The sequence below is a fragment of the Sander lucioperca genome, chromosome 2 (genome assembly GCF_008315115.2).
Source record: "Sander lucioperca isolate FBNREF2018 chromosome 2, SLUC_FBN_1.2, whole genome shotgun sequence".
Classification (NCBI taxonomy): Eukaryota; Metazoa; Chordata; class Actinopteri; order Perciformes; family Percidae; genus Sander; species Sander lucioperca.
In genome coordinates, this window is record NC_050174.1 from 37,853,129 (window position 1) to 37,925,217 (window position 72,089).

The 72,089-nt window shown below is 40.7% G+C and overlaps 3 protein-coding genes across 9 annotated transcripts in view; 1 reads left to right on the forward strand and 2 right to left on the reverse strand.

Moving 5' to 3' along the window:
- Positions 1-1,830: 1,830 nt before the first annotated feature.
- adamtsl2 (ADAMTS-like 2) lies at positions 1,831-33,210 on the forward strand. Of its 2 annotated transcripts, none has more exons than XM_031305654.2 (19): positions 1,831-2,117; positions 11,126-11,246; positions 15,722-15,864; positions 16,448-16,523; positions 16,814-16,916; positions 17,343-17,488; positions 18,038-18,161; positions 18,417-18,497; positions 18,675-18,850; positions 21,398-21,701; positions 22,742-23,105; positions 24,761-24,864; positions 25,548-25,674; positions 25,783-25,996; positions 26,914-27,069; positions 28,496-28,666; positions 29,370-29,546; positions 29,681-29,825; positions 31,629-33,210. In XM_031305654.2, exons 2-19 carry the CDS (start codon positions 11,127-11,129, stop codon positions 31,754-31,756), a joined length of 2,859 nt encoding a protein of 952 aa, XP_031161514.1. In that variant the 5' UTR covers positions 1,831-2,117; position 11,126; the 3' UTR covers positions 31,757-33,210. The 2 variants fall into 2 exon arrangements, with proteins under 2 accessions (XP_031161514.1, XP_031161512.1); XM_031305652.2 differs by lacking the exon at positions 1,831-2,117 and adding an exon at positions 6,026-6,155.
- Positions 33,211-35,299: 2,089 nt separating this feature from the next.
- Positions 35,300-50,952, reverse strand: LOC116054449 (protein FAM163B). 2 transcript variants are annotated; one of them, XM_035997064.1, is made up of 4 exons: positions 50,453-50,952; positions 41,056-41,171; positions 37,274-39,592; positions 35,300-37,231 (listed from the first exon to the last, which is right to left on the reverse strand). In XM_035997064.1, exons 2-3 carry the CDS (start codon positions 41,146-41,148, stop codon positions 39,149-39,151), a joined length of 537 nt encoding a protein of 178 aa, XP_035852957.1. In that variant the 5' UTR covers positions 41,149-41,171; positions 50,453-50,952; the 3' UTR covers positions 35,300-37,231; positions 37,274-39,148. The 2 variants fall into 2 exon arrangements, with proteins under 2 accessions (XP_035852957.1, XP_031161865.1); XM_031306005.2 differs by having other exon boundaries at positions 50,275-50,952.
- A 20,323-nt stretch (positions 50,953-71,275) lies between these two features.
- The window catches only part of LOC116054306 (natterin-3-like), an 18,891-nt gene continuing 18,077 nt past the window's right edge, over positions 71,276-72,089 (reverse strand). Inside the window, exon 3 of one of the 5 annotated variants that reach the window (XM_031305788.2) lies at positions 71,276-72,089. This exon is cut by the window's right edge and continues 987 nt beyond it. In XM_031305788.2, the coding sequence (XP_031161648.1) occupies positions 71,983-72,089 (107 nt within the window). In that variant the 3' untranslated portion in view covers positions 71,276-71,982. The other 4 variants (XM_035997076.1, XM_035997079.1, XM_031305789.2 and 1 more) reach the window with 4 other exon arrangements.

The window sequence follows — 72,089 nt, forward strand, 5'->3', positions numbered from 1 at the left end:
TGTTTATTACTATAAACTTTATTTTAACAATTTGTTTACACTTTTTTAAACACTTTTTAATATAATAAATAAAATATATATAAAATAAAAAATAATAAGAAAAATACTGCTGCAAAGTTCTCCACTAAATAAAAATACTCTCAGTCTCAAACCAATATCACATAATAAAATATAATGAACTAACTATGGATTACAGTGCAGCATTATCAATCCCAGCTTGTCAACAACCGAGTATGGTCGTAGATCAGCTGCTATAAAAACACCAATTGCTTTCGTTATTGCGTTGGCCCGATCGGAATTACCAGCAAAGGTCTGTTTAAATGCCAACGGGAGCTGCGTTTGAATTACGGTCATTTTTTTCCTTGTAGTAGTGATGTTCACACTTGCGTGATGCCTTTTCAAGTGCGTTAGCAACGTCGGCACACTGCTTTCGTCTTATCGACTAGTCTTTGTCCGTTGACGTATTTCACTGGGAAACCGAAGTGTTCCCAAACAGGAGACCTTAATGATATGGGTGGCTCTTCAAGCTCCGGCTTGTCCGTACTGTCTATGGGCTTGTCTGCATTGGCCATGACGCTAGCTAGCGAGAGGCTGAGCTAAAGCGTGCCGTGTATGTTGTTGTACAGCACGCGGTGTGTGATTTTTATTTTTTTCCCCAAACCACTTCAGCGGAAATCCCGCCCTGCAGTCGATTTCATTGGTTTAGGTTACAGTGACGGCGGGTAGGTTTAGAGATCAGTGTTTGGTGTAGGCAATCTGTACAGTGATTGACATATTGACATGACCAATGAAAACTTTAGAATCAGCTGCAGGGCGGGATTTGCACTGAACGCGGAGACTTCCGCCACTTAATATGTTCGTGTGGAAACACGAAAATTGACCTATGTTCCGCACACAAAAGATTGCGTTCGGTGCACACGTGCACCGTACCGAAAGCCCTATACCGAAACTGTCCGGTACGAATACACGTACCGTTACACCCCTAGTAGTTGCGCGCAAAAAATTGTGCGTAACTTTTCGTAAGGTATCATACCAACCATTGTGTTGAGGATACGTTGCACCGTTACATAGTTTGTCCACCAGACAAACAGACAAGCTCATTATTCAACTGTAAAAACAACCTCTTTATTGGTCACAATTCATTTCATTCATTTAATATCATTAAAAATGTTTATATATGTTTTGTATTAAAAAAATGAGTTGTGGACAATGTATATTTTATATTTTTCTAATTGAAATATTGATAAGTCATGATGTAGTCATAAAGTAATGCTGCACATTGAGCTTATGCAGGACATCCAGCTCAAGGAAAAACATCAGTATCTACAGTATTTTAGCAAAAAACTGAGAAATATATCGATTTACCAAAAAAACATATGTGCAACCTGAGAAAAATTAATGAGAGTTTTTTTCCGGACATTCATGTTTCAGCTCAGTATTGAGGCAGAGGACTACATTGTCTGTCTCCAATCAGTCTTTGTCTTCGTCTTTGTCCATTCATTTGTCTGTCTCTCGGAGTGATGCCCTTCACCCCAACAACAGATTCATAAGGAAAGATGGAGGCAGACAGTAGGATGGTGTAAAGTTAAAGTACATTTGGATATAACACAAATATGTAAAGTTTTTATTTGTGTAGATTTTTTTATATCCATGTGTGCTTCAGTAGACTTAGGTCAGAGAGAATGAAAGCAAAGCAGCCAGCTCCTGGTTTTTTTTCTTCTAACTCCTCTGATCCTCCCACCTTCTCCGTCTGCTGCTCCTGCTGACTGCATGGGGAGGAGGAGGAGGAGGAAGAGGGATGCAGGGAGAGCACACCTTACCTCCTTTCCCCTCTTTCTTCCTCCCTCTGTCTGTCTCTTCCTCTTCACTCCACAGCGACAGCAGCACTCACCAGCACACCACAACACACCACCGCTGTCCTTGGCACACAAACACACACACACACACACACACACACACACACACACACATTTACACACACGCACACACACGCACACACACACACACACACACACACACACAAACACACACATTCACACTCAAACACTCACACATACACACACACTGAGCGGCATCCTCAACACAGACCGAGACGCCCTTGGACTGCTGCAGGCGAGGTGAGTGTGTAAATATTTGAAACCTCCTCTGTGTGTGTGTGTGTGTGTGTGTGTGTGTGTGTGTGTGTGTGTGTGTGTGTGTGTGTGTGTGTGTGTGTGTGTGTGTGTGTGTGTGTGTGTGTTTACGAGGTACACCAGAGCCAATGAGTGTTTTGCACCAGACCAAAACAAATCCACAAAATAGTGCTGACTCTCTTTCAGGAGTGTGTGTGTGTGTGTGTGTGTGTGTGTGTGTGTGTGTGTGTGTGTGTGTTTCCGTGCAGGCATGCATGTGTATATGTGTGTGTGCCTGGAGAGGCCAGAGTCTGTCTGGAAACTTGTCAGCTGTTGGGAGATGTGTGTGTGTGTGTGTGTGTGTGTGTGTGTGTGTGTGTGTGTGTGTGTGTGTGTGTGTGTGTATAAACTGGTGAGGTAGAGGCTAACATTCGTGCCAGTGCTACTTGTCAAACTGTGGATTTTGTTTTTACTGTTGCAGAGAACTACAGGATAAAATCTACCTACTTCTTGCCTCTCAAGTTTCACTTGGAAAACTTACTAAACTTACTGTTACTCGTGTAAGAAAGTGTCAAAAAAAGGACTCCTGGTGCTAACATCAAGCACATTTTGGTTCAGTATTAAAGTTAGGTGTCACTTCAGATGATGAGTTTGTGGTAGAGGCTCAGGTATGAAATATCAGGACTCATTTTCCTCTATCTGAGGATGTCATCTTTTATAACTCACTTAGATACCTGAGAAGGACTGATTTGGTGACGTCGATGTTAAAGTGGCTTAAATCTGGTCTGAAAGTTTGATTGATGTGTAGGTTACATACTATTGTTTCAACAGCATTTAAAGAGCTGCACCTCTGGTGATTATAGATTATAATCTTCAGAAAGAGAGGGGCAGATTCAACTTAATGGTTACTTTGAAGGCTGTAGTTTGTGGCGGTGTTGAATTGTATTGCATTATACTGAGAGGTGTTGCTAACATTTAGTCTACTTGCACTGATATGGATAAGATGGAAAAATATCCATTTAAATGCAGTTGAAACTAGAACAGCACTCAGAGGGCAGAAACCTCCGCCAAGTCCAAATGCCCTATCTTGCAGTGTTAAAGGAAGTGAAAAATAATAATCATATCTCAATAATATTTGCCCTGTGATTTCGATTCGCTCCAAACTTGAATGGTTTCTTCCTTGGCCCATGCTACACCCTTCCACCAAGTTTCATAAAAAAATGTGGCCAGCAGTTCCATAATCCTGCCGACAGACTGACAGACAAGCAAACCGAAACGAAAACATTACCTCCTTGGCGGAGCTAATAATGGCTAAGTAGATTTCAGTTTCATGTCAGAGCAACTAAAAGTTAACACCTTCAGTACCATTTTATAACTTATAATCATGTGTTTAAGTCTTAAAGATATGATTTGAAGGAATGTTTTAAGTGTTAGCTTACTAGCATACTTTCCAACATGCATTGTATTTGCTTCTTATACTTGTATCTAAGATTTTTTTCATGGAATTACACTTAGTATCATCTTTAGTCCCATGTCTCAGTTATAATACTGGCTGCAAACTTTACAGCAATACCTTTAATGATCAGGCTGTGTTCACAAACTAATTCTGAAACCCCTTCACAACTGAAATAAGAATTGTAACTGGAAATCTGGCTGAACTTCCATCGCAGTTTGTCACTGTAAAATGTTGGATGGAAAGCAAATCAAATGTTGCCTTTATACCTTGCATACCTACCAGGTGGCTGTAAAGTTTTTACCTGCAGAAAGTAGCTCTGGTCAGCTTAGATTCAGAGTGACGACAGCGGACTGTTTTTATGCCGGAAAAAGAGAATCAAAACTCCTCTAGAAACTACTCATGCAGCATCATCCACTTCTCCGCTGAACATTTGTATGCTCAGTAAGTTCCAAACAATTGTTGTTTTTCCTAAATATAGCTAAATACACTGGTTGCTTCTTTGCTTTTTCGTCTAGAGGACGACTGTAGCGCCATAGAGAAGCAGTATTTTTTCTTTGGATTCTCTGTTGCTAAAGTTTCAGGAGGTGGCGCTCTTCCCCCGTTAAGCCTTGATTAATTTTACTGCAAACAATAACTTAAGAATTTGTCTTCCGTTCATGAAGTTTTCTCATACTGAATATAGTTTGTGAAAACAGCAGTCATCGTGCAGTTTGTAAATAGATAAGTGCACTTTTTTTTGGAATGGCAGCATTGTGTGCTAAACTGCACAGACTTGTTCCAAGAAGTCTGGTGGTCAGCAAACCACTAATGGGCTCTCTTGCCTTCGCAAAAACCTGCTCTTTCATTTTTGTTTTATTGCGAGTGAATGTAATACAGATGAACTGAGCCTGGTTGTTTTCCTGGGAAAGCCATCCCCGAAGAACAAGTCAATAAATAGGTCAGAGTTCAAGTGTGAGCAATCTACCCTGGCCTCTGTTTGCCACAGGGGGCAACTAAACTCTGCTGACCTCTCCTCAACCCTCCCAGACTGCCTTGCTTACTCGTCCTCTTAGTCTTGCTCATGGCTCATGGAGCAAAAGGCAGCAGTGATGAGTCCCGCTGACAAGCAGACATCCACAGCCACCCCACACTCCTCCCCAAGTTTGATTTGTTTGTTCGTCACATTGGACGCTGTGGTCTCTTAAACACTTAAAGCCCACCGCAAGACCTTTGAAACATTAAGGTGGGGCTAAGCAGGTAGAGTGCCGAACACTAATCGCAGGGTTGGCGGTGGGACCCCATGGCTCCTCCTGTTCACATGTCACACTGTACATAGTGTCCTTGGGCAAGACATTGAGCCCCAAATTGCTCAAGATGGCCAAAACAGCACCTTGCATAGAAGCTTGCTGCCATTGGTGTTTAAGTGAGTGTGTGAATGATCTGCGAATTGTAAAACGCTTTGGATAAAAGTAAATGCAGTCCATTGGTTTGTTGTCTAGTATACAGACCAATATTTTTTTGGCCAGCTCTCATGGGAACATGTCGATATTTCTTTGCCTGCTTGTCAGTGGGTGACGTATGCTTATTAGATTGTGGTAACAGTATCTCAGATATATGTACAGGAGCATAATAATGCTTGCTCGTGGCACAGCGTGAACTACAGTGTCTATTGCAACTCTCACAAAGATGAGAGCGTAGCAGTGTGTGCTAGGTACTTAAAGAGATGGAGTGTGGACGGGCGCATTAGACATTTGAGACGACAGGGATATCTCTTGCACCCAGTTTATTCAAAATAGTTATATATGGTCTAAGACATATTCACCGTTACTTGAAGGTCCTTTGTCCATTCTCACCTTTTTCCATCTCGCCACACCAATGTCCCCAATCTCATTTTCTGTTTTTACAAGGACGTACATGTTATTGTAGAGCCTCAACTAATGATTTTTCAACCATTGATTATGACTTAAACTATTGATTATTTTTATAAAATCATAGTTTGATCTACTGGTAAAATAGCTTGTTTTGTCTAAACTCCAAAGATATTCAATTTAAAATCGTATAAAAGCGAGAAAGCAGCAAATCCAGCGGATGTTTAGCATTTTTGATAAATGTATTAAACATTTATTCGTTCATCAAAGTTGTTGATTTTGAAAAATTGAATAATCGATTCATCATTTCAGCACCTTTTTTTTAACCTGTGAAACATTTTCATGTAAATTGTATGATATTCATATTACAGGTGGCCAGAAGCGCCTGGCTGATATCCAGTATTAGATAATAAACGTCCAGTATTGGTCTGATATATCGGTCTGACTGCTCTGCTTCAGTCCAGCCTCCCAGGGGACAGACTACTGCTGTCTGTCTGTCTGTCTGCTGGGGCTGCCAGCGCTACAAAAACAAGACAGTGAGGCGAGGGGCCCCCGGGGGCTGTCAGGGTGGGGACGGCAAAGGGATGAGGAAAGGGGGAGACAGGGAGGATGAGGGGACTGTGTTTACTTTTGTCCTCTGTGCCTGCTCTGCCAGACTGGCTGGGAAATGACAGCAAAGGGGAGGAGGAAGGAGGAAGACCCTGTCTGGACGAGCAAGAGGCAACAGGCTGATTCTGAATGGTGTGTGTGTGTGTGTGTGTGTGTGTGTGTGTGTGTGTGTGTGTGTGTGTGTGTGTGTGTGTGTGTGTGTGTGTGTGTGTGTGTGTGTGTGTGTGTGTGTGTGTGTGTGTGTGTGTGTTTGAACCAGAGAGACCCACAGAGAGTTTGGGGTGTGCTTCTCTTTGGGTGCATGGGCTTGGTTATATGTGTGTTCCTGACTCTCAGACTACCTTAGGGGACACATTTCAGACTAATTACCAGTTAATTGGGGATGGCTTGTCTGATTGTTGTTGCAGCAGAACATGACAGCAATGATACAGATAAATAGAGAAAGTAAAAGAAATGAGGTATATACAACTAAAATAAAAATAAAACAGCATAAAGTGAGGACATTCTCGCAAAGTGTGGACTTTGTGGCAAAACAAGGATGGTTGATTAAAGTGAGGACACTGTGGTGAAGTGAGGATGTTTCAACCAAGTGGAGACATTTCTGAAAAATTAGGGTGTTATGGTAAAGTGAGGACACTATGCCAAAATAGGTATGTTTCAGCGAAGTGAGGACATTGTGGCAAAATGAGGTTGGTTGACCAAAATGAGGACACTATGGTTAAGTGAGGACGTTGCGGCAAAGTGATAACATTGTATCATAGTTGGGCGCCTGGTTAGCTCACCTGGTAGAGTGCGCGCCCATATACAGAGGCTCAGTCCTTGATGCAGTGGCCGCGGGTTTGATTCCGACCTGCGGTCCTTTGCTGCATGTCATTCCCCCTCTCTCTCCCCTTTCATGTCTAAGCTGTCTTATCCAATAAAGGCCTAAAATGCCACAAAAAAAAAAAAACGGAACAAAAAAAACATTGTATCACAGTGAGAGCATTACTTCAAACTAGGGGCACTTAAGTAATGTGAGGACATTTTGGCAAAGTGACAACATTGTGGGAAAAAAAGATGTTTAAGCTAAGCATTTATTTATTTGTTTCTGTATTTATTGTGTATTTCATATTAATGTGTTTATGTATGCACCAGCCACCAAGGCAAATTCCTTGTAAGTGTTACTTACTTGGCAATAAATCCTTTTCTGATTCTGATAATGAGGTGAGTTGACAAAATTGAGGATATTATAACAAAGAAAGAAGAAATGTCAGCCTGTCCACACCATCAAGGAGCTATTTGAGGAAAACGGCTTAGACTTAGTTGTAAGTTTAGACTTAGTGTATGTTAAAGCATTATATTGTGTCAATGATTGTCCTCTCTAGTATAGATGTAAGAATGTGAATGTGTGTGTGTTAGCAGCAGAGAGGGAAAGCAAGTCTCTGTGAGTAAGAGAAAGTGTGTGATTGTGAGTTGTTTAAGTGTGTACATTCATGCTAGGGCATTTGCATACCTGTACGTGCACATGGCTCAAGCTTAAGCCTAAGCGTGCACGGTGGCCAACGTGTGTATGTATGTGTACTCAGTCACGCCACTGGCTGAGTGTATACACATGTGCAGCTGTGTCTGACTGAGTGTCCGTCTCCTCTTTGTGTGTGTGTGTGTGTGTGTGTGTGTGTGTGTGTGTGTGTGTGTGTGTGTGTGTGTGTGTGTGTGTGTGTGTGCGCGTGTGTGCGTGTGTGTGTGTGTGTGTGTGTGTGTGTGTGTGTGTGTGTTTGGCAGCTGGCAGGGCTCCAGCTGTGTCTGGTTGGATAATGAAGTCCAGGTGCTGCTGCGCCTGCTTTAAGACACCTGTCACCAATATTTAGTGCCAGAGAAAGCCAGACTGCAAACAGGGCGGGACGAGCTGTTTGCTTATTTTAACAAGGCTCCCTAACTGGACTTGAGGACACGGGATGTACTATGAACCATTTCCTAGAAGCTCTGTCTGTCTGTGTGTGTGTGTGTGTGTGTGTGTGTGTGTGTGTGTGTTAGTAAGTACTGTGTGTGGATGTGCAGCAGTGAGCCTTCAGAAATTATTCCGACTTTTGCTGATTCAGACATTCAAAAGTTTGAATATTGAAATAGATTTGTGCTTTTTATTTCCAACAAAATTGCAAGAGCAAAGACCTAATTTCATGATTTTTATTTCAGGCAAAATGAAAGAATATCCATTCGACAGTTAAAGTGCAGCGTGCGTTTGTCAGTGCAGTGTGTATACAGTATGAATATACTTACAGTATGTAGGCATATGTTTGTATATTCTGTGAGTGTGCATGTATGCATTTGTGTGCATGTAATTGTCTGTTTAAAGCACACATTCCTGATGCAGAGAGACTGAGAATCATCAAAATGTGTGTTCATCTACAGTATATATTAAGTTTAAATCCCTTAAGTATTAGGATCCTATTTAGGCTCTTTGCAAAACCAGTATAAAAGTTCAAAAACAGCAGTGTTAAAAGTACTTTATGAAGATGTTTTTAGGATGTTTTTCATTATAATTCACTAGTTTTGTACTTTAAAGAAATTCTCCACTGGAAAAAAAATAACTTTTGTTGTATCAAACACTTTTCACCTGTAGAAAGGCCTTCTCAAAATTACCCCTGAAGCATAACTAACTTCTCCACTATCCATTTGTATGTTCCAGACACTACTATACGTTTGCCAAAATATGATAAAATACACCAATTCTGTTTGTCGCTTAGCTGCAGGTTTCCCCACAAATGCCAAATGCAACCATAGGTACTCCCAATGTACTTTTGCTGTGTGAAATGGCACATTGTCTCTTTTTCCTGATGGTAAATGGTATATTTATAAATGTAACATAGTTATGTATTTGGTTCATACTGATCATACAAATCAAGTAAAGAAAATTGGATTATGCTGCAGGAAATTCTGCAGTCTGCGGTGGGTGTTTTCTACTCTAAACCTAGGTTTTTGGTTCAGTATTTAACAAAGTTTAACAAATCAAAGGCTTCATTGAGTCATTAAACTTGTATATACAACTGCAGAGCTGCTCAAGTACCCTCCTTTTCCTGTGTGTCTGTGCCTGTTTATGTCAGCCTTTACATACAGACATCTACATTTCCTTATAGTCTGAAGAGCCAAACAAAGGCCTACCTGTGTAAAGTCCTAGGAAACTTACCTTCGTCCTTCCAGCACAGTGGGGCTTGTTTAACTTTTATACGCGCCCGTCCGCTGTCCAACTCCCCGTCTCCAACACCTGTGGCCTCTCAACAGCCTGTCTGTGTCACCCTCCACCTGCCAGCACCAGCCTGCCACAGACTGCCAGCACATTGAAATACCTGCAGCCGGCACGCCGGCTTTGGCGTGAGCGGCCATTGTCTCAGAAAATGCCCTTCACTTGCCTTGCCGTTGTTTCGCTGGTGTTTCTCTGACGTGCTTGAAAGCCTGACAGTGCGTACTGGGTTGCATCTGAAGCAGAGTTCACAGATTTTGAATTAAGGGGCTGTGTTCATTTCATGGAATTCTGTGAGATCAGGTTGGTAATCCAGGACATCTTTCAGCTGCCAGCTTTGTATGCACTTACGGTACAAGATAGAACTGTAATGCAATTAAGGCAATAATGTGAGTCAGGCAAAAGCTTTATAAGCACTTTACTCTGTTTATGTAAGTGCATTTAGGACGCTGTTAGACAGAGGAAGAATCCCTGAAGGGAGATAGATTATTTTGAGGCTTCTGGAACAATCAAACAAACAAAGTAGAAAGGCACTCGGAGGACGTAGACATCTGCCGAAGCCAAAAGTCCAGTCTTCTATGATATACAAATGTCGTCATCCCAGCAAGTTTCATGAAAATCGGGCCAGTAGTTTTTTCATCATCCTGCTGACTAACCTTGTCAAACCACTTTACTCTCGCAAATAAGTGTAATTTTCCAAAATGTTGAACCATTTCCTAAAGTGGCATTCAAAATTGCACGTTGTTGTTGATGTTTTTGAATTGTCATGTCAAATGTGAAGTCTAAGGGTCTTTTTCATAATTTAATAGACACCAGTACAAATATTTTCATCAGGGCACCAACATGTACATTTGTATTGTAAAATCTGTGAGGTACAGAAACTTCTGCAGTTACAGCTTTCTGCACCTCATTAAGTGTTGGGTGTGTCCACTTTCTGCTGTTTTTTTTCTTGTATCTTGGATCAACACTGATGTGATTTACTGTCAGACACTCTCCTGTCTGTGCAAAGGTAAAAGACAGCAACACTTGAGGTATCCTGTCCTAAACAAGCACAGATGTTCTTGGTGGCTGGGGATTTCACTGGAGAGTCAGAAAGGAAATATTAAGACCACAAATGTGTTCTCGTGGCGTAAAAAAAAAAAATCCAACTCGAGGCCCTTTTGTGGCTTTGGAAGCTGAGAAGCCTCAATTTGGAGAGGGAAAAGAGATGAAAAAAAACAACCACAAGTCTAGGCAATATGCTTTCATACACAATTCACATAAGTGCCTGGACATGGGTTTTTAAGGCCCTGAGAACTCATTAGTGGTCATAATATTTCCCTTTATACCCTTCAGCCATTGTTAAAGACTCATTGCTGGGTGCTTCCATCTAGAAACACAGTCAGGTTTCCCTCCATAATCACAACGTCGGCTGCTCTGTGTTTGGTCAAAACTGTCTCGTGTATGATGATGAGTGTTGAGTGATTGAGAGGTTTCTGATTTCTGGCAGTTGATTGTCTTTCATCAGAAACAGGACACAAGGCAGATTTAGGCAGAACATTACAGTGGAACATTTTTCTCTGTGTTTATAGTTTTAAAATGTTTAATAAGCATCAAGGGTCATAGTATTTTACTACTGTGATCATTAGAAATCTGGGTTATAGTAGATTTTCCCAAAACGGTAGAGATGTGTTGCTTATCTTTTATGTCAGAAATTAAATGACTATATATTTTCTACACAAAGGTCAGTGCCTGGAGGAGCTGGTCAGTTTCTTGCACCAAGCTGCTGCAGCAATGACCTGGGAACTTTTAGTACCTGAACGGTCTCTTCACCACCAGATGTTTCTTTTTGGTTGATATATTAAACCCGTTTTTTTTTTTTTTTTCTGTCTCACTGATTAAACAGGATGAGGGTGTGGTCGTGGGAACAGTGCGGGGAGACGGGCGTGGTCCTGCTGGGCTTCCTGACGCTGGCAGTGTCTGTGGGGAACCTGTCCACCAGGGGCCTGCAGGAGCACAACACACAGGTACACACAGGCAAACCCACTGATGACTTGCAGTGCTTTCGTCCTCCACATCCTTATGTGTTGGGGACTAAACGACTTAGATTATTGGTTGTCAAAAGCCCCTTTCCCACTGGACAACAGACCCACTAACACCCACTCACATCTGGCTTTTGTCTTTAGCAGGATAGGTTACAATCTGCATTCATTTCCGGGTCAAATTACTCTGCAGTAGTCATGGGTATTTCTGTTGCAGGTCTGATCGACAGTGATGGAAACATGACACCCGGATGGACATGCTAATTTTCACCCATTTTACGATGTGATGCTGTGACTCCTTGTCATCTCAGCCACAAATTCCATTCCAAATTAGTCTGCACTGAGTTTGAAAGAGACTAAAGATTAAAAGAAAAAAGGAAACCACCGTAACATTAACACTGGTCTCCATGCTGCTTAGTGGTTACTAACCCTGTTTTCCTGCAGGTTTGTCACGTCGATCTGACACCAGAAAAAATAAAAGGGCATACATACTCACCTATTTACATGCTATCGCCTATTTTAGCAGGGTTTCCAGCATTTAAAAATCCTGCATTTTCAAGTAGACATACAGTAGACTGTTATTTCACCAAGAGCATGTTGTCTGCATGATGTCCTGCAAAATGTTTCACTTTTACAGTTTAATCAGAAGAGACAAGTGAATGAAGTAAAGATGAATCTTTATTATAACGGATGATGTGATGATTGAGTCTTGGCAGAAAATCTTTGGCGCTTAGAATCTACGGGGAGATTCGTAACCCGTGCAGCAGCGAGATAAATCCCCCCCCCATGGAGTCCAGACACTGGTGGTGGTGGCTGATGATTCTGATGAGGCGGATGAAGCTGCTAGACTGGGCAGTGATGGGGAGGTAGAGGGGCGCTTTGCCATTTGTAACGATCTGCACTGAAATGACAGCTGACGGCAACAGAGAGGAGAACAGATTTAAATAGCATAACAGCCATGAATGTACTGCACGCATAACAGCATAAATGTACTAAAGGCAGAGAGAATAAATCTTAAACAGAGGCAGCAGCAGGATGATAGGCTAACGACGTAGGATGTTTTGCAGTGATGATGGATAGATGAGATAAGCTGATGTGACCAGCCGATATCATGATTGACAGCCCCTGACAGGATAGCAAGGAAATACTTAGTAGGCATGAGTAAGATGAGTGAATGGCAAGGTGCATGAGAAATAAAACTACAGGCTTAAGCATGCAAAGAGTAGTCTTCCTGACTGTTAAGGAGGGTTCAGTTTTAGAGGTCGATCGCCATCGTTTCAGGACGAAAATGGGCAACTGTTGTAATGTGACAAAAATAGATCAAAATTATAATAAAGAAAGATCAAATAAAACGTTTTTTTTTTAAGTCCAGCTAAAATAAAACTGTAAAAAGAAACAACATGCAAAGTGTAAATACTAACTTTAAAAAGTAATCTGAGCACTATGATGAGCTGCTGTCAAACTGATCTTCGACCAATCAGTGACTTCTCTTCTCTCTTTCTACCCTCACTATTTCCTGTCTCACTCTCTCTGTACCCATCTATCGCTCCCCGTCTCTCTCTCACTTACGCTCTCTGTCTGGTATTACCAATGTCGCTCGCCCTCTCTCCCAGCTGCTCTGTCTCACACCTTTACAAGGAGCTCAGTGCACATTCCAACAGTCACTCTAATGAATCTGTCTGAATGAAGGGACGCAGCCATCGGCCTGAATTAATGCTACTCCTGCACGTCAGGCATGTGTGAAATGCTGAGCATCTTCACACGTTAGAGCCCCAGAACAAAACACTGTGACAATCATCTACTGTGAATGTATTTGGTTCTGACACACTCTGTGTGATCTGACCGTCAGATCATCTGTACCGCAGTTTTACACAGTGGAATCAGAGTAGAACTTACAGTACTGCGACTGCTGTTGCGGTCACTAACACTACCACAACTTGTACTACAAGATATTGTAGACTGCTGTTACAAATACTACTACAACAGCTAATACATTCTACATTTACTCAATGGTAACTCAATGGTAGAAAAAGTATTCAGTTTTACTTAGGTAAAAGTAGCAATACCAGAGTGTAACAATACTTGTAACTAGTAAATAAAGTGTTTATCGGTGTTTTAAGCCCCCAACGTCTCCTTCCAGGATTAGGCAATGGTTATGGTTAGGGTTAAGGTTAGGGTTAGGTGCCTTGAAGTCAACAGACGCAGCGCTGCCTGGAAGGAGATGTTGGGGGCTTAAAACACCATTGAGCAACTAAAGTTGTGGCCCATATGAACGTTTTCTCAGATAAAAAAGGTAAAAAAACAAAAAAATAACCAGCCACATGTATAAGTTTTATAATCAGATAAAATGATTTATTGCCAAGTAAGTAACACTTACAAGGGATTTGCCTTGGTGGATGGTGCATACATAAACATATTAAACATTAATATGAAATCAACAATAAATACAGAAACAAATATAAAATACTGTATGTTAACATTAAGAAAACAAGGGGCTGAATGGTTCAGTGCAGGATGTGAGATTCTGGACCAACTATGGCCCAAATGCAACAAATCAATTGTAATCGGCTTTGAGGGAAACAGGTCTGGTCTTAGGCTATGTTTAGACGGAAACGATCTGAAGAGAAAATGCAAAAGTGGCGTTGCGTTCTCACTTTTTATTCTGCGTTTAGACAAGCGTTTTGGGGGGGGAAATCTGTGTGCATGTGGTGACGCAAAAGTGTGTGAAATTCGATGTAGTATGCACACCAGGCGGCTAGGTGGTAGTGTGAAGCACTGCCACACAACACCACCAAGTCCATGCGCCTGCGTAGAACCTTCCTTCTACTTCTCTCCCTCTCCTCCTCCTCTATCCCTCTCCTCTCCCTAGTAGCGCGCAACCAAAACATGGCGAAGCGAACAACAAAAGCTGACAATTTTGTCTGGACAGACGAGGAGGTGGAGTCATTGCTCCAAACAACCTTAGATTACAAAGCCACAAAGGCACAACAGGGCGTGGACTGGAAGTCCTGCCAGTCAAAATATATAGACATTTGGACCGAATTTCTTCAGCAGTATCTTGTACCTAGAGGGCCGTCATATCCACACGAGAAAGACGCTATCTGTAAAAGTCAGATATCATCAAAGCTGAAAGGCATCCGGACCAAGTATAGGCAGGCTGTGGATACCCAACGGCAGAGTGGCCATGGGCGAGTAATCACTCTATATTTTGATTTATGTAACGAAATATGGGGTGCAACCGTTAGCAGATCGGAGCAGACTTTTGCGTTTTTACCCTTTAGACGAGTGGAGAGTTTTTAAGATTTCCACTCTGGAGGGTAGTTTCACTTTTTTGCGTTTTTAAGCCCCAAAAACGTCGTCGCCGTCTAAACGAAAGCCACATCTGATAAAATATTTTAACAACCAAACTTGAAGTTTATTTCCCCCTCAAAAATAGGTAATTGAGCATTGTAGTGGTTATGACCATATCAGTGACTATGTAACTACATGGAAACAGTCCAAATTATGCCTGTGGCTTGCACAGTAATATCGTTACTGAAGGCTAGCTGTAGACTCGCGTTGTAGTCCAGTGGGAATTCTGTCGTTGCAGGAAATGGTAAACAGTAGTGTGCAGATCGGAGCGTAGTGTGTGAAGAGTGAAGATCGGAGATGTTCACAAGGGAAGAAGCTTGGAGTAAGAATAACGTGTGTTGATCTACTGTGGAAAAGTAATGATTTGTGTTTGTGCCTTTGCAAATTGTGGCAACAGAATCAGAAAATACAAGTACTTAAACTTGGTGAAGGGACCGATGGTAAAAGAAGTAGGTGACAGTACAAACTTTGACTTTAAATGGTTTCTTCACAATGTCTGAGTTGAAAACGCATCTTGTTGTCATGTAAGGGCCCTGTTCATGTTGCACAGAAATTTTAATTGCATTTTGTGTCTGTTAAGAGGCACAAAGGCACTCTTTAGAACATGCCCCCACAACTGGCATTTTAGCTAACTGGGAGCTCTGGCCATTAGCTGCAGCAACTCCAGTTTGCTAGCACCGATTTTGGTCGTTGTTTTTCTCTTATCGACAGTACTCGGTGACATCTAGCGATCAAGATTCAGGTAAAAATCGGCCGGATTTCTCCTTTAAGTCCCTGGTGGTGTGCTGGCCAAATGAACTTGGTAAGCAGTGGGCCATCACTCAAACTAAATTACTTGTTATTTAAATATCCCCTTCTCACAAAACTGCAATTGAAAGTGCACAGCTATAGAAAAAGGAATGAATAGAACAGTAAACATCATCTGACTTAAATTCACTATGTAAAGTGAAAACGTTTTGATTTGTCTGAAAATGTTTGCAGATTCAGATATACCCACAAATAGCTGCTCCTCCATACTGTAGCTCTTAATAATGATTACTTATAATGCTACTACTACAACAATTTACCACTGTTTGTGTATCTTAATGTATTTTTGTGTGTGTTTTTAGGAGGACGGCGTGGCGTCCAACAGTCTGGAGGAGGAGCTGGAGGTGACCACGTACTGGTGGGGGGAATGGGCCAAGTGGACAGCCTGCACTCGTGCCTGTGGAGGGGGAGTGATGTCACAGGAGAGACACTGCCTCCAACAGCGGTCAGTCAGTCTGCACATACAATAGAAGGAATATAAGGTGATGTTGCTTTGGTACTTGACAGCCACGTGTTTTAAAGTGTGTTAAAGTCTAAAAAAGTCTAAAATTTCAAAATCAAAATTTTAGGCTTTAAAAAGTCTTAAATTTGCTATATAGTATTGTGTTTTTTTAATTCTGTGTTGTAGTTCTTTCTGTCGCTAGTCCAGATATAATTCGCTGTTTTACGAATACAAATGAGACCAACATGCAACTTATGTTGCAGCCAATCTAAACACCAGTCCTATAATGCCAGTGAATAAATCAGGAAATTGTTTCAGACAATGTTTCAGGACTCTAACATCTGACTTTTTTTATGTCGGTATATACGTAGGTATTAAATTTCATTCAAAATAATTCAATTTGACTTGGTGTAACCTGTCGAAACCCTGCATCTGTGTTGGCAGTCATATTGTGGATTATATTCATTTTAGCTCATGTGACAGATCATAACACATACTGTATCAACCCGATATTTTATTCATTATGGTTTATGTCCGATCTTTTTATATGGTGTTACTTCTCCAAATGTTTGTTTTCTGTCCAAAGAAAGAAAGTTGCTGCAGGGAAAGACAACATGACCTGCACAGGAACTGCTAAGAAATATCATCTCTGCAACACTAAAGTGAGTCAGTTAATTTCTCATCATCTTTATTTCACATCTTTATTAAAACAAACACAGCCCTTCTGAATGGCTGACAGTAAAGGGCTGTGGTTGTGGCAGGTGGCCTCCAGGCGTGACTGTGTGTAGCTATTTGAAAGTGAAGCCGGGCGGGGTTCAGAGCGATCAGAAAACCATCCCTGCACAAATAAACGCTTAAAAAGAATTTATTTGTATTACATACTGTAAAACTGAGTCTTTACAAGTGTGAAGCAGACCTCTTTTAAATGGTCTGTGCTGTCTTTGCCCTGCAGGAATGTCCTGCCACTGGGAGGAGCTTCAGAGAGGAGCAGTGCTGGTCCTTCAACTCACAGCTTTACAATGGGAGGAACTACCAGTGGAAACCTCTGTATCCTGGTATTAACACCCATAAAACGCCTTGACAACCTCTCTTTACCCCATTTAACAGTGCAGACTGAGGTCTTTGCCGTCTGAACTGCTTAGCATCATCCTGCCATGCATCCAAAACAGTAGCATCCTTTAAAACTGTAACTGTATCACAGCATCTTTTGTTTCCAGCAGCAGCAGCAGCAGCAGCAGCAGAGTGTTTTCAGCGAACAAGCTCTGATAAACCCACTGTACACTACTACTGTACCTGCCCAGCACCAAACAACAAACAGACACAGTTAGCAACTAGCTGGTGAAAAAAGTGGAACATCTAGCCGCTAAAGAGACAGATATATTTCTAACAGCAGTGACTGAGAATATGTTGGTAAAAGTACAGATTGTGTTATAGTTTTATTGGTTATAAGACAGTGACCTTTGACGTGTTTTCCTCTCCAGACGACTACGTTCACATCTCCAGTAACCCCTGCGACCTCCACTGCACCACGACCGATGGCCAGAGGCAGCTGATGGTGACGGCACGAGACGGCACTTCCTGCAAGTACAGCAGTTACCGCGGCGTCTGTGTGGACGGTAAGTGTGAGGTGAGTCCAGCTTCTTCTTTACTTTGTACCTCAAACAGTTTCACTCTACTTTGAGTTTTCAGCACCACTGAAAGCACCACATCAAGTCTGTATGACCAACAATAAACCCACAGGGAGGAAGCTGCTGCAGCAGCATTTCAGCTGTCGGACAAACAGTGCAAGGCAATGAGGTGTAGAATTTCAAAATATTCATATAAACTGTTGTCTTGAATTCAAAAAGTTACACATTGAGTCTAAAAGTTCATCCAGAAAGACTACAGGCAAGTTGAGCTGAGATTTCCTCAGCGCATTGAGATTTCATAATTGAATGCATTAATTAATGCACACTGCTCTTTTTTTGTGACTTTTCATAAATATTCTACCCTTAAAGAATAGTTTATGTCACACTTAATCTTTTTGGATCACCTTCCAAAAGAATCAAATCTCATGATAGAAAGTATTTGCTCGCTTCTACATCATTACAAAATTATCACTGATAACTTATTCACAATTTATTGGAGATTTTGTTTTATTTTATACTCTACTTCCATTTCCCGCTCTGCTGCTCAGCCAATTGGATGTGACGGAGTACTGTTTTCCTCGAACACCTTGGATAAGTGTGGAGTCTGTCAGGGGGATGGCAGCAGCTGCAGCAGAGTCACCGGAAACTTCCGCCGCGGGGCCACGACTCTGGGTGAGCTTCTGGGTTCATTTGTCCCAAGCTGTCCACCCACAAATATTTGTCTATTTTATTATGTAGGACTTGATTCATCTCTAATATACGCACAAACATTTAGTGAGAAATTAAAAGTATTAAAGTCATCAGGATTGGTCAGAACAGGTTTTTTTGGATACATAAACAACCTTAAAATAAAAATAGAAAGGCAATATATAAAAAAAAAAATGAGGTGACCCTGACCACTTTTATATTTGCTTTCCTGTCATCAAGGTTACTCTTTTATCACTCAAATCCCTGAAGGATCATGGGACATCCAGATCATTGAGAGGAAGAAGTCGGCCGATGTCCTAGGTGGGTACTCCCTCATTTTCTGCTCCTCACACACACGTAACTATTTGTGTGTTCCTTGATTCCACACACACTCACAAAAGACAAGTGTGCGACAATTAACAGTCTTTCCACATGCTTAATGGAAATGTTTGAGTGTTTTGTACCTCTCCGAGTTTTCTATTTATCTTCTTCCCCCAGCTGTGACCGACCAGGCGGGCAACTTCTTCTTTAATGGCGCCTACAAGGTGGACACTCCCCAGAACTTTCATGCAGCAGGTGCCGTCTTCAAGTACCGCCGGCCCATGGATGTTTACGAGACCGGGATCGAGTACATTGTCGCCAAAGGCCCCATCGACCAGGCCATCAATATTCTGGTACACCTAACCTTCCTCCATCTGCCTCTCTCACTTGAACTCTTTCTCCACACTCACCTGTTGCTTCTTTATCATGAAGCTCTCCTCCAAATGCTCTTTTAGAAGATTGTAGTTAAACAGGCTAAGGAAATTATTACAGACTCCTCCCATGTCTTGTATTCAGAATATGAACTGCTCCCATCAGTCAGATGCTATAGAGTTCCAGTTAAATACAGAAGAAGATGCCTTAATAGGTATAAAAACGATTTCATCCTTCTATCAGTGAATCTCCTAAACTAATGCCATAAGCAGGGTGTGAGATGAGGGGCATATTTGAATGCACTTTACGTCTGTTACTGCACAATAATAAATCTCCCTAGGGACACATAAAGTAATCTTGAATCTTGAGCTAACTGTTCGATAGAGGGCGTGCATGTTACGTCATCATACATGTAGTGAACACAGCAACTCATCACAACGTCACCAGTTTGATTCTGGCTAGGGACCTTCGTTGCATATCCAACCCCTTTCTCTCTCTCCTCTATGTTTCTTGTGGCTATCTAATAAAAGAAGAATGCCAAAAAAAGGTATTTAAAAACTGTAAAAAAAAAAAGTTTAACTTGGCAGGAATATACATTTTGTGCATCAATATGCTGCTGTGGGCTTGCACTATATCTTCACCCTGACAAACTGTAGTGGTTTTATGTACAGAAGACACTTTAGTCTCCAAATGTGTCATATGTACGGTGGATTGGTGACTATAAAGGCCTGTACCGGTGTAGGAGTTTATACTTATTTAATGTTTTTTTTAATTTTCAGCGTGTGTCCTTAAAATGGAACTCTCTTGTGGAGTACTACTGCATATGTCAAAAAGTAGTAGAAAATGTGTATGTGAATTGATTTGTCTGTGCTTTTGTTTCTCCCGGCAAGACACTTTGTAACTATTGTTTTTACAAACAAAACAAATAGTTTTTTAGTATTTTTATTATCCTAAAGTGTATAGTGTCTCCAGAGGGAGCTGAGTGAAGTCTGATAAATGTCCTCAAGAGAAGTTAAAAAAGTAAAAAAAAAAAATCTAGGTGTGGAGTTAGAAAGGCTAAAGGCTGCTACAAGCATAACACACCCCGATCTCTGACTAAACTGTTGGCCCTCAATTGCATTGCATTGTGGGTAATGTAGGCACCAGGTTTTGACAAGGAAGAATAATATATGCAAAAAGATTAATATCTCTAGTTCTGCTGCATTGGTAGAAGTACTCTTTTAAGGCCAGTTGATGATGCAGAAAGTCCTTTTGTTGCTAGAGTAACTCATCTACACCAAGAGCTTGACCACTAACCTGCACCTGCCTGCCCTGGGACTGCTAACCCCCAAAGTAAAATGTGCATGCACATGTATGAACTGCACAAAGTACCTCCTCATTTTACTGTAATATTAAACTAAGGTTCTCCTAAAGCTTTTAAATTAAAGAAACAAACTGATGTTTGTTGTTTTGGCCTCTGCATTTTTTGTTAGCTAATTGTAAAATAAGAAGCCCAAGAATGTAAGCTTTAGGCTACTGTTCTGAACTCTTGAACTTAATAAAGGTCACTCTGATTAAGACTGCTGACTCAGGAGGTAGCAGCGAGGACCGCCAACCCTTGAGCAAAGAAATTGAGCACAGAGTCTATTAAGAATACAACAAGATGCTCATGTGTGATTAAAGCGGTCAGTGATGGTGTAGCAGCTCAGCCTCTAGAAAATGAGAAATGCCCAAAATGTGTGTATCGTCTCCTTTTTCAGAGTAAATGTAGAGATGTATATGCAATGCAGACGTAATGGCAAGTCTGTGTCTCAGGTTGATTGTGTTCTGACAGCAGCCATACATCCCAAACAGAGTCCATGTCACAGGCTGGGTTTGATAGATCTCTCTACAGGATGCTGGATCACAGAGATCTACCTGGACGCTCATTGTAGCTCTGCTGGTTATTCTTTGCTAAAGAGTTTTTATCTTCAGACCTATAAGCCAGGATGCACACCATGTAACAACCTTTCCTTAAAGAGCTGCATATTCTCCCTCTGAATTATAATATTAAATCTAGTGATTTGTAAAACTGTGGCAGACTCACATACAGTAGAGCTGATAGTGTATCAATGGCCAGTCAAGCCAAGTCCAGTACAAAAAAAGCATGAATGTAATGCAGTCCAATACAACAACCCTGCAATAAATCCTGCCAAGTTCTACAGTTGCACTGCACATTGTCCTGGGGAAACATAATCTTAATAATATATGCTCACATCTCTCCTACATCAAGATCATTCATAAATATAAAGTACATTTTTTTGAAATAACCTTTTATTTTAAGAACATTTTAAAGGCAGTTCTGAAACCAGTTATAATAGATGACAGTTTAGGAGTTGGTTTTAAATACAATAGACAGAAATAACAGACCTAGTGTGCAAAGGTCTTAGTGTAAAATCAGTTTGAGGCACTTTGGTCCTAGTTTTGTTATTAACTCTCATTGTTACTGGTCTGAAATCTGTATAAATTAACCCAACCTTGATTTGACTCGCTTCCCTCTCGTCACTCAGGTGTGGAACCAGAACGGTCGCACACCGTACATCACATACGAGTACACCGTCCTCCGAGACTCCCTGCCACCCGTCCCACCTCCTCCCGTCTACACCGGGTCAGACACCTCAGCCGGAGAGGTTTCTGTGGAGGTAGGTGGGCCGATGGCCCCGAACAGCAGTATTTACGACCAGGTGGCCCCTGAGAGCCAGTTGGAGCCGGGAGATGCCGACGGGCAGAAAGGCCAAGAGACCAACGAGGTGTACGAGGAGACAGCGGCCATCGACTGCGACCAGGACGGAGCAGCTGCCCCAAAATTTACAGGTAAGGACTAATGTAACACCTTAGATCTGTATGTTGTATGAGTATACAAAAATCCAGGCACCACTCAATCACCATGGAAAACGAGCAAATCACCAGTGATGGAGGAAGAAGTCAGATCCTTTACTTACTGTAAGTAAAAGTACTAAATCCACACGAGACTCACATTCCACCACTACAAGTACATTTTTTTAGGTTAGAGGCTTAAATGATTGATGCCTACCATGCTAAAATCTAAGCATGAAAGGCCAAAATATCTGGGATAGGATAATATCGTCCATGCTGATGTATTGGTTGGGCTCTAGTTTGAGGTGGTTTTTTGGCAGATGACACAAAATAGGTCAGATTTTACAGCCGATTCTCTATCTCGCTCGCTTTTTCTGTGTGTGTGTGTGTGTGTGTGTGTGTGTGTGTGTGTGTGTGTGTGTGTGCGTGAGGGAGAGAGTCCTTTGGAGCTCTGCATTATTTATGGTACAGACACATAAAGAGGATCAGCAGCAGATGAAAAATTCAGAGTTTCTTGGTGTGTTTTTTTCCTTTTAAAAAAGGCTTCATCACAAACATGAGCGGTAATGGCCTTCCTGTGGGCTCTCAGCTCACTGTCGAGGCCATTACACCACCGCTTTGGGCGCCGGTGAGACGAGATGGAGAGGTGGTTGAAAGGCTCACCAAACACCTTCTACACAGGCTGACGTCATATTACAGACCAGATAAAGTCACCAGAGCACTGGCTTTCTCCTCTCGCCTTCCTTTCTTTTCTTTTTTTTTCTTTTTTTTTTCCTTTTTGGTTATTTTTCATTCACTCACCGTTTTTTAAAATCTTCTGCAAATATTGTAATTTTAAATTCCCATCTCTTTGATGCACAGGTGTGACACCTTAGAAGAAACAATATGAAAACAGCTGCAAAGTCTTCCAATCTGAGCTGAATAAATTACGTTCTCAAGTGCAACATGACCAAAAGCTCCATCTCAGATTAATTGAATGAGATATCAATTTGCTCTCCAAGCAAAGCTGAATTGTCCTTTCCACTTTGATCCATCAGAAGGAAACAGCAGCCATGCAGGCAGCACTGCCAACCCTGCCTCTGCTGGTGGGCCCCTGGATACAGGACCAGACTCCCCAAACCTCATTTGGAGGGTCCTGCTGGATGGCCGAATTAGTCCCGATGAGCTGCTCATCAACATCTCAACCAATCAGCTGCTGACAGAGGGAGACAGTTTGTTCCCGTCAGAGGTGGGACCAGCGGAGGCGGACCTGAGCAGCCTGGAGCAAGACGGGCTGATGGGTATCAACGAGACGCTGGAGTTTACTCTGGGTCGCAAACGCAACGACAGCGGAGACAGTTCCTTCCAGAACAAAACAGTGCAGAGCGCTGGGAGGACCTCCAGCCGCTCCAACAGAACCAGGTAATCCAACAGAACACAGGTAAAAAAAGAGCATCAAGTACATTGAATCTCAAATGAGTTTTAAGATGATCCACAGCAGAGGTCCACTCACAGAAAGCCATTCCCTTTCGGCTGGATTCAGTCCTGACTGAATGTGTTCAGGTTTGGGTCTGCTGCGGGCTGAGGGAAAAATATGCTGCAGGCTGAACGAGAAGCAATCTGGGGGCCGGGAACACTGGTTTTCCTCTGAAGATATCCTCAGAGAGATGTAGCCAGAGGGAGTGGCAGAGAGACAGACAGCAACACAGAAAAGCAAGAATGTGGCAAGACAGTGGCGCAAGCTACTGTAGGGGACAAAGAAGGAAGTAGACAGACAGGTGGTAAGCCAGACAGAAAGCAGAACAAGTAGTAAGGAAGGCAAGCAAAGGATAAGTGAGACAGTAAGATAGACAGCTGCAAGCTAAGCAAGTGGAAAACCAGGTAGACAGGTAGACAGACAGATACTTTAGGCAGGTAGATAGGACAGGTGGACTATAAATCACTTGGACAGAAAGAGATCAGGTATATACAGAATGTAGGGCAGTTAGGTTAGACATGCAGGGAGTTGGGTAGACAGACAGACAGACAGACAGACAGAAAGACACACAGACACACAGACAGATAGACAGTTCAGGTATACATACAGACTGTAGGGTAGTTAGGCTAGACATGCAGGGAGATGGACAGACAGACAGACAGACAGACAGACAGTAAAGCAGTTTGACAGGTACTGTAGAGATATTGTACAGACAGTAAGACAGACAGGTAGACCTGGCAGGTTTTCCATTCATCATATTTATAATTCATGTTGGCTTCTCTCCTCTGTGTCCAAACACGGCTTCACCAGTTCTGCAGCCAGCAGCTATAAAACATGGGGCTGACACGCCCTCTCCTCTGAGAGACAGAGAGGAGAGGAAATGAGCAGAGCAGAGGAGCACAGAGGGGAGTACAGCCACACTTAGAATCAAATAATTCAAGTTATTTGCAAGAAAAGTGAAAAATGTGATGCAAATAGGGAAAGTGTGCTGTCCGACTGTAGTCACCTCTAGGGAGAAAATAATGTGCAGGACTCAGTCTGGCGTACATGGAGGGATGCCGGCGAGGAATAACTCAAAGTGATTTTCAAATAAACGTCTGGCAGAGGCGGAGGGAGCAACCGGTGTTATGACAAGAATGTGCACATGACTTTTATGTGATGTGATGAAAAAACAAAGTGCGTCTGCTGGGATGCAGGCTGTGAATCAGCTGTCACACTGTGGTCAGTCTCAGTGTGTGAGTGTTTCAGGCTCTGGTATCCTTAAATGTCCTTAAAAGAATATCTCACTGAAAATGTATCTTTTCAAAATCTGTCTTTTTAAATCTTGCTCCTTTGTGGGAGACAGTGGCTGTAATCAGCTCGGATTTATTGCAGCCACAGTTTATTTTACTGGTAAAAAAAAAAGCTTTTATAGAAACTGTTCCAACTTCTCCTCTCAACATTTGCATGCACAGTATGTTCCACTCTTAAATACTTGACATGAGGATAAATGCTTAAGCTACTGCTTAAGTTTTTACTTTCCTTATATGTTTGTTTACATGTTTGCATGTGTGTGTGTGTGTGTGTGTGTGTGTGTGTGTGTGTGTGTGTGGGGTGACAGGGGGAATCAAAGGATCTACCAGAAGAACCTGAAGCTGAGTGCAGCTGACATGTACCGCTGGAAACTTTCATCTCAGGAGCCATGCAGCATGACTTGCTCTATAGGTACATGCAAACACACACACACATGCACACGTACACACACACACACACACACACACACACACACACACACACACACACTCTTAAAATATGATTAAGATCTACAATATCAACAGACTGCAGACCAGCTTGCAGTAACACTTAAGGCTCTGACACTGGTTTGGTGAAGTGCACACTTGGTGCATCTTTATGTGCATTTACACTGAAGGACACTTGATTGAGTGATCATGTTTGAGGCCAGAAGTCCCAAAAGGCCTTCTTCACAGCAGACAGATGTGAATAATAACAACATTAACTGCATTCCATGTAATTTCAATAAATATATGTATTTAAATCTCACATTTTTAAACAAAGTACAGTTATGTGCTTTATGATAAAACAGCCTTTATACATATATGCTAGCCATCAAAAGTAACCTTAAAATGTTACTTTTTGCTGCTGCCGGTATTTAGATTATTATTATTATTATTATTATTATTATTTATTTAGTTGTGCCGTTTTGCTTGTGTGCTCACTGCGACCCTTTTGTGAATGGCTCTTCTTTACTTCTTTGATGGTAAAACCCCTTCTTTCTTTCTTTCTTTCTTTCTTTCTTTCTTGCGTTTTAGTCTCTTGTGTTTAAAATGTGCTATATAAATAGGTTTGCCTTGCTTCCTCAAGCTTATTGTTTCTTGCTCCCAATCCAGGAGTGTCAAAGTCCTTCGTCACATGTATTCGTTACGACGGTATCGAGGTGCACGATATGTACTGTGACGCTCTGACCAGACCGGAGCCGGTCCACGACTTCTGTATTGGGAGAGAATGTCAGCCCAGGTACAATTAAAACATTTCAATGAGCCAGAAATGATTCAAACATTAAGCAGGATATAGATTGCTACCTGTACAGACCCATGATGAGATGGGACTAATGTGGTGTTCCAGATGGGAGGCGAGCAGCTGGAGCGAATGCTCGAGGACCTGCGGGGAGGGTTTCCAGTTTCGCCAAGTTCGCTGCTGGAAGATGCTCTCGCCGGGCCTGGACAGCTCGGTCTACAGCGATGTCTGCACCATGGCCGACCTGGAGAGACCTGTGGAGAGACGACCCTGCAAGAGCCCCGCCTGCGGCCCACAGTGGGAGGTGGCAGAGTGGACCGAGGTACGAGACGTCTGTTATGATTTACCCTTGGAGCAAGTAAACAAAGAGAGAAGTGTGTTTTACGGCTTTACAGTAGCCTACTCATGACTTTGCCTGTTCACAGCTGATAATGCTTAGCGACTCTGTACTTTTTGTTTTGGCTTTTGGGTTTGTTCTTCATTTTAATTGGTTTAATTGGATTATTGTTTGATTTAATTTTTGAAAACTGATGGATTCTCCAGAGACACTTACCAGACAACAACATAAAACCCTAGATGTGATTTGAGCCAAAGGGGTTTAAAAAAACTGAAAAGTGAAGAGTGAAATGAAATTAGAAATGTTCAACTTTTCTCTGGAGCAACGCGGTGTTGAAACAGCCATACGTCCAAATACAATCAGCTGTTCTCAGTGCTTTTTTAAAGCAGTCCTTGAATATTTGTTACCACATTCTTGGTACATTCTAAACATCAGGAGTCACTTGTGTTGTAGCTAAATATAAGTCGTAAACATGTATTATGTTTTTTGCTCTTAATTTATCAACTACAAACCAGGTGGCACATTAGCACAGAATCAACAGCTATAAGGCTTGAATTGAGCAGCAGAGTTAGTTAGTTTTCTAGCCTTCTGCAGGCAACAATACATATATATTAAATATATTACGGGGTAAATCAATATCACTTCAGAGTCTCAAGATGTTGTTTCTGGTCTTTTCCAGCAGATGTCAGACTCTTTAAAAGCAAAGTGATTAAACATGGCTCCAAATAAGGGTAAATTGGAGCAGTTCCAAATGTAAAAGTTAAGCACTAGTAGCAGTACTCAGTCTGCAAAGTCTGTCAGTTTTCCAAAGAAAGCTGGCTTTCCAACAGTGATCTGCCAATGCTTCACCTTTAGACATGACAGTATTTATCTTATCAAAAACATGTCTCTGTGTGATCCAGTGTCCTGCTAAATGTGGCAGCAAAGCCCAGGTGACCCGCGATGTCCGCTGCTCTGATGAGACCCGACCCTGTGACCAGATGACCAAACCACCAAACATCAAAAACTGCACCGGTCCGCCCTGCGAACGCCAGTGGACTGTGTCAGAGTGGGGGCCTGTGAGTGTTTTTACTCCCCAATGTACACGACATACAGAGACAGTAACATATACAGTATAACAACACATGTTACGTGTTTTGGAATTTATCACCTGTAGCTGCTCTTGTTGCTGCTCTTATTATAGACATTATAGACAACTGACACAGTTACTTTGTATCCAAACAAAACAAAGTGGCAGACAGTGAAGTGATGTCAGGCATTTCATTTTAAGCTAATTTGTATAACCTGAGTCCTGTGTCTGAGTTCACTTTGACTTTCTTGCCTTATATTTTAAAATGTTTTTCCACTCTTTTAAATGTTTGTTGGGGTTGTTCCGCCTCACCTGTTCCAGCTATTTGTACTTCAGTGCCACAGTGTGAATTTATGGTTTGTATTGTGTTGCACAGACAAATGTAGTTCCTGATGTTCCTTTCAAAGTCAAAGTCTGGAAACCTGCAGGTCTAATTTACAACCATGGAGTCCAACCAAGCACAAACATGGACAATGTGAAATTTTCTTTGCACAAAGTAAAATATTATTGCAACAGCTAATGTTGGGTCAGTAAAGTTTATATTATTATTTAGAAAATGACTGTGAGCACAATGTACCTTTGCATTTTTAATGTACTTCGCTTTACCACTATTATGTACAGATGTGCCAACATAACAGCCCTGCAGTAAATCACTATTTTATGGATTTATATTTGTTGTTAGCGTCTGTATGGGTGGGTTGTTACTCCTCCTCCTCTTGTAAAGTGTACATCAGTTTGATTTTAAAGCACTTGTAAGTGTATTATAAGAAAGAAAAAAAAAACCTTTTTGTTGGATCTATCCATGCAGATCATTTTGTTTTTTTGATATGTCTCTGAGATTTCCGCCTCCACCCCTATTTAAAGGAGGTGAATGGAAATGCGTTTGTCTTAACCACAAGATCCACTGATAATGTCTATCAATACCATATAAACATTATTTATAACATATAAGAGTTATTCCAAAAAAACTGAGGTTTTCTGGTTGTTTCAAGCTTTTGGTTTCACTTTAAAACCATATTGGCTAGATGGACAAACGTTAGTTCAAGTGTCGGTCAAACGTTTGTAAAATATATAATACTTAGGACAAATGCTTCTGTAAAAAATACTTATCTTGCCTACAGTAGTGTGTCGTACCACTCTGTATGAATATTAAAACATGAGGTTGATTGGAAGCTTCAACTACATTAAATAATCATCTCTGGTAACATGCGTAAGCACATGATTTTATCTGATGTAACGTGGCGGGATGTGACTTAATGTCATTTCATTTTAAGTGATGTCTCCTTTTTATTTAATACGATGTGAGACGACCAGGCATTGTTTGACTCTGAGCTTTGTGACAAAAGAGGCAGTGAAGAGAAAAGGAATGCATACTGTTGATCATGAATCACCCAGTTTGACCCTCGTTGTCGCAGTGCTCGGGGTCGTGCGGCCAGGGGAAGACGGTCCGTCACGTGTACTGTAAGGCTGCGGAGGGTCGCGTGGTTCCTGAGAACCAGTGCTCTACGGAGGACAAGCCGCTGGCCATCCATCCCTGTGGGGAGAGAGACTGCGCGCCACACTGGCTGAGCCAAGACTGGGAGAGGGTGAGGCCTTGAATTAAGATTTAACTGTTGATTACCTTACCTGAACCACTCAGTCGATTGATTGCTTTGCTTGCTTACTTGCTTTTCTCTTTTTTATATTATTGTGAATTGAAAATCTTTTGGTCTGTTTGTTTCAGAAGTAAGCATTTTGAGGACGTCATAAAGTCTGAAATTAAATTGTCATGGACAGTTATTCCATGGTTACGGTTTTCACTTTCACATCAGCAAGGAAACACTTTGTTTTAAAGGTGCACTATGAGTTCCTGCACGGTTTCAGCACAATTTCATTTTTGTCTCAAATCGTAGGCATCTCTCCTTGACCCGCTAGCTGCCTGCCCCCTGAACACACTGTGAAAACGCCCGGTCTCGGGAGACAACACAGGGGTCGTAAACGTCAAACAAACACTAGGGGCACAGGCTGTGCACCAAAATACAACAAACCACTCCAGCCAATTGACTGACAAGATGGTTGAGGGAGGAGTTGGGGGTTAGTGACAGTTAGTCAGTTAGTCATGACAGTTACGGAAACATGGGGCAGGGGCGAGCTTGCTCGGTTTTGTTTGGAATTTACTTGGAACATCAACAGAAGTGACGTCATGCAGGAATTCATAGTGCACCTTTAACTGCTTTGTGAAGAAACTCTGAAATGTAGAAAGTCCCGTATCAGACATGGATACTAGTAACTTTCTGTTTTTGTCTGTAGTGTAACACAACCTGCGGTCGTGGCATGAAGCGAAGGCTCGTCCTGTGTGTGGGCATCAGTGGAGGACAGTTCCAGACCTTCAATGATGAGGAGTGTGGAGGCAGCGAGAAGCCAGAGGAGGAAAACACCTGCTTTGAGAGGCCGTGCTTCAAATGGTACACCACCCCCTGGTCTGAGGTGAGGTCAGCACAGTACACTTCACCTCTGCTCTGCAGAGTGGGCGTCTCTGCACCAGTAAGACCACAAAGACAAATCCTCCTGATCTTCAGCCGTGTATAACAACTGTGTTTCTGGTCTTGTGTCGTCCTCAGTGCACTAAGACGTGTGGTGTGGGTGTGAGGATGAGGGACGTCAAGTGTTACCAGAGCAGGGAGCTGGTCCGAGGCTGTGACCCCCTCACCAAACCGGTGGCCAAACAGACCTGCACTCTGCAGCCCTGCCCCACTGAGCCGCCAGGTAACACCTCAGGGAACGCTGCTCTGCCTCCAGAAGCTTACCCACACTGTTCTTCATTTTAGAAAACAAGATCTACCTGTTCATCTTACAAAATCTGAAAAACAGATTATTCTAGCCACAAGTTTCCGGCAAGCTTTCCCCGAAAGTAGATCCCTCTGCAGTTAGCTACTGACAGGGCAGAAGAAGACAAAGAACAGTTGAAAAAGAATAGAAGAAATCATCTGTCATTGGTAAAATAAACTAGAAGCTTTGCATCACAGCTACACATTCTATGGACTGATAAATCACAGTTACTCCAATCTAACCACTGAGCAGAAAATAAACACCAACTCAATATTTGGAGCCACATCGCACCGTTGTGCTTCAATAATGATCGAGGGTCACTTATGCTTTTCTAGACTGGAAAACAAATTCAAAATACAAGTTCCAACTGTTGTCTCCCCTGTCATGCAACACTGTGGGTTATTTCATTCTTCTTCTTTTGGGGCCAAAACTATTTCACATGTAAATAATACATTTGGTGTCTGAATTATAACGTTTTTATCCCTGTTAAAATAGTTATTATTTAGGAAAAAGAAGAAAAACGGCAATATAACAGCTAATTCATAACATTCCAACGGTAGTGTACGTTTTCTTTTGCTGGAGTCATTTTTCTCAAATCTCCATCTCTTTGCGAGTGCAAAGTTAGCACGACCCATAGTGAGAATGACCACGAGTATGAGGGCCATTGCGTGAGCAGCACGTTAGCAGAGCAGCAGCAGCTTCACTTAGTTCAGATCAGTTCAGTTACATAAAATGGAATTAAATAGACTTGAAGAATAGAAATATGCTTTGGGTTACTGAAACGCCACCTGTGTAGAAATGCCGCAAGACCCAGGTTGAATATTACTGGAATTTCTCTTTAAATGAACTTTGGCTTCTTTTGATAAATGAAAAAAATCAAAAAAGGTTTTGTTTTGGTATCAAAGATAGACCCGGGCTCTTAGCCTGGTTGTGGGTTTAGATTTAGTCTATATCCACGACGTTCCACTTCCGGGATTGCTCCGTTGCAGCCAGAAATTCCGCCAGATTTCACTCTTTTCGGCCGGATGTCCGTTACCTTCCACTTTCTTTGTGTTGGAATTTTAAACTCCGGTGGATTTCTGAGGACTATGGTTAACTGCTCCTCAGATCTCTGCAGGGTAAATCCAGACAGACAGCTAGACTATCTGTCCAGTCTGAGTTTTCTGTTACACGACTAAAACAACTTTTAAACGTACACAAGTTCCACCAAAACAAGTTCCTTCCCGAGGCTATTTTGCAGAGGCACCGTTGCTCCGTCTGGCGATTGTGATTGGTTTAAAGAAATGTCAATAAACCAGAGCACATTTTTCTCCCATCCCAGAATGTTGTGTGGACTAGCCAGACCCTCCTTTTTCAACTGATATTGCAATAGCGATATAATTCACGATATTGGAGGGTATGATCATTTTTGTATTATTATTCTCATTCTCATTTTCATTGAAAAATATTAAAATAAAATAAAATGTAAATGATTATAGTGTGATTTTGGCAAGAATCTGTACCAAACAAAGAGTTTTTCTTTAGTCTGTAGGATACGAATTCTAGGCTGGGACATCTCTGCAGCACCACAATACCTAATTCAGAATGGTTTGACACATTGTTTGCCTTTAACAAATATTGCGCCCCCCCCCCCTTGCAAATTGCGATTTTGATAAAATTGCGATTAATTATGCAGCCCTAGATTTAACTGTTTTTTAAAATTGCTAACATAAACACTACCATGTGCGAACTGTGTCCCAGATGAGAGCTGCCAGGATCGTCCCTCCACCAACTGCCTGCTGGCTCTGAAGGTGAACCTGTGCAGCCACTGGTACTACAGCAAGGCCTGCTGCCACTCCTGCCGCGCCCTACGGCCCCCAACCTCCTAGTCCAGGACACCACCGCCTCTCCGCACCCCCGACTCAAACTGGCATGAGGAAACAAATGGGTACGTTTATGTACACGTGGTACTGCAGTTACTGTGAACAATGGGAGGAAAGTCCAGAGCTTCCTCCGATTACTTGGATTTACATGGGTTCATTTGTCAGTTGGATAGTTTAAATGATCTAAAATGAAATCTTGATGTCCGACAAAAACATGTTGTCAATCCTGTTGATGCTGCATCAACTGCAATGTTCACACATAAAAAAAAAACAGGTTTATCATTGTCTTCATTCACACAGAACGTGTGTCTGTTAAATTTTATTTGGAGAATCAATTGGTCAAAAAGAGGAAGCTGTTTTTAATTTTGAAGGGAACGTCTCGCCCAGCTTTATGGAAAGAATTGTTTTTTCTGACCATCTCCAATTTTATGTCAAGATCTCAGTGTAACGTCATTAACTTACAGAAGAAAAAGTAAATGAAGGAAGATGGGGGGGGGGGGGGGGGACTTTATATTCGGGGAATAAATGGGCATGATGGGGATTTTTGCAGCCAAAGCAGGACCTATATTTACAAAATAGTTATTGAATTTGCTGGCAATCTCAGTGGGATCCTCTATGGTTTTTATTATTAATATTAAACTTATTTTGGGGCAATTTTTTCAATTATTTCATTAATGGTATTCCATGTGCTTCTAATACCGTTTTTATATCAATTAACTGAAAGAACAAGTTAATGTTCCTCATCCTCACAATTCATATTATCATTATACTGTATCTCAACCAGAAAGCCAGTTTTATATCAGCTGTTGTTCTAGTAGAAAATCTTCCTCTAACAACACGTGGAGTCAGAAACAAAGTGGAGTCAACACTCAAACGGTCTCACAGACCTCCATCACCAGTTAGCAGCTCATTCTTGTTGTGTTCATTGCTGCGATGAAAAGATCTATTAAATTATTTCTCAACGGAATATACTGCATGACTAGAATATTTAATACAGATACTGTTTATGGAATATTATTTAATTGTGTTTCAGTTTGGTGTCTGGTTTAAGTTTAGATTTCCATTCCACACCCCCCCTGCCTGCCCGCTTGGCGCTGTGCCGGTACGCCTGCAGGATATTGAAGCATATTTATTAGTCATAGCACATTTTCATTTATCGTGACGCTCCTGATGCCAGCCGATGGTTATTCCTCGGGTCAACTGATGCCAGTTCTGGTCTGTGTGTGTGTGTGACAGAGGAGAGTTAATACAAACACAGAAGATTCCTGACACTTGAAGTATGGTTGAAATGTATTCAGACGTGTACATGTATGTGTCATTTTTAACTTTTGTGTACTGTGTTTTTATATAACTGATACCTCTTTGTACAAAACGAAAGTATGGACATTGTGTACTGTTGATAATAAACTAAAAACCTAATGGTACTGACTTGTATTTCAATTAAATAACAGTTCAAATGATCAGATTTGCCTCTTTGTCATTTCTATGTGAATTTCATATATTTGTTCAAGGACCTAGCATGTTTCTCTCCAACAACAAATGTTTAACAAGAAAAAAAGAATAAAAACTTCCGTAACGTACTTAACTTACATACATAACGTAAGTTACGTTACAGACGTACTTATTTGAACCCAAACCATTATATATTTTTTTTAATCCAACCAAGTAGTTTTGTTTCAATCCACAATAATCACGTGTTTAAAACTGTGACCGTTTCACAACGTTACACATTATACATTTCTTGAGAATGCAGTTTAGTTTAGTAATTCTTTAGGGCTGCCCATATACAGAACATTCAGAATATACCCAGACCCATCCATCATTTTTACACTCAATAACCCATAATGGCAGGCAAAAGCAGGATTTCAGAATTGTTTGCAAATGTATTCAAATTTGAAATATCACATTGACATAAGTATTCAGATTCTTTGCTATGACACTAAATTAAGCTCAGGTGCTTCCAATTTCTCTAGATCATCTTTGAGCTGTTTCTACTCCTTAATCGGAGTCCATCTGTGGTCAATTCAGTTGATTTGGAAAGGCACACATTTGTCAGGTGAAAAACCTCCATGATCCAGGCCTTCATGATTCAAAGTTTGGAATAGGGGTGCCCCCGACTAAGAATTGTCATAGTCAAATCAGATCTGTCAAGTCTTGCCTATCGTCGACTGGCAGGTTTCAGAACGTTGCAGAGCAGCAGCGCGTTGCAAGGAGCTGCAAGTTTACACTTGTTAATCTTTGGTCTGAGCTGGACTTTATACGGCGCTGCGAAGATTCGACTGTGAGACTGGCAGTCGAATCAGACTCTTTCAATCCAAGCATCGAATATTCGACTGTTCGGGGTCACCCCTAGTTTGGAACAACCAGGAGTCCAACTAGAGCTGGTCGCCAGGACAAATGGCGCAATCAGGGAAGACACACCTGATTCTACTTCTTAACTCATCATTATCAGTCCCCTTGGCAGGCTTAAGCTGCTTGATAATGAGCAGATCATTCAGGAGATGCGTAAAAGATGCAGGATAATTTAGCTCTCCAGCAGCAGGGTTGGGAGAACGCTGCTCTATATGATGGCAGACAGTAGAGAAGTAGTCTATATCCACGAAGTTCCACTTCCAGGATTGTTCTCGTTCTGGCGGAAATTCCGCCGGATGTCACACTGTCCGTTTTCGGATGTCCCATTACTTTCTGCTCTCTTTGTATTGGCATTTTAAACTCCGTTCGAATTATGAAGGCTTTGGTTAACTGCTCCTCAGATCTCTCCAGGGTAAATCCAGAGAGCTAGCTATAGACTATCTGTCCAGTCTGAGTTTTCTTTTGTACGACTAAAACAACCTTTGAACGTACACGTTCCACCAAAACAAGTTCCTTTCTGAGGCTATTTTGCAGCGGCACTGTGGCTCCGTCTGGCACTTAGCACCTCCCAAGACAATTGTGATTGGTTTAGAGAAATGCCAATAAACGAAAGCACGTTTTTCTCCCATCCTGGATTGCTGTGTGGACTCCCCACAACATCTTCCGCAGCGCTGTGGAGGAAGGTCTGGCAATGCGAGACTAGTAGAGAAGTGACAGGAAATGAACTGGGCACGTGGTGTCACCCCAGCCACCAGGACTCCCCTTCAATCAAACTATTTCGACAAAAAAAATTACATTTAAAAATTTGCACTTCTTGCAGGTCTTAAACATGCCCATGACTTGTATTCAAAATAACTTGTATCTGTATCAGTGCAGGGATTCAAACTGGCAACTGAAACGTGTTCTATCTGTAATTTTAGCTAAGGTGGTTGAAGGAATAAATGTAATTTAGTTCAGGTTATTACACTGAAATTGGAAGTCGTGATGCTGTAAATTGCAGAGGTGCATCACAACTATGAATGAAGAAACACACAGTTGACTTAAAATTATTCTACAGTGCTCTCCACTCTCTTCCCTTGTAAACACGTTTGATTTAATGCCGGTCAAAAATGATTTTAAAAATAAGCAACAGAATTCTCTCTGCTCTACTTTTCTGTATCAATATTCTCCCAGAAGGCATTACACAGATACCAAACCGTTTTGCATCCTTTTATTTAACACTGTAAATTAAATCACTTACAGAACAGCTGCAGTTGATGCACGTTTTGACAGCAGCTGGCGCCCCCTGCTGGTCAGCATCAAGCCTCATCATCTACTGAACTGCAGGATTTAATAGAAACACATCAACTAATGAAGCAGAGAGGATACAAATGCAACCGTTTTAGTCTTATCCAAAGAAAAAAATGTCTGGAAACACTCACTGAATAATGAAAGTGGTTCTGCACTCATTCTTCCCCAGGAACTTACAAATACAAAGTGTAGAACGTGCAGCATCGTCCCCCAAAACACCCTGAATGGATTCATGTCTGAGGTTTTATCGATCGACAGGCTGGATATTTCTTTGGCAGAGAGAGTTGACTACCAGGATGTCCATCCTCTGTGGCTGCATGCAAACTTTAATCCCAAAAACCCTCTTCTCTTCTGTGTTTAATTTAGCCTTGGCTGAAAAAAACAATTGTTAACCTCTGCTTTAGGCACGCTAACTGCTGCAACTATCCTAACCGCCAAACACACATCCATTCATCCTAACCGAGGTGTTTTAGGGCCCTGCAGGTCCTCCACTCTCTATCAGTGTTGGACGATCACAATGTGTTAACACACGCTTCATGAAAAACACGGAAGGACTAAATCACACGACAGAAAACACTCATTTTCTGAGAGAGAATAAACAGAGTACTACTACTGTACTATCATTAAGAAATGTGCAGTTTTTTTCTTAAATGCTGGATACCTCATGGTGCAGAATCCCGGCCTACAGCACAGCATCTACTTTATGTCTTTATTAGGAAATAAATATCTTTCAGAAAACACAGCCATTGGAATTTTGAATGCTTCAGAAAAGCCCTTTTAAAATGTGATTTGTTTTCTGCACCGAGATGCTCCGCAGACAAACAGGAATTCACACACTGAAACACTCACATACCGACAGGATCACCAGCACCAGCCCCATCTCTGTGTCTGAATTGGAAAAAAAACAACACATCGCTTTGCTGCCAAATCTACACAAGTGAACACAAACATGGGTCAAACTGAAGCTACTGACATCTGCAATGTTTTAGCTTTTTTTTTTTTTTTTTTTTTTTAACCAAGGATACATTTCTATCTACAAAATCCCAGTTTTTGGTCTTGGATAATATCAATGCAATCCTTGATGATAAAATAATCATCTTTACCTTGCTTTGCTCAAGAGCTGAATTTATAATTTCAAAATTTGAATTTTTATAGATATTGTCAAGCAGTTCATACAAAAAAACGAGGGTGATTTATTGAGTAATTTCAAGATCAAGAATATATATTTTAAATTCAACTAATCAAAAATGGATTTCATGACAGAAATAACATTTTGCCTGAGTAAAAATCAAATTTCTAATAGTATGGATTCTCAAAAACGACATAACATTATAACCAGAATTCTTGATACTGAAGAATAGATTTTTGATGTGAAAAAATGCAATTAAAATTCTGATTTAATGAGTCAATATAGTACAGAGGGCGAAAAGGGAGTGCGCAAGCACAAAATGCTTAGTGCACTCAAACTGATAATTGAAAAATAGTTGAAATTGCTCGCTATAGTCTCTGCATCTACACAGGTGTTTCAGTTTGGCTGATTAGACCCTGACTCATTCTGTAATCAGGCGGAATAAGTGAAAACACCTGTGCAGCTTCAGCCTGAACAGATAATAAACTGTAAAATGTCACTGTGAAAGAAATAAACGTGAAATGTAACACTGTACAGTTGTTGCTACACAGACACACACAAATTAAACATTTTGTCCGTGTCAACATCCACTTGTATATTTTTCACTGCATGAATGAAATCAAAGTTAAGTGGTGTTAAAGGTACACTGTAAAAGTACACATATACACTGTATGTTCAGTAATGGAGCAGAGTACTAGTCTGTTGGAGACCTAGTTGTGCACAAATGATGGATTTCTATAAACAAAGAAAACTGACTGTAGTCAGTGACAGTCTGAGTCAATGTGAACAGTCTTCAAATAAATTGGTCTCCAAACGGAAGCTACTGACTCAGGAAACAGATTTCAGCTCGACAGTATTTCTTCTCCAAAACCCTCTTGATTTGGAGCTTTCAAGATAAGTGTTATTTTGTATTTTTTGTGCTAAAAAATCCCATGATAAGACCAAAACCAACAATGTGTCTCGATACTTTATGATTTCCTGTCTGCGTCTCCCAGCTCCAAAGCCATTGGTTCCTACTGAAGACATACGTAAAGACAAATGTAGTTTCATATTTATTGCTGTCAGCTGTCACTGTAGTTTTTGTATTGGACGGTGTGTGTGGGATTAAGGGCTTACTCACACTTGGCCCAGTTACCTTGAACGGTGCCCGGGCCCCTTGGCTTCCTCTTTCAAGTGGGCCTGGGCAAGGTTAAGCGGGCCCGGGCGCTATTTAGCGACCACACTAGTCAAAGAACTGGACTTTGGGGCAAAAACGTGTTCGGGCACAATTTAACTGGGCCAAGTGTTTCATTCTAATTGAAAATAAACTACAGTGTGTGTAGGAACATGAAGGAGCATGACACCCTGTGCAACAGTGTGGCCAATTGATGGGTTTTTAACAACAATGGAGCTCTATGACACAGGGGAAGAAGATCAGGCTACATCATGCTTTGATACACAAACAATACTTGTTAGTAGATACACTCACTGTTGATTTTGGTCTGCACATGGGATTTGTTGACAATCTGTGTTTTTGGACCAAAGAGTTCTGGGGACTCCCTGAGAGAAAATGCATAGCAGAGCTCCCCCGAGAACTACATACCTTCACAGGCTTTTTTTCTGTTTGCATTCACACAGTCAACAGAAACGCATAATAAGACCAGACTCATGGGCCCCCAGAAGTGCGCCGGGCTTTGAGGCATATTCGACATAGTGGCCAAACAGTGGAATTACAAAGTCAGGGGATGCCCTCTGCCCCAAAAAGACTTTCCCACAGACTTACATGGCGAAAGAGATGTCTGTTAATAAGTGGATAGGGTTTTTGAGCATCACAACCACTGGGAAATTACTTTTTTTGATCCATTCGGTCCAATAACATTTGGAAAGTCTAGAGGAGCCGCACGATTAAATCAATATTCCCCATTCAAATTAGCGAAGAGCTAAACCTGGAGTAGCCGGCTTGGTCAGCAGAAGTCTCTAGTGCTTCATGCGCCATGCACCACTGAGATACTTACTGCAGGAATTAAGGGGGCCTGCCTCAAACGCTGTATGCAGTTCTCTTTATACATCCACAACTTATTCTTTAGAAGATATTTTAGAGTAAGCTAGGTAGCTAACTAGCCATTAGCCTCATTTAGAAAACCTCCTGTTTGCACTGGACTTTTACCTCCACTTCTGTGTCTTGTGTGGTGCATTCAAACTAAATCGGTGTTTAATTTACTGACAAAAGCTCAAATTGTGTCTTTATACTTTGATACACATATTGTTTAGCTACTTAACTGGCTAATTAACAAACAAGCTACTTTTCTAAACATCAAAATCCGACATAATGGTTACAAAATGATCAGTTTTAAGTCAAACTTGACAAAAATGAGTCTGTTCAAGTCTGTCAGAAACAAATGTTAAACTACGTTCACAAATGCCTTCAGCTGTTACAGTAGCAGTCGCTCCAGAGCTGTAGACCTCCAATATGGCTGCCAGGAGATGTATTGCATCATCCAAAAGCCCTCAGTGTTGTAGTACATTAGTGCAGCACACTATTAATGCTGCACAACACAAAGTCATTTCGTGTATTTTGCAGACAGCACCGAGTCAGTGCAACTTTCCTCCAGGTCAGCAGGACGGCGCGACCTTCCCTCTGCCTGCTCCTAGACGTCGGTGCTGACACTGTTGTTGACCACCTCCCTCATGGTAACGGAACGGATGAGGTTGAGCTTCTGGTAGAAGCTGGCCAGATCTATGGGCAGCTCCAAGTCCTGTTGCTGCACAGTCCTGTAGCTGATTCTGCGCCCGCCGTTGCACAGCCTCTCTGGGTGCTGCAGGTAGAAGGGCAGCGAACAGCGGGCGCAAGACGGGCAGAAGGCGTGTGAGCGCTGGCACCTGCGTGGCGGCGGTGTTGGGCAGCAGCTGGCAGGCCCGTTGGCCTCAGTGAGGAAGGTGGGGGTGTAGTTCTCCTGTTCGTTGCCGAAGTGCTCTGGCGTCGGAGGTGTAGGGGGAGCGGACAGAGCCAGGGGCCAGGAAGGCGACATGGTGGCGAACTCCGGTTCCTCCTCTTCCCCCTTCTCAGACTCCTCCCTCTTACAGCAGTAATACTGGAGCAGTGAAAAACAGGAGGAGAGAGTACGGTCAAAAGTTAGTTTTTTTTTTTTTTTTTTGGTTTATTGGCATTTCTTTAAACCAAAAATCTAAACTCGTCTTGCTTTGCCAGACCTTCCTCCACAGCGTTGCGGAGGAGGGTCTGGCTAGTCCACACAGCATTCTGGGATGGGAGAAAAATGTGCTCTGGTTTATTGACATTTCTTTAAACCAATCACAATCGCCATGGGCGGCGCTAAGCGCAAGACGGAGCAACGGTGCCTCTGCAAAATAGCCTCAGGAAGGAACTTGTTTTGATGGAACTTGTGTACGTCCAAAAGTTGTTTTAGTCGTGCAACAGAAAACTCAGATTGGACAGATAGTCTAGCTAGCTGTCTGGATTTACCCTGCAGAGATCTGAGGAGCAGTTAACCGTAGTCCTCAGAAATCCACTGGAGTTTAGAATGCCAAGACAAAGAACGCGGAAGGTGACGGACATCCGGCTGAAAATTAGGGATACCCGGTGGAATTTCCAGCGGCATCTGGACAAAGCCGGAAATGAAACGTCGTCGAAATAGACTATGATAACATTGACAAACATCATGCAGAACAATATGAAGCCTTGCTACTAATTAAAAACGACGAATATCTGGATCCAATCATTCACCAGCTGGACTGACTGGTTTTGCGTGGATTTCCTTTAAATGAATGTGCAGAAGTTCCTGTTCTCCAGAGGATGAATCCTACTGACTTTGGTGATCCTGACTTTTCATCCTGCACCATCATGAGGTTGACATTTGTTGTTTTGAGTGAAATGTCTCGACAACTATTGGATGGATTGACAGAAAATGTGGTTCACACATTCATGTTCCCCTCAGGATGAATTGTAACAACTTTGGGGGTCCTCTGACTTTTCATCTAGTGCCATCTCCATGTCAAAACTTGAATGTGTCCAATACTTAGTTTTAAAGGTACTTGATCATAAACCAGACATTCCCATCGGCCTCAGCGGTAGGCTACTTTGTGTTTAGTGCTAATCAACAAATGTTAAAATGCTCACGCTTCACTAGAATGGTGAACCAGCTTCATGATACTAGCTTGTGACGGCCACTGCCCTTCCCTACCAATCTATCGTTTGTCTACGTGTTTTTCTAGATAACTGGTTTCAGGGGCTCATTAGAGCCAACTGGGAACACCTAGCTGTTCTGGGACTCTCTCCATGTACTTGTTGTGTATTTAATTAATCTCAGTGTTGTGTATTTAATTAATCTCAGTTTGTTTGAAATCACTTTACTTTTGAAAACAGTGTGTGGGAAAACTCCCACGTTGTCGTGGCCTTACGAGCCAGATTGTGACAAGCTAAACAAGCCCATGTTAGCATTTAGCTCAAAGCACCACTGTGCCTATCGTTGTAGACTCTTAGAATGTCTTTTAGAAAATCATTTATTGTACTTTTTCAGTTAAACATTAAATGTCATACCTGCAACCTACATAAACACAGTACAGCGACGATGGTCAGTAAGATGACTGTAGCCAGAATTCCTCCTGCGATGACCACTGTCCCGGCTGACATTCGAAATCCTCTCCATCAACAGCCTGCAGGGAGGAGGAGGAGGAGGAGGAGGAGGAGGAGGAGGAGGGTGGGATGAGGAAAGAGACAAAGGCACAGCTTAGTAATGAGAGAAATGGAGGAAAGAAGAAAAGGAAATTCTGGGGGACAGTGGATGAGGAGAATGACGATGAAGAGAAGATGAAGAAATTTGGTGGGGGAGAGAGAGTATAGTGACAGAGATGAGAGAGAAGGAAGGAAGAAGAGAAGAGATGAGGGAAGAAGAAGTAGATTAGAAACGAGGAGAAAAGAGGAAAATTGGAGGAAGAAGTGAGGAAAGGCATGAAAGGGTAAAGAGGAAAATGAAAGGTGGCGAAAGAAAGGAGAATAAGAGAAGGAAAAGGAGCAGAAGAAAGGTAGATGAGACAGAAGGTGTAAAGACAGAATGATGAGGAGACAAGGAAGTAAGAGAAGAGTGAAGAGGAGGATAGAAGAGAGATAATGATGTTGCTGTAAAATTTTACATCTCTACTGAACAGCTCCAAAATGTTTAAACTGTTTTCTCTTGCCAGCAGCCATTACTGAAAATACTGCTGATGGATTTTTTTACGACTCAGTGCAGTAAATTAAGACGAGTCACAAAAATGAAGTTAGAGTCAGCCAAGTGCAAATATTGGCATGTCTGACTCTGATGATGGTGAATGTGACTGATGCTCTCTCAGTAATGACCACATATGGGAAGTCAGCAGCAGGAAACGCATCATTACTGATCTTTGCAGGTTTGAGTAAACAATTATGTTGCCCTAAACAAGACCTTCCTTGGGAAAAAACCCTATTGTGCTTTCTAGCAGAGAGTTTGATGAGAAGATCAATAGCTACTACTTTCTCCTGTACAGTAAATATGAAGCTTCAGCCAGGACTTGGTTAGCTTAGCTTAGCACAAAGACTTGAAACAGGTGCAAACAGCTAGCCTGGCTCCGCACAGCAATGTTTGGTGTTTTAAGCCCCCAACGTCGTCTTCCAGGCAGAATGGTTAGGGTTAGGTTTGGGTTAAAATGCAAAGCCCAGGATGGGCGCTGCGAGGGGCACAGGCACAAGAGGACCACTGGTGTGAATAAAACACTTAAAAATCTCCTTAAAAAAGCTGGGTTCGGTTATACAATAAAGCTGTTTAAAAGACGGCCAGATATTAAAAACAGGTTAAAAGAACCACTAGACAGGATGGACAGCGGGAGATTAAAACTTTAAATAAAAGGTCAACTCCACACCTAAGTCTCCTAAAGACATTACAAAATAAATAATTAAAATAAATAATATATATATATATATAGAGAGAGAGAGAGTTATGTAAATAAATAGCCCGGCATAACAATACAAAATAAATTCTTAACCCAATATTAAAGACATTATTTATCCTCAAAAATTAAAATGAAAACATTTAAGGGGTCTAAAATACTGTCAGAATTACTTGCCCTTGAGGTTAAAAAAATATATACACATACCATTAAAAATTAGTAATAAGTGCTGTGTTTAAAAGTGCTTCAAGAAGTAAAAAGTGCCACACAATAAATAACCATAAATAATTTAAAATACATCATAGAAAAAAACCACACTGTTAGTAAAATGCATAAAACTAATGGCATGTGTATCATCATGTTAAAATCTTGAGGCAAGTAATTAAATTTGTAATAATAATAATCATAATACATATTAACAATAAAGACAGAAACACAATCAAATTAGATAAATAGATAAAATAGATAAGGCAGAATAAAAGTTATAAAGGACAACTGAGGCATCTTTAAATTATTTATTAAAAAAACCCATCAAAACATTAACATATTAGGTAGGACCCCCTCTGTCGACGGTCGCAGCGCTGCCTTGAAGTCGACATTGGGGGATTAAAACACCATTGAGCCCGCACAGCACCTCTAAAGCTCACTGAATAACATGTTTGATCTCGTTTGTTCAGTCAGTGCAAAAAAGTAAGTGTAGAAAGGACTACAGAGAGGAAACCAATGAGTCACACTACTTCCTTCTTTGGTCCTGACAGACAAGAGTCATACTGGTACTTCACACAGCCATTAGAGGACAGGTAAACACAAACGTCCATTTGAACAAACTGTATCTAAAATGCTCATAACCAATAGAAATGATGGCCTAGACCTACAAAAACAAGACTCAAGTTGTAATAAACTGAAATTTAAGGTTATGTCCGTTGTTGGGGTTACAGTTGACACATTTCCAATCAATCCCTCCAAAAGATTCTGATTCTAACAGGATTGGTATCACATCTGTGTGTTCACATTTGGATGAGTTATGACTATGTGAAGGAGTGCAAATTGCGTTATTCTGGTTCAAAGTTATTAATAAAGTGTGAAAAATTCCAGACAGGCCTCAAGGTCAGGGGAGGGGCTAGAAGGGGGGCACAGGGTGGCACCAGCCCCTCCCTGAAATATGATTGCCCCCCCCCAACAATCCATTGGGCTAGAGTGCTGTCAATCTGACAAATGTGATTTTCATTGGATCAGAATACTGTCACTTGGATGCCTGTTCTGCCAATTTCCCTGCCCTTGTCACATGACCAGTTAATGTTTCCATGACGACTATCCAAAATTCTGATACCATGGGACCAGCACTGGAATTGTTTGTTTTGTGGCAGACTGAGCCTATAAAATATGTGTATTATTTATCACATATACAATTTGTTTAAAATGAAAACAAGTGAAACTAAAAATGAATGGGATGTTTTATTTAGCAGAATTACAATATCTTGTTCTATCCTATCCAATATTCCCTATGTTTCTAAGCAGATTTCCTATGCTGTATTCTGATCAAATCTAAATCAGCCTTGAGTTTATGGTTAGTAATTAATAGGCCAACTGCATTCCATTAAACATTTTGCATTTTTTAGTTTCAAGGCATTCAGCGGAGTGCTCCCAAAGCAACCGGACAATTAAACAATAAGATAGTCAACAGAGTGAAAACCTCCGCTAACACCGAGGAACTCTTCAACCTGCAGAGCTTCAGCCTCGAGGACCGTTTACGATGGCTTATTGTTTGACTTGCTGCACATTATGGATACAAAACAATGATAATCGTTTAGTGGCTACAATATTTTTTGTAAAACTTCACCAGTGTTGAATAAGCTCGATAAAAAAGTGAACTTTTTGAGAACTGCAACTACCACTAAAAGAGAGACTGACGGAAAAAAGGAAAGTCTTCCTCAATAGAAATAGTAAGGCCATTTCCAAAATGATCAGCAATAAAAACAATCCCTTAACTACCGAGCTAATATTTATTTGTTTGATAAAAGGTTTTTCAAGATAGAAGAGGAAATTAGAGCAAACAGAAGAGATACAGTAAATATGGGAGAGAGATGACCTTTAAATGGGATGGAGAGAGAGAGAGAGAGAGAGAGAGAGAGAGAGAGAGAGAGAGAGAGAGAGAGACAGAGAGAGAGAGAGAGAGAGAGAGAGAGAGAGAGAGAGACAGAGAGAGAGAGAGACAGAGAGAGAGATTATGCATTTCATTATTCACTTTCCCTTTATGTTTTATGCAACAACTCTGGTCCCAAACCACATTTAAGTGTGCATTAGCAAGTGAAAAGAAAAATCCAAACACTAAAAAGGTTCCTCAACTTTTAATTAAAGTGAAAACAGACCAGTTCACAATGAAGGCTTTTGCACTATTGTACTTTGTGAATTAAAATTATGAATCCCTAATATTCAGCTTTCCCTCATGTTTTATACAATAAATAAGGAACCAGAGGAGCATTTAAAAAATGTGCACTCATGAATAGCAATCTGCCGGCAGGCAGATGCAGAGAGTCACGTGAAAATAGATGTAACTGAAGAGAAGTCATAATCATCATGATATTATTTCCTCTGCTTTCTGTGTGGGTGTGACGAGGGTCAGCAGGAGTGTCGTGTCACACTGTGATGTATGTGGAGCTATACGGCCGACACGCCATCAAACACTCCAAAAATAGCCCGAGAAAGAAAGATCTTTGAAATCTGGATAGATAGCAGACTCAGAGACATAACAGGTAGATTCTACCAGTGTTGTGACCAAGTCATCTTTGCCCAAGTAATCAAGTCTCAATTAATTTGGTCCATTCCAGTGGAGCAAATGCAATGCAGTGCCATACACTGTTATCCCAAATTAGTTGACTTTACTAGAGATTTGTGTGGAGACCCGTTGCCTTAAACCGTTTATGTTATTACAAAAGGTTACACTTAACAGGTGAAGTTGAATTAACACAGACTGGTAAGTTGATGCAGTAGACAAATCAAGTTTACATTAGCAGTCATTACTAAAAATCATTACTAAACATAAGTTACTTTTGTTCAAATATAATAAATATGAAACATTAGGCTCTAGGCTGCTTATCACAACTATAGAAAGAAATCTTTCTTATAAATATGTTTTTCCCTTTATAACAATATAGTTTTTAAAACAATGTTTTCAATACATTAGTTCCAGTAAAACAGAGTGGATGACAATGCATAGAGGTAATTTCCACGTAACATAAATGCAAACCCAAAACAGTAACAGAACATTATTAAAACACACTTTAAAGCGTAACTCTCGCCAAAATGCAACCTAGGGTCTTTCTGTGAATGTACCCGAGTCAAATTTTTGTTTAAAAGCATATTTAGGACAGAATCGCCACTTTTAAGATTTACCGTATTTTCGTTTTTTGGTCAAATGGCCTTTTGAATGGGAGAGCTAGGGGCACTTTTATGCTAGCCTCAAAATAGCTATTTTTAAAACACTAAGAAGGCTCGACACAACATGAAACTTTGCTCGAAATATGACCAGGGGCTCTACACCTTAATGAAAGCATTGACAACATTGTTTGTGTACACAGAGTTTACTAAAAAGATGTAGATGAAGAAGGTTTTGAGCAACTCACTGTAGCTGTCGAGCCAGTCAAAAATAGTCGAGGGAGGAGAGTAAATATGGAAAGCTCCAAAAACTCAGTTCCATTTAAATGCACGGATAATTTGTTGTTTTGTCATTAGTGAAACACGATATTGACCTTGTAGTTGAAAAAGGAGCCTCATATAGGAATGACATTTCCTCCTATGGAGTCTGTTCATTTGCATTCGGAGATCGCCTATTTTTGACTGGGAAAATGGCGGATAGCGTAAACAACAACTGCTAACGTGGGTTGCTCAAAACCTTTCTTTTTAGTAAACTCTGGGTACACAAACAATGTTGTCAATTCTTTCATTAAGGTGTAGAGCCCCTGGCGATACTTCAAGCAAAGTTTCATGTTGTGTCGAGCCTTCTTAGTGTTTTAAAAATAGCTATTTTGAGGCTAGCATAAAAGTGCCCCTAGCACTCCCATTCAAAAGGCCATTTGACCAAAAAACGAAAATACGGTAAATCTTAAAAGTGATCCTAGGTTGCATTTTGGCGAGAGTTACGCTTTAACTAGGACTGAAATCGTTCAAAACATATATTTCCCATGAGCCTTTGCACCGCTTCAGCCAAGGGGGTAAGCGAGCATCCGGAAAGCGTACCTCCTATGGGGAGACTCTGAGGCTAACAAGCCATCACCTTCCGTTAACATTCCATTAACTCCTATTCATTTTGGCGTCACTTTGACAGCGAATAACTTTACATCTGAAGCGTTTAAAGACTCTATTTGTCCATTGTTTATTTCTAAAGAAACACGACAATGTATAAAAGGCTCCATTACCTTGTATCTCACGTTATGGCTCCGTAGCAGACGTTTTTGTAAAAATAGGCTAACAATTGTGTCATAACCATGCGACTTACTGTCACATAGTAGAGGAATTACCGTATAGTACAGGAGAAGCTTACAGGCAGTTTTGACTTACATTAGCTGTTTAAGTTTAATTACTAATGTTAACTAGCATTTAGTTATCAATAATTAGCCTGTGCCTATGTTATCTCCTTACATATACCTACGCTCTCCGTCTCTGCAAGATTGGGAATGATTGAGATTTCTCTTGGCACAGCTACCAGAAGACTTCCAACTTTCAGACAGGTTGCTCACGTCACATCTACGTCGTCAAGCTCAAGAATTTCTAATAAGGGAAGAAGTTCCACTCTCTCGATACTTCCGGCTTCTGAACTGGTTGCAATTCCACTCTGGTTCCATATAGGGGGCGCTCACAGGCGAGTGCAGAATGAATTGTGGTCTATGGAACTATACCCCTCAAAATTCACTTTTCTCAGGATAAAATATTTTGTCTAGTAATTTGAATGTTGCATTCGAAAGGGGAGGCTAAGAAAATACACACTGCTGGGAGATTTTTTTAAAGTGGCTTTGTTGTTCTAAAAAGCCTTTTAAAATGTCAATGACGTCATACACATCGTACAGCCAGAGATACTGCTTTACGGCAAGCTCTGAGTCACTTCCTTTTTTCTCTCGAGGTATCGACATCACAGCTGACAGGTTAGACTCTCCCTGTCAATACACGTGCTAGAAAGAGGTTTGCTAATGTTTTAAAGACCACGCCAAAATATTCACTCTCACATTCTGGTTCTGCTTCGGATGCCATCAAGTGGGATCTCTGGTCGTAATCAGTCCTTCACTGACCAATCAGCATTCATTAGCAGAATGCTAGCGTGTTATGGGCAACAACGACTCAACCTGTAAGAAATCGAAAGGACATAAGTACTTGTTCATTCAACTTTCGACCTATAATCCACGTTGAACTTGCAAAAACTACAATCAAATCTGAGATTTGTCAACGGCAATTAGGCGAAAGAGACAAATGTAGCCGTCTAGCTCCATAGAGTCCCATCCATTTTGCACTCACCCCCAGTGGAACTCTGGTGGAACTGCAACCAAATTCGATACAATGGGGCTAAATAGGGAGTGAAATGGCTCTCCGTAGACCGGCTCTGGCAGTACGCTCAGTCATCACTGAAAAAGTGACTTCACTGGTCTCCATTGAAGTATATGGCTTCGCTGTGTCCATTCTTTTACTGTCTATGGCTTCAGCAGAACAGCTCAATTACCAAATTATTAATGAATATGTTTTTTAATAAAACGTGAAAGATAAGTAGTGACCACTAAAAAAAATATTTACAACTACATCTGGGTTTACAGTGTCTAGGCTGCCCTACATGCTCGAGAAGGGTTTGGAACTCTTCATGCTGGTGCCCTTTTGCTTCCTCCGCTTCTCAGAGACACTGAGTCCACTGCCTCAAATCTCTCTGCATCCCTTTCACTCTTAATGCATTAAACTGCTTTTAGAAGCTTTTTCGACAACCTTCTTAAGTCAAAGAAAAACACTTCCACAGAGCTGCATGCCACCACAATTACATATTAGATATCATATTCAGTCACAATAACCCACCTGCACTCTCAGCATCATTTCCGCAACAACCTAAGGGCGGCAGCTAGGGACCAGAAGAGTTTACTGGAGCTCAGTAAGGTTTTGGAAGTGATTGCTTGGAAATCAGTGACACAATCATCAAAGCCTCCGTCCTTCAAAACTCCAGATACACAATAAAAACACCACCATGAGGATCAGCTCATCACTGGCTATTGCATTGGGTTTCAATAGCGACGGAACCCTGGACATTCACGTCCCCGAAGGCCAGAGGGTCATTTACACGGTTTGTGTCATGTTTGTCTTATTTTACTCGTTCTAAGACATTTCCAGAACTGAGCTTCACAAGACAGAATAAATAAATAAAAGTCATTCTAGAAAATTCACAAGTTGATTTAGTGAAAAAGGTTGAAGTGTTCTCATCAAATTTGCAGACTTTTCCCGACTTAATAACTTGGTGAGATTTTTGAGCTGTTTATAGAAAGAAACTGTACAGCACCAACAATAAATGTCACGAAAATCTGTGGTTGCTGAAAATCAAGGTCATTTCTATTCATTCCGTCATTGCTGATGCAGATTATATAATGATGACAACAGCTCCTTAAGCTTTATGTCTTATTGACATAAAGAGTTTAAAAGATATCTGGTGATATTCTAGATCCTTACTGTCATCACATTTTATACAAAGACCAAAACCAACAGTAAATATATCCGAAACCTTTAGATTAATGTTGCTGACAGTACTGCACCCCCCCCCCCCAAAATAAATAAATAAATAAATAAATAAATAAATAAATAATAAAAATAAAATGAATTTTAATACAATTTGTATTTCTCTGCTTGACTTACATTGCTAAAAACTAGTGGATTTACAGACCCATATTGGTTTTGGTCTTTTATGACGTTTGCTAGGGCAAATGTAGATGAATGATCCTTGCTATGACTCCTTTTACCCAAAATATAATACAGTAAATTACTTCAAATGTCCTTACAGGACGCACGTGTAGGCTACACACACACATGATTACAAGCATTCAACATGTCATTATTAAAAAAACATTAATGAATCATGTGATATATTTCCTGTTTGCAGAGAATACATGTGGACATAACGTAAGAAATATTTACAGCGGAGTTTATGGTGCGACTTTTATGCAGATTTGCGCCAATAGGTGGCTGTCTCAAACTGAGCAGGTTCACTCTTTGCGTTCAGTACGTCCCAAAGCATCCTTCATTCAGGTTTCATGGGTGTGGATTCATATATCAGCACCACACACACACACACACACGCACGCACGCACGCACGCACGCGCGCACACACACACACACACACACACACACACACACACACACACACACACACACACACGCACGCACACGCACGCACGCACGCACACACACGCACACACACACACACACACAAACCTGTAATTGCTACATCAGCCTGAATTAGAGCATACATCCTGAAATTATTTCCAATTCAATTCTTGACTTGCGTGCGTAAAAGATTAAGACTATAGACAAAATGACACAAACATTTAAGGAAATCGCAACAGATAGAGTCTAATCGAATAAACATTAGGTTCCTATACAAATTACCAAAATCAACTTTTAAGAACCACTAAAGCGCTCTTAAAACTGTTTTCTGCGGACTTTACGCGCATTTTACGCGTATCTTTGCATCTTCTTTTTTGAGTTGCGGGCTTTTTGTATGGCCCAAACCTCTTAACAACCGTTTTCTGGCAGTTTGTACAGTTACACCCACTTTGCTTCTCAGTGCATCCCATGTAGGAACCAGAGACACCTCCATATAAACAATTGGTAATCTTACCCATCACATTAGTATTTGGATCGTCCCATGGCGTCCCCCGCGGCACCTCCAGCTCGGGGCGCCCCGGTTTGTGGGCAGAGATGACGGTTAGGAGGCTCGAGTTACAGCTGGGAGAGGTGTAACCAAACCTAAAACTCTCAGCTAACAGCAACGTTTTACATCCACACACACATCTGACCTGTGAGAACGAGGAGCAGAGATTTGTCTCGGTGCGTCAAAGAGGCTAATTTGTCTTCACATTTCTTCTGTAGTTTCACGAAACGTGCTTCGTTCCACAGATGGATACGTTTGAAACGCGGCCAGAAAATCTGACAAAACTTTTACTTAATGAGGAACTTTAATGAGGAACAGTTTCCTTTGTTGCTTCTTCTATGAATTTTCCATTAATTTAAGTGCAGATGTCTGCTTCACAGCAGGTTGCAGATTTTAAAAAGTCCAATTCAATAAAATCCCAAATTCTGAAATATTTCATCTGCAGGTCCTCAGGGTTTATTTTGGCTTTAGTCCCAATAAAACGTTAAAAAAAAAAAAAATCAAAGATGATCCGAACACTCACAGGGTGACCGCAGGAGGATGACTTGTTAGGAGAAAAGCTCTGGTCCGCTTATTATTAATTGGCGGATGTATGTTCTGCACAACGGATCCGGTCTCATCCTGTCTGTGGTCGCAGCGCATTAATTTCCGATGCTGACCTGACTAGATGTGACTGTGCGTCACAGCAGTACGCGCTGCAAAAAAAAAAAAAAAAAATTATATATATATATATATATATATATATATATATATATATATATATATATATATATATAGGCTACCTGAAGGATACAGGTTGCATTAAATCCTCTTTATTTTATCCTTTATTGAACCAAGTGACATCTTCCTATGGTGTTGAATCATCTGCATCTGCATACTAAATTCGATCTTGTTGGGAAAACTAAAACTATCTTCGACTCTAAAAAGAAAGAGAAATAATCCCAATTTTTGGACATTCCGGCACAGCATTGGACTAATATTTCTATGCCAAATAACAATTTAGCCCCACATTTTTGCCTTTACATGCTGATTTAGGTGACTTTCAGCGTTGTGTGAGTTGAACATTTAGACACCTTCACCCTCAGCAGCACGTCTTCATACACCATCTTATCTAAAATTATTATATCCAATCAAATACTCCTGTGCAGTGGTGGACTCAAGCTGTCTGAGGGGCAGGGATGAAAAAATAAATAAAAAGGGCACCGGCTGCATGCGGTGGGACATTAGTGTGCAGAAAGCTTTCTAGCCTGTAGGGAAGCCTCAATGGCACTGCATCGTCTTAAACCACTGAAAGGATAATCTAGAGGTCACTTTATCATGTTTTCTCTCACATTGGATGGTAGAGGGGATTTTGTCATATTTATCTCCCATAGAGGCATCCAAGAGGGCACTTTTTTCTCTCATAGGAAAAAAAGGGAGTTAAAAACTATAAGCTGCTCTGGTAGGGAGTAACATGTGGGAGGTTGTCCCATGTCCTATTCCAAGCTGTTCTCATGAACCATTCGTACATATAGCAATGAAAAGTAATGAACTGTAATTTGTATGTATTCCACATATTTCTTGTGCATGCACTACATTGACCGTAGCTGTATAAGAGTGCTCTGCTCGGCGTAGAGAGGAGGTCAGAGTGGATGGGTGGTTTGTAATACACAGGGCTTTCAAGCAGGAGAGCAGATTTTGTGACCCGGGGAAAACACAAGACTTTCACCCAGGAAACAGGTGTACTTACTACTTACTGTAAACGGGGCTGGTGTTATAATCCAAACCACAATCTTTTTTTCTAATCTTAAAGCTTTAGTGCGTCATTTTTTATAATACTGAACCATAAGGCTATCAGCTCCACAAAACTTTCTCTGTATTTCTCAATATGGCTACGTTTACACAATGGTGTCATCCGGCAACTTTTGTGGCAGAAGCTTGTGTGAAGATAATTACCAGAGAGTCCATCGTGTTTTTTTAGTCCTCTATGTCCTCATTGGCTACAAATAACTGCACAGAGGAGGGGTGGGGGTGGTGTGTGATCACGGAAGGCTTGTATCATGTGGATGCTCCGACAGTTTTGTTGTCATTACATCGACTTCCTCAGAAACTACCCACTATAGCTTTAACTAGTCGCTTTGGTGCCTAAACCTAAAAGTCACCTTTTGTCGGCTAAACTTAATGGCAACGGCCACTGAAACACCCAGGACCTTGCTGTGCTCTCTACCCGGCTCACAGTCACATGTTGTCAGCTAAATTTCACTATAAAGACCGCTAAACGTAACTGTCAGGTGACCAGCCGGCAGTCACCATAGTATTGTAGCATATTATACGAATTGTTGTGCATATGTTTTCGTACGACATCATACAAACATGAGATTCATGAGAATCAATGGTGGAATGTAACTAAGTACATTTACTTGAGTACTGTACTTAAGTACAAATTTGAGATACTTGTACTTTACTTGAGTCTTTTCTTTTCATGCCACTTCCTACTTCTACTACACTACATTTCAGAGAGAAATATTGTACATTTTACTCCACTACATTAATCTGACCGCTTTAGTTACTAGTTACTTTACGCATTAAGATTTTTGCACACAAAACACATGTAGTTTATAAAATACAATGTTTTATTATACATTAAACTACCCAACAATATGTAGGTCTACAAGCACAGCTGAAACGATTAGCCCATTAAACGCTTCGTTGATTGACAGAACTGTTTGGATTGTTTCCAGTTTCTAAAAAGATTTTTCTGCATTCAGTACTTGAATGCATTGCCCATCCAACCAGTACAAATGGCTAATGCAGTAAAGCAAGGGCATGATTCCTTACTGGCTTCCCACCTGCAAATTGTGTAATGACAAACTGGATATACATGTACTGATGGTGGGAATCGAACTTCGGTGTTTGGTGTTTTAAGCCCCTAACGTCGCCTTCCAGGTAACGCGGCAATGGTTATGTTTAGGGTTAAGGTTAGGGTTAGCTGCCTGGAAGGCGACGTTGGAGGCTTAAAACACAATCAAGCTCGAACTTCGGGTCTCTGTCATAATGGGCAAAATCTTCCTTCCCCACGTAGGAGGAACCTTGTAAGGCTGGAAGATAGATTGGGAGCGTTAATGCATTATTCCAAAATGGCAACCCCCACTTGTAGCGTTATTATGGAACCCATGCAACTTCTAGGCAAGACCCGCCCTTCAATAGCATTCACGCATTACTGTTGGCCAGGCGTCCATGCTTATGCAAGGTAACGTAACCCGATTTGTTCAGGTCCTATACCTTGACCAATCGGCTATCCTGACCTTAACTACTCAAGGTCAATGCCTAACCCCAACCAATCGAGCTGCTTCGTATGAAGGGACTTGCCTAGAAGTTACATGTGATCCATAATAACGCCCACTTGTAGCTTTGTAGGTACATAATTACATGGCCAGAGTCAGCTATCTTCATTGAATTTGCCAACAAGGTTGGGTTTTTGGTTTTATTTGTTTGTCTGTCAGCAGGATTGTGGAAAAACTATGGCCCAATGTTCATAGAACTTGGTGGAAGGGTATATCATGGACCAACAATACAGAACCCATTGAATCATGGAGCAGATCTGATTCACAAGGTGGATACACAATACATTATTCACCTTCATTTACATTGCAAGATAGGTCTGTGCTCTTTAAGTGCCCAGTGTTAAGCTCTTTTTAAAATGAGATGAATTCATTCTGATTCAGACAAAAAAGATATTTTTCATTTCTTTTCATGTTTATTTGAAACAGGGACGGATGCAACAACATTTTGTGCAACAAATCACCAATCTACAGCATCACAGCATTTTTAACTAATACTACAGTGGTTTCCAATGCCCGCCCCTAGAAGGTCCCAGACAGTAAAAAAAACAAACATACTCTCAAACACGTTCAACGCGTTGATAAGTGGAGAAAACATATTCAGCACGGAGCCCAACAAACCGTGTGTGTCTGATGCCTCCGCCGACTCCGCTATCTTCAGAATAAAGACGCGAGACGTATGCATTTTTAAAAAAAAAAATCATTAATTTATTCTGTCTTTTCATGACCTAACATTGTTTTTCAGTCCAGACCACAAGAGAAAGTGGTTACTGTTGTCAGTAATGACACTAATGGAAACTATAACTATAGTGTAACTTAAAAAGTATGTTTCTTTTTCCTGCACAGTTCTTATGGTTTCAGTTTTGACACTATCAAACTTCGAACTTTACTTAACCAGTTAAAATAAATTATTTCTTGGCCAAAGAAAGTGAGATACAGTCTGTGATTGTCTGCAGGCTGTTTATAAAGAACCACTTCACAAACGACACAACATTAAGAGTGAGGAATTTGAAAAAAAAGTTGAATATTTCCAGACTTTTTTCTGTATCTGTGATTAAGAAGAATCCTCTGAGTGGACCAACTCTCAATCAATGAGATGAGTATTGGCTGACTGTTGCTCTCTCTTTCTCCTCTCTTTTCTCCATCACTCCACTTTGAGCAGCACCGAGAAAAGACGAGTTTGAGGGAGGCCGAGAAAGAAAAGATTTTACTGAGTGAATTATTTAGAGGTTAAAGCAGGCTGAGATTCCACTGTATTGTACAGACAAGAGCGTGTAATATTAATGAGTGGAGATGCTAGAGGTTATTTCTCCTCTTTTCCCCTGCTGTGCTCCAACTCTTCCAGCCGCTCCCACATGGAAGCTGCTGCTCTGATCTGCAAAAACTGATTTTCGGGTCAAATCTGCAGAACTTCTCTGACACAATCGAACACCGTGACTTTTGTTGGGCTTTTTCAGTTAACAAAAAGGACAAAAGTGCAAGAAAATAAGAGTCTGTGTGTTTTCTGCTGGTCACATTTAAACATAGCTCAATGCAAAAATGATAAAAGGTTGTACATATAGAAACACTCCACAACAGCAAAAAAAAAATTAAATTTACAGATTTTTTTTTTACCAGAAAATATATATTTGAATTTTCAGACTTAACTCAAATAATAAACTCAGCTTGGTTAGTTGCAGTGGAGTGCAGGCTGTAGCTGACACCGTCCAATGATATCGCTCAATAAGACAAACAGGGTCTCAGTGTAAGTCATCCATTAGCATTGATTCCCCCATCAGGCCGATGGATTCGCTTACAGTGGGGACTGTCTACACCTGGCAAGGTCAGGTACCAGGTCAGAACTGATGAGGCAGAGTGCGATAGAGACGATGCGTTCACTGTCAGACCAAGCTTTTTACAGCAAAGATCAACAGCTTTTTTTAATAAACTACACTGTGGGTTTGTCTGAGGAAACTGGAGGACAGTGTTCAGTGACAATGCTTGACAGTCTTCAGCAGCAAGCAATTTATTTAAAGGAAATAATTATAGGAAAAGTTATTTCAAACAGTGAAATGAGAGGATCAATACGTAGGCCACAATATGACCCAGCAGATGCATTATCAAAAAAGCTTATAGAAATCTCATTAATATATACAGAACAATGGTCTTGTTGCTGTATAGTTTTTAGCCATACTAGAAGCATAACTCTGATGTTACTGTCACTGTGGTTGAGACCGAAATATCTCATCAACTATCGGATGGATTGTTGAAAGGATCAATAACAACACAAACCCCCAGATGCATCATCAAAAAAAGTTGTACGTGTTTATAAACTGCATTAAAATTTGAATCTGATGACCCCAAGCACCAGAGGATGGATTCCTATTCTCAGATGTGTAACTAAATACCTGTGACTCCTTTATAGGTTTGCTGTAGGATTTAGGATGTTGCTGTATACTTTTTTAGGTGTGGCTCTATAGTAACTGTATGTCACTGTGGTCCAGACCGAAATATCTCAACAACTATCTGATGGTTTGTTGTGTCATTATGTACAGACATTTGGGAGTTGGGTTGGTAAGCGGAGGGTTGCTGGTTCAAGTCTGGACACTGCACTGCCAAGATGCTCTTGAGGAGCAAGGCACCGAACCCCCCCACTGCTCGGGGCGCCTGTCCAGCAGTCGCAGCCCACTCACTCTGACATCTTTCCATTTATGCATGTGTAGGACCTGAGCATGTGTGTGTATTTCAGGCCTGTGTGTAGTGTGTTCTAACAACACATTCTCACTCCCATCGTGTAAAATAAGGACGCTTGGTCAGGTGCCTTTTAGCGTCAATAACAACGCCAAAGGCACCTGACCTAAACACGCTTTATCTAAACATGCTTGGTTGGGACTATTGGCGTCACTTTTGATGACAGTTAGGTTAAGGAAAAGATCGTGGGTGGGTTTATAAAAGGTACGTTTCCGTGACACGTGGGACAAGAATGGGACAGTTGGGTTTAGGAAAAGAAGAACGGGACAGTTGGGTCTTGGTAAAGAAGAATGGGACAGTTGGGTTTAGGAAAAGAAAAGAAGGATCCGTGACACGTGGGACACAAACCCCCGTCTCTGGGGTGAAAGGCTGCGGTGGAAATCTGTTAAAATTAAAGTCTGTCAGGCAGCTACTGTGTTTCCCATGAAAAAAAGCTTGAATAAAGTTTGGGTTTAAATTCTGCAGTGGTTTGAATTTAAAACTGAATTCACATCTGTCAGACAAGAACGAAGCCCAATTTATTTACCCAACTTTAAACTTGGAGGTCAGATTCAGCAGCACCAGGGTTTCTATTCTACGGTCACTGAGTGTAAATGTACAGTATGTAGTTTCTCTTCTTTTCTGCTTTGCTTCCTCTTTCTTCTTAAGCAGACGAGGATCTGTGTCCCACAGCATTTGTTCCACTCCAGTTCATAAGCCTGACTGGCACCGAGGAGCCGCAGAATCCTTAATGTGACACAACATCGTGATACCCACCAGATGCCATTTTTCCTCCTTTTGTATCTCTCACATCCTGACAAGCCCTCTGTTCAACACACCGCCTCGCTCTGATTGATCTGAGCTCTTGCTCTTTCAGTCAGAACATCATCCAGAACATGGCCGCCAGTGAGCGAGCCAGCGGGCTGACAGCATGTTTCCACCTCCCTCCGGCTTTCCACACAAAGTCTTTTTACAAGTGCAGCATCTCCACAACAAGCTGCAAGACAACTAAAACATGTATACAACTGAGTAGCCTGACTTATCATAAAACCGCTGGAAAGTATTAGGATTTTCATGTTGTCAAACTCCAAACTTTTAAAAACAAATATTCAGTTTTTATACATTTGTTCAAGAAAATTTACAGTTTTAATTATTTTTTGAGTTAGTAGGTTTGCCATGGGACCTAATTTAAAGTATTACAGTCTTTTATACTCTCAGTCAGTCATTCTGAAGGAGACAGACGCAGACATACAAATAAAAAAATACTAAATTTTACATTTATACAACCTTTATTTTGACAGGGAGTCATTAATATATGTGTATTGTTTTTTTTAAGAGGCAATAATTACATAACTAATAATGCTTTGAGAAGAAATTATTAAAGCATTAAAGAAAGTAGGGGAAGTAGTGTAACTTGTATGTTACTCTCATACTGGTACATATGATTAACGCAGTAGTGCAGGGAATACTCACACCACAGACATGTTTACATATTTCTTAGCAAAAAACATTTTAATTTCAGTTTGACTGCAGTTACCTTAACCACCAGTAATGTTTTCAATGTTTTTTGGACTCAAGTGGCATTCTTTAAAAATACAAAGACACAAAAAGTGCCTGTTCCTTTATCTCTTGAGGGGATGTAATAAACTTGTGTTTTTACAACATATACTCATACCTAAATGAAAATGAATCTTGATTTCAAAACAAAACTTGACGGTGGCGGTTTAATCATGTGAGCGTCATAATGTGACCACTCTATTTAAGTAACAGACGCAGTTTTAAACTCATAGTGAAATGGGAGTAGTTAGGTTTGGGCAGCAAAAATACTTAGTTAAGGTTAGTACAACATCAAGGATTGGCTTCAAATTGAGTCACATAATTGCTAAAATAAGGATGTGATGTGACGGCACAGACGTCATTGGAGTTGGGGTTAAGGGTTAGGGCTAGGGTTAGGTTAGGTTTAAAAGCAAAGAATTAGGGTTAGGGGTTAGGGTTACCACAGCCTTGAGAGGTATCCACCTAACAAGAAATGTAATTGTGGGTCGTTATTAGCTGCTTGCATAATCGACCCATACATGGGTTTTCTGGATGAGGGCGGGCTACGTTTTCAACAGCTCACCCTCAGCCGAATTAATGCAACATTTGGCCTGAATGAGTGGACAAACAGTCTAATCAACACAAATACTGTAATCGTAGAGTGGAACATGCTCTGTAATTCTTTGACTATGTGAGACTGATATTTTGCTGTCAAATGTGTCAATATTGCAAGGTGGCACTGCTGCAGTGACCGGCACAGGAGTTGGTTGCTTTAGGGGTTCTCTCCCATAATTACAGCAATAACCGTTAATGCGTTATCCATCAGAAGAGATAGCTGGCGATAAAAACTGCGGCTCGATACACGTTGATAGACCACTCAACTCTCCAGCCAGAGTGGCCACTGATTTGTGGCGCTCCAGGGCTGAGGTCCAGGACGCTGGGGAGCCATAAAAGATTTTACTCAGGGTTCAGATCGCAGAGGCTTCACTTCAATCAGAAAGATGTGGCTGTTGCCTTGATTCAGAAGCTGATGAGCTGCCAGGCTCCTTTAAACACCATAAAGACCATAAACCTTTCATACTCAGTCTCTGTGTTTGTGTATTTAATCAATTGTACGTTAAATAATAATTTCATAGTTTGACAGTTTAATTCATACATTGGTGATCACTTTAATGACATCATTTTCAGACAAAGCTGTAGTTAGGGATGTAATCCAAAAGGCATCCAATAGTTTTTTCCTGGATAACAAATACATAAACAAATAAATCACTCAAATGATATCAAATTGAAATAGTTTCTCACATTTACTGACACTGTGATATGTAAGAAAAGACCAGGAATGATCAATTAATCATATTTCAGTTAAAGTCAGAGTGGCAGGAATCACTTTAAATTTTTTAACCAGGCATTCACTTAGACCAGTGGTTCTCAAACAAAAAATATTTTTCATATAAGTACCCAGTACAAAATATATTTTCTGTAAGAAAAACCTTGCTTACAGCGCTGCCCTGTCAGTGTCCAAAGGACAATATTGCAACTGAAAAACACTTAAAATGCTACATTTCAAATGTTGTCAAAATCGGGTTTTTTTTAGGAATTATAACTTATGTTTTTTTAATTAACGTTTTTTTTTTCTCTATAAATCTCACGTACCCCTGCAGTACTCTAATACACCTAGGGTTATGCATACCCCCATATTAGAAACACCTTAGAAAACAGAACAGAACCAACAGAATAACAGAATAGCATACATACTTGCCAATATAAAATGTTTTTATACCTGTCCAGGGACTATAGTCGGAAAATAGCAATTGTGCTACAACCTGGTACAATGCACCCCCCCCCCTTGTTATAATGTTTCATTGTGCATTGTCCCTGTCTAAAGAAAATCACATTACATTGCACAAGTTTCCATATTATTATAATATTATATTATTTAAGATGCACACAATCAGTTCAGAAATGAATTAACACTTGCCAAGGAATGCCAAGAGCGGCAACAATGTTTCTCATGCAGTTTATTCAAATGGATAGTAAAGTCAGACTAAACATAATACTGTACGCACAGAGCTTTTAGTCTCCCCTGTGCAGTGAATCAGAGTGACATGAAGCATAAAGTACAACACAGACATGTCTCATTAAAACTGTCTGTTTTTGGCAGAGATGACTCCTCCAGCTTCTGGCATTCAGCCTCAGTTAGTCAGTCCTGACAAACTGGCCTGCAGGTCTGAATCACAGCAACATATTGACAGTAACACTCTGTCACAACAAAGCACGGGAACAAACTCATGTTGGATTCCTGGTGAAACAGTTATAGAAAAAAAAAAAGGGCTGGACTGGAGCAAAAAAAATCGACCCTGGCATTTTGGCACAGTGTGTGCCTAACACATCACACAAATGTAAGTTACTGTATCAGGAGTACTTTCAATGTTGTTAGTCCAGTTTGTGTTTCATCTCTGTGCTGTCTGGAAACAGTGAAATGCCACAAAATGTCATTTTAATGTCATCTCAACTGATGTCATGTTAATGAGGAGCTTCACTCTTCATATTTGGACAGAACCAGGCTAGAGGTTATACCCCTGTTTTCAGTCTTTATGCTAAGCTAAATAAGTAAGTAAGGTTTATTTATATAGCACCTTTCACAGATACAAAATCACAAAGCGCTTAATATTAAAATCAATTACACAATACAAACGATAAAAAAAACATATTGCTTCCAAGCATCCATTAAAAATGGACACTTGGTTAAAATCATGTGGTTTAAAAGAGCATAAAACTGAACGTCATCGGCAAAAAGAGGATAAGAGATTCCACTGTAACGGCTAATAATCTGTCAGAGAGGCAGCATGTATAGGTGGCTAACCAGCTAACTGCTAAGCTAACCAGCTGCTGGCTGTAGCTTCATATTCAGGACTTTACTTTGCAGCAGTATTAACACTTTAGTAGTTAAAAGTTTTGAGTTTGAGTTTTGAGTTGATGTCAGGAAGCTACTAGTCTATATCCACGACTTTCCACTTACAGGATTGCTCCGTTGCTGCCGGAAATTCTGGCGGATTTCCCTCATTTCAGCCGGAGGTCACCTTCCGCTTTCATTGTTTTGAAATTTTAAACTCCGGTGGATTTATGAGGACTATGCTCCTCAGATCTCTGCAGGGACAGCTAGCTAGACTGGCTGTCAAATCTGAGTTTTCTGTTGCACGACTAAAACAACTTTTGAATGTACACGTTCCACCAAAACAAGTTCCTTCCTGAGGCTATTTTTCAGAGGCACCGCTGCTCTGCCTTGTGCTTAGCGCCGCCCAAGACGATTGTGATTGGTTTAAAGAAATGCCGATAAACTAGAGCATGTTTTTCTCCCATCCAGGAATGCTGTGTGGACTAGCCAGACCCTCCTCTGCAGCGCTGTGGAGGAAAGTCTGGCAATACGAGACTAGGAAGCTACTAAAGTGCAGAATTGACAAACTGATGCAGGCAGCAGCTCTTGACGTATGAACTTTTCTAAGTGTTTGCTGGATGTCTCCTCCAGCTGTGTGAACGTCAGGGCAGACTTCTTCTTTTGATCCGACCCATCAGCTTACAGGTGTGTACTGTTTCAACTCTTATTTAGTCTAGGGATTCCAGTGTGAGAGGTACCTGTCTGAGGGAAGGCAGGAAGGGAGCCTCTGGCACCCAGCAGCTTTATTATCATTTCATCAGCCTGCAGATTGTCTGTGAAAGGTCAGACTCCCGGACGGCTACCTGCTGTGGTGTGAAGGCCCTCAGTGTTGTGGTGAACTACAAGACTTAGCTGGATCTCCTTAAAACGCCACGGGTGAGGGAAATGTGATTTTAGCTTGATCCGCTGAATTAACCCTCCACGGCGTTCCCACTAAACCCCAATGTTTATAAAATATATAGAGTTATCCTCATGTTACGGCCCGTGATGCCTCTCCCTGCGTCATCGGCTGGGCCGGGCAGCAGAGGTCAGAGTCTGGATCCATTCAAACCTGATCCTGATCCTGAACGCTGCACAAACAGGCCCTCATCTTCAGACAAAATACAGGAAAGAACCTGTATTCATCTTGTCTTCAGACACAAGCTTCTGTTCTTACTTTGTTTGGTTTGTTTCCAGTGGTTAAAGGTGTGTAATGTAATTTAAAAAAGATACATAAACCCACCTCAGGCTGTTAGCTTTGCAGGCATTTAGCTGACAGGTCAGGCTTTAGAACAGTTCCACTGTACTGGGTTTTCTATCCTTCAGATCAAAACACAAGATGCTTTCACCTGTTACAGTTCACAAAATCACAAAGGAATACAAGTTATGTTTACAAATGATAAATTCATTATTGCAGTCATCCTTCACATCTAATATAAAGACGGCATTTATTCACACAACTAAAACAACAAACGTTCACATAGTTTCTGTTAATGGGGTAAAAGAAAACAATCTTCCTTTGATGCAAAGAGGGGAACGCCGCTTTGCTTGATGGACTCACTCAGACTGTCGCAGGAAATCAACCCTGTGACTTTTCAAAATTCAAAAAAAGCAAACAAAAGAATAATAATTATCTTGTGGGGACCAATACATTTTCAGACCTCCAGAATAATGGAGAGAACCAATATTTTCAATACAGAGGAAGCTATCGTAGCATATCAGCTCTTTTGCACCAGCCATTTTTAAACAGCCCTTCTCTGCTGCTGTATTGACTGCTTTAAAAAAGAGGCGAGACTTGTGTTAACTTGTAATCCAGTTCAACCAGTTCTCACTGCCAACTAGTCAAATACAGCAGCTTGGTCAGTGGCCCTCAGCGTCTGATACTGACGTACAAGGCACCCTGTAACATCTGTATGAGACGCGCCCAGCATTCATTTGCTTAACCGTGTGGCGCAGTGAGAGACAAAGTCTGTTTAGGGAGGAGTTCACTTAAACCCAAAGCAACGATATCTTCCAAAAACCTAACCGAAGAGTTGTTGTTGTCCAAACCTAACCATACCCAGCACGTCAAAAAATGACACCAAGGGTACCCAGAGCGACAAAAACATTGACATTTCCTTTCCAAAAAACCATGAAAGGCTAGCCTAGAAATCTAGATGCACCCTAGCGGCAGCAAATTTAATTTGCAGCCAGGGGGGTCTAGGCACTCTCACGTTGGCTTGCGAGCTGGAAAAACCAAACTCTAGTCAGGCCAATCACATCGTGTATAGAGTCGGTGGGCGGGCTTATGGCTGCTGATGCTGGAAGAACATCGGTCTTCTGGAAGACTTGGAGTTAAGCTTTTCTTTGAGAAAAGAACAAAGAACGGCACTGAAATCATTCTTAAAAACGGAAGATGTGTTCGGAGTTTTACCGACCGGATACGGCAAAAGTTTAATCTATCAACTAGCTCTGCTACCTTCTTCGTTGCTCTGGTTGTAGCGCTATCCTATTGCGTGCAGAAGTAATTTGAAAGACAACCATTTATCCCGCCCCTTGGATTGAGCCACGTCAATGGTGAGTTCCAGACCCACATCAAGATGTTGGGTCTGGCTACTGAAAGGCAACAAAAAATCTGAAATTGTTTTTTGAAAAAAACTCGAAAAAGGTCAAATAAAACCTTGAAAAGGATGACAAAAATATTCAAATTTTCTTGACAATATTATTGAAAACTTGAAAAAGAAAAAAAATATGCCTAACCTTTGCAAAGGTATAGTTCTCAAGCCTTGGGTGGAGATACTCAGATAGGGGGCGATGTATTTTAATTAGTCTGCATATAACATAGGAAGGTTGGTCAAATCTAAATGGTTTGTTGAATCCCATGTTTTTTAAACGAGGCAGCCCACAATATCTTATTTTAAAGTTTGTGGGTTGGTAGCCACTCCAGCTACCCAGATGTATGTGCACAAGCACTGACAAAGTGAGTTATTCATGATATAACCCTCCTAAAATGTGACTGTAAAAAAAAGCTAATGTAAGAGAACAGATAAGTGCTCCTTCATGTATTTTTCAAAGAGTAAACAGTTAAATAACAAAATAAGATGAGGAACATTTTAACAATGAGACAGCTTCTCCAAGAAAGTACAACTACAGATTATTTTTTGGGGCATTTTAGGCCTTTATTATATAGGACAGCTGAAGATGTGAAAGGGGAGAGGGGGGGGGGATGACATGCAGCAAAGGGCCGCAGGTCAGAGTCGAACCCGCGGCCACTGCTACCAGGCGAGCTATCCAGGCACCCCACAGCTACAGATTATTAATGAAAGTCACAACACCTGTAAGGGAACAGCTGTTTTGTTAAAATATATCTCGACATAGAAAGTTGTGCTGAAACAAATTAAATGAGTCATTGACACAAAATAAATGTAATTTGATAATAAATGATGTGTTATTTGTTAAATAAAATGTCAAAGCTTGCAGTTAATATCCCAAATATGATTATTTGCTTGTGTTTTTCTTTTTCATATGAAATACTTTTTTAGGATTTTCAGTTAGATGGGCTGATTTAGAAAATAAAAATGATCATAGATCATATCATAGAAACAGAGACTGTAGCGTTCAGAGTTTCTCGGTCTAAGCCAGTACAACATATCACAACTAGTTACCGAGACACCTCCTCCCCCTCCAGCATTATTAATAATAAAACAAAAAGATTTCTATTTGATGGTTTGGTCCTCTCTCTGATGCTCTGACCCCACTTTTAGAAAAAGGCTTTTTCAAGGAATATTCCAGCTCGTCTCCAATGAAGCGCGTGGAAAGCATCTCTGTTTGAAAAAGGCTTTTATTGGATATGAAGCCTGAGAGCACCTGACCTTCCCCGTCTCCGTACGCCATCTCAGCCTCTTCTGTCCCACCAACGCTGCAGAGGAGACAGTTCAAAATATCAGAGGCTGTGAGGATTACGTCTTCAAACAAAACCTCTTCAGGTGCAACGGCTTCTTTAACGTGAGGTGCCATGTTGTAACATAACTGAGGATGAAGTAGCACACTGAAGCATTTATTTATTTATCAGTATAAAAAAAACATCTCAACAATCCCGTCATCATCAGGTTTAACAGATGGCATGTGTACCTGCAGGAGTAACGAGGACACTCATCAAGTCATTGAGGTCAACATAGAAATACTGCATCTAGAACCACATCAAGGACGCAATCAGAAAGAAGACCATACTTTACTACAGACACACCACAATTCTACCAAAGTCGACTCCTGACCCCTCAAATAAATAAGGATTTTTAACTGCTCAGATTGTTTAATTTGAGCAATAACCCTGAGGAAGTGAAATTATGCAGTGTTTTACAACTAACTACTAACAGACACCTTAAAGACAACATATAATCCATCTCAAACCATCAATTAAAATACATGAGATGAAACTGCAGCATTAATTGATAAATTAAAAGAAGGACAGATTTTGATTAGATGCAGACATTAATGTACAGTCTCCACATCTCTTTCAACACTTTCGATTTGCACACATCTTTTGGACTATTGCACATTGCAAGTTCATACTGTGACCGTTTGCACATTCCTGCACAAAACTGTACAACTCTTTCATTTTAAAGGCAGATATATTGTAATTTTCCTTATAGTATTTGTCCCTTTCTATTTTCTCTTACTATATTAAGTGTTATGCACCTAAACCATGTACTCTTGTCTGATAAAACCAACTTGGCAATAGACCAGATTCTGACAGTTTGCTTTTGATTTAAGACCTTTTTTGAAAGAAAAATCTTTGAAAATGTATTTTGTAATGGAAAACATTTCATGGAACTATAGGCTGCTCAAGTTTTAATTTGATGATTTGTTCATTAATAAATGTCAAAAAGTGAATTGTCTGTCCATTGCTTCCTCCTACTCTGTAATTTGTGGGCTTGTTTGGTGGTTCTATGCAGTATTTCTATTCTAGAACTAAAGACTTAGGTGGCCACACCTGGTTGGTAGGCATTTTTCAAAGTCAAGGTTAGGATATATCCAGCAATGACATGCTGCCCCTTACCAGCTGGGAAAATGTGAAAAATTAACACTATCACTTCATTATACCGATACTTTCTGTGCCCTTTAGCAAGGCATTCCTCCCCTTCTGCCGCTGCAGTGGAGCTCCACAGAGACCAGCAGGAGCAGTGAGCTGTACTGGTAAGCTCCAAGCACAGAGACAATATGAAGTATGATAATGCTGGAAAAGTTTCCCGTGAATAAATAGAGGTTAAAAAGTTTATCACAGCCAAAGGCAAGCTATTAAAATATGCAGATGAGGTCCAGGTGGGGAAAAAAAGGTGTGAGATCACTTAAAACTGAAGGTCAAAGAAACAACTGCCACTTTCTGAGCACATATTCACATACAGTTGTACACATTCACACTGTGAGCTGAGTAGGCCTACTGCAGGGCTCTTATTTGTGTTATATTAAAAGGATTTTTATGTTTATTTTAATTAAAAGTTGGTGAAAATCAGATTGGAAAAACTGCTTATTTGTACATTCCCTCTTTTTCTCTTCAGTTCCTGAAACATTACCTTTTCTAATACTGCTGTTTTACTTTAAACTGCAATGGACAATGTTGTTTTGCACTAGGAGACACAATCACTTTTAAAAGGTCATAAAGTTTAAGTGAAAATCTGTTTTAAAATGATCAGCTCTTTTAAAACAAATCCAGGCGTTTTTCAGTTTTCTGTGCTGCTTTTTCTTTTATGTTTACCGCGTTCACTATCTTAGCTAAGCATGTTAGCATGCAAGCATTTGTTAATTAGCGGCAAGCGCTCATGTGTTGTTCACTTTCATTGTCGGTCAGTAGGCTACTGCCTGAATCTGCTCAATGAAAAGTTAAAGTCTTTAAAAAAGTGCACTGAGCACAGGACCCATTTTCATTTTTAAGGTTACATTGTTCTGTCTTTGTATAGACGAGTGTTTTAAGTGAAGTTTAAATGAAAGTGATCCCATTTATTTCTGTTCTCTTGTCTTTATTTGCACATTTGGTATTGAGGTAATCCAAAAGTAACAGAAATAAATCAAGTTACGTTACTTTAAAACTGTAAGTATGTAACCTTTAATAAGGGGTCTTGAATTGACTTTGTATCATTTTAAAAATGGCCAAAATGTTGGAAGCCAGTGCCCTTAGGAACCCATCTTCCTAACCCACCAGCTCAGTGTGTTCAGCCTCTGTGAAAATCAAACCAGCAATCTTCATTATCTTCCTCAGGTCACCTGGTGAGTCATCCTGACAGGAAGTTTAGACGGAGCAGTCACAAAAGTTTAGTGGAACCTTTCCTCCAATGACATCGAAGTCTCAGCTCCCCCACTGTCATCCTGAATATATTCCAATGAATTAATGAATATTCATTGGCCTGTTATTAGCATATTGTTGAGGATATTAGCATAGCCAGTGACATAAACATGTGTGACGGGGAGCAGATGAATCAGAGGGCACGCATAGAAAGAGTGGGCAGATCGGAGCCTGGAGGGGGGGACAGCAGGTCGGCATTCATTACTATCATGAGCACGGAAGACACAGGAAGGCCAAGGAGACAATTCACAACACTGAGATTAAAGTAAAGTCCAGGCAGAGTGGATTTAGAAGTAGACGTAATCTGATGGAGCGGGTAGAGCAAAGAAACACCAGACTTCCTATTACTTACAGCTGTGACCAAGGAGCAGCAAGAGGATGCTAGCTAGAGTTTCAGAGTAATGGTCTTTATATATAGCTTTAACCAGATTTGCTTAACATTGGGTTGTTTGTTAACTTCCTCTGCATTATAGACACTCATTTGGCAGATTACTTCCCACTGAGTTTTAATTAACCATTGTGTTGAAACCTACATATCTGATATAAAAAATGATTGATTGATGATCTTGATCTCTGGATGTCCACCTCGTCAAGTTCAAACTTACCCACATATTCCCCATGTTATGGTGACGGGACAGAGGCCATGTGAAATTACCTTTTAACCAATCCAGAGCTGTGTGTGGAACAAAAACAGAAAGTACAAAAAATGGAAAGGTGCATCTTCACATCACTATAATAGGACTAATGGCACTTAATGGATAAATCGGTTGCTATGTGTAAAAGCACTTGTGACCGTCCAGTTACAGTTACCATGTGTGCACACACAGCCACAGAGAGAGTAAGATGAAGCTCTGAAATGCAAATGTGCTCAAAGATAAAGCCCATGCATTTTTCATGGTGAACACGGTAGCTTGGCTCCTCTGATATGACAATGAGCGCTTATTGTCCTGTGTGCTCAGCTGGGCGTGCGACCATGGCCACAAATGCAACCCGCACCTCACTTGCTGGAACCGATTCAGCTCGGCACTGCAGGAACCATAAGCAGTGTTCGAAACCGTTCCCTATCACGGATATAGGGCACTATATAGCGTGTTCGCCATCTTGTAGTGGGGATCGAATTCTCCGCGGTTCATTTCATTCTCTATATTGTCCACTATACTATACCCACAATGCCCAGCTAATTTGAGTGTATATACGATGTACCCCTATATTTTACTCCCGTGTACCCCAATGCAATGCGGCCGTGTTTTCCCGGCGGCGGAGAAGAAGAATCAGAAGCATCTGCAAAAAACTGAAAAGGGAAAATAGAGCGGCCTTTCGTTTCTAAACAGTAGAAATGTAACACACAACATATATACAACCTTTAACTATCCTCCTGAGTGCTCGGTTTGTTTCAGGGACGTATTAGAAGTCATTTTGTTCCGGTTTGTTTACATGATGCTGAGCGCACCCGCCTCCGTCACACAAACAACCGGCGATCTACTGACGCAACAATGTTTTCAGTGAGTATCTGAAATCTTGTTTGGTCGTTCCCTATAAAGTTCATTATTTAATAGACACTATATAGGGAATAGTGAGTGAGTGAATGAGGGAACAGTTTCGAACACAGCTATAATGTAACTGTAAAAAAGATGATTCATTGTATTATATCACTTTAAAAAATGAGTGTTAATTGTTTTTGTCAATGCCGGATTGCTACTGTATGCATGTCGCAGTGTCACGGCTCAAATTTGCTCGCAAAACTTCGCCCCGCAAAAGTTCAGAAAATCTGACAAGTTTGAGTTGGTCCAGCTCAGCGGTTGCAAAGGATCTGCTGCAGCTGCTAATAAAGTTAAAAACATTTGCACATTTGGAAGTGATTCTTCAGAAATCACTGTTGAAGACGAAGTCTGTTCACCAACCTAATGTAATTATCCTCTGAACCAAAACATTTTCATTCCTAACTCGTCACAAACAGACGCTTGGTCAGGACCCTTTGGCATCATTTTTCAACGTGTAGGGCATCGTTATGGTTTAGGAAAAGATCATAGTTTGGGTTGAAATAAGTTAGTTTGTTGTGTACATGAACAATATTTGAAATGTTTTAAAAACTATATAGAGAATATTTTAAAATGGTATTGGTATTTGTAGTACTGGTATTTAAAATACCCTTGGGGACATGTTTTCAACATATTGGAGCATGTATGCAAATATACAAAACATGTAGCACATTATCTGTATGCTGATGTCTTCATGTCTGTGTGTGAGTGACAGATAATAACTCACCTCAGAGAATAGTGGCTTCAGGCACGAAGCAACTCGTTACTGTCAGTATCTAATTAAAACAGCCACAGTCGGGTAGTTCAGCTGCCTTTTAATGAGCTGTTTGCCTGATCGCTGTCACCCTGAGCGGAGGCAGCCATCTATCCAAACACCCTAAAACGGAACAGCTCACTCAGCCGAAATGAAACCTGAGGGGACCTTCAAGGGCACAGCAAAGTGCAGGCTCGCTTATATCTCATGCCACTCACTCCCTCTGACCTTCTATCTGTATGCAAAATCTACTGCTGTGATGCCACCTTGCTGTCACCTTTTTTTCAGGACATTTATCCCTGATTTATCTGTTTGTTATTGCATCTCAGATTTCTGTGGCATTCAAAAGCCTTTTTCAATTGATCAGAAGGAGTTTAGTTGATTGACTGTGGTTGCAATTTCATTATATCGAAAGAGAGACTTTGTGTTGCTTTGGTGGAAGCTAATTCAGATCCTTTACTTCCTTTACTATCAGCAAAATGTAGCTAAAGTACTTAAAGTAAAAGTATTGATTTTGCAGTAGATTGTTCCCTGTCAGAGTTTTCCTATTATATCAGATGTTTCTGGATTAATATTCCTGCTGCATTAATGTGTGTGTTGCGTTTTACTGCTGTAGATGTTTAAGGTTGTGCTCATTTTAACCGCCTTTATATACTATTGGGTAGTTTAATCGACAGCAATATCGATCATCATATGTTTGTAATATCCCTGTGAGAACCACGTATCTCTAAAAAGTCTAAAAAGTCTTTCATGGTGTTCTCAACACATAAAGGAACACTTCATCCTCCAGTTCATCTCAAACATTCAACATCAACACATCTGGAGATAACTGGATTTCACTGGACAGGAAGGGGAGGGAAAAATCATCTGAAAAGTAACTAAAGCTGTCAGACAAATGTAATGGAGTAAAAAGTACAATATTTATCTCTGTTGTAGAGGAATAGACCAATAAAGTAGCAAAACACGGAAACATTCAAGTAAAGTACAGGTACCTCGAATGTGTACTTGAGTAAATGAATTCCACCACTGATGTTTTATATTATTATTGCGTACTTCTTCTTTATCCTGCTTAGATGTATTCACGAGATGCTAATAAAGGAACCATGTTATATTATATGAAGCAGATGAAAGCAGAAATAATGTGGTAGAGCCAGAGAGAGAGAGAGAGAGAGAGAGAGAGAGAGAGAGCAGTTATGTTATATGGTGTATAGAAACATCAGAGATGTGAGTGTATACAGTGTGTGTGTGAGACAAAAAAACAGGGAGATATAGATAGACGAATGGAGAGAAAGATGGGAGTCTATATTTTATTAATCTCTGGTTAAGTGCCAGTGAGAGCTGCAGTAAAACTGCTGGATGAAACCATTTCACTGGAAGAACAGAGCATCCTGTATACCTGCAACATGACAGGCCCATGATTTTTTTTTTTTTTTTTAATTAAAACATAACTCCTATAAAAAGCATTTTGTGATGTATTGTTTTGGTGCAATATCATTAAAACTGCTACAATGAATCAATAACCCAAGGACCACTTACTAATAAAACATTTCAAACATGAAGTCCTTATTACTATTAGCTATTTATGTGATTGTTTTTTTGTTATTTTCTAGTTTTTTTCATTCAATTCATTCATTCACATTTAAGACTGCCAATAAAAAAATATTTCAAAAACACTTGCATTGCAGGTGAAAGTGAAAAACAGTGTTTTACATTAAACCATCTTGATTGATTCATTAATTGATTTTTGTTTTGGTCTTTAAAATGTGCATTTATAAAAAAAACTGAAATATAACCTATGACAATAAAAATGTTAAAGATAGATATGTATGCGTATATACATACATACATACATACATACATACATACATACATACAAACATACATATATACATAGATCTACTTTAAATGTCAGTGAATAGATTCAATGCAACAGTTGCGTCCAAAACCTTGTTGTCAAATGTCAACCTTCATTTATCTGTCTGTTGCTGCCCTCTGCTGCCTGTGAATATAAATATTGTACTGATAACAGCATTTCAACCTTACAGAAACGGTGGTCAAGTATTAAGCTGCTTTATACCACTAAGGTTCACATGTGGTGTCAGAATGATCTCTTATGCTATAACTCATGACATGGTCAAAAATATGCACAAATTATAAAACATATGCTTATCTTACAAGAAGGGCAAGAGTCGGCACACTTCCTGGAGAGGCTTCAAGGCTAAATGTCTGTAACAGGATGCTGCAGATGTTCCACCAGTCTGTGTTCGCAATGAATGGATGAACGTGCCTACTGGGCACAGGCAGGGTACAAACAATCTCAGAAGCCATGGAGGTTACAGTTCACACAGGCAAAAAGCATATCCCAGCTATTCAACAAAGAAACTTTACGAACTGTCAAAGCAGTCTGTGGAAAATTTTATTTTAAAGAAATGCAGGCTTGTAATACATTAGTTTGCATTAAAAGTTTATTTTACAAGTAACAATGATTAAATGCTAAAGTTTATTGTTAAGCTTTTCATTACAATGTTAAGGGTAGCCACAATATGTCAGGTACTGTATAACATAGAACCTTTTCCATTTTTCTCTCAGGGACAGGGAGTGGGATCAGGTACAGGTTCACAGGGATCCACCACACCCCGGACTTCTCCCATTTGGACGCTGCTGTAGTTTCCAGAGATGGACGTCCATGAGA

Bases quoted from the DNA above. Each gene is read 5' to 3' on its own strand.
- adamtsl2 (XM_031305652.2), top strand. From the start codon at position 6,082: ATGACAGCAAAGGGGAGGAGGAAGGAGGAAGACCCTGTCTGGACGAGC. The intron at 16,917-17,342 runs GTATTAACACCC...TTTCCTCTCCAG, and splicing joins GTGGAAACCTCTGTATCCTG to ACGACTACGTTCACATCTCC. The intron at 25,675-25,782 runs GTACAATTAAAA...GTGGTGTTCCAG, and splicing joins GGGAGAGAATGTCAGCCCAG to ATGGGAGGCGAGCAGCTGGA.
- LOC116054449 (XM_035997064.1), bottom strand. From the start codon at position 41,148: ATGTCAGCCGGGACAGTGGTCATCGCAGGAGGAATTCTGGCTACAGTC. The intron at 39,593-41,055 runs GTATGACATTTA...TCACTGCTCCAG, and splicing joins TGTGTTTATGTAGGTTGCAG to TATTACTGCTGTAAGAGGGA.